We start from the raw sequence: 60948 nt of genomic DNA on the forward strand, positions 1-60948 counted from the left end.
TCAAGTGATCCACTTGCCTCAGCCTCCTGTAGCTGGAGCTACAGGCTACTGCCACAATGCCCAGGTAGTTTTTCTATTTTTATTAGAAACAGGAGTCTCGCTCTTGCTAAGATTGGTCTGAAACTCCTGAGCTCAAGTTATCCATCTGCCTCAGCCTCCCAGAGGGCTAGGATTACAGGAGTGAGCCACTGCACTCAGCCTAATGAACTTTATTTTAGAAAAGAAAAAGAGGTACTACAAAATATTTGTTATGGGCTCAGTGCCTGTGGCTCAGCAGCTAGGGTGCCAGCCACATACACCAGAGCTGGCAGGTTTGAACCCAGCCTGGGCCTACCAAACAACGATGACAACTATAACCAAAAAATAGCCAGGCATTGTGGTGAGCTTCTATAGTCCCAACTACTTGGGAGGCTGAGGCAAGAGAATTGCTTAAGCCCAAGAGTTTGAGGTTGCTGTGAGCTATAATGCCATGGCACTCTATCCAGGGCAACATAGTGAGACTGTTTCAAAAAAAAAAAATTGTTATGAAACAAGGAGATGTTGGGTCTGATGGAACTGGGGAGTGCTCTTCCAGATGAGGCACAGTTCTAATAAGAGATGCATCCGGGGGGGAGAGACTGACCATGGAGTAGAGACAGGAAAGAGAAGCCCTTGAGAAGCCAGAGAAGACAGGAGTCAGAGCACCTCACAGGGGCTGGATTTTCATAGGACAGAAAAATCTGTATTAGAGAAAATCAGAACAAGTAGGATAATTATTTTGAAATATCCTAAAAACTATCCTATGGAAGAGGAATTATACATGTTCAATGTTGCCCCAAATGGTAGAATTTAGAGCAAGGAATGGAAATTAGAAGGTATGATGATACACAAATAGGAAATAAAAGCTTTTACACATTTTTACCATCCCAAGATAAGTGGGTTTACCAAACCCAACTGCGTGACTGCACTGGGTCCACCTTTGAGGTGAGAACACAATGTGACCCCAGTGAATGGCCAGGAAGATTCCCTCCCACCATGGGGATCTCCCACATCAGAAACTGGTCTTGGCTGAGACACTGTTTTGTGACAACACCTGAGCTAGATTGTTTCTTGCATTCTTAAGAAGCTTTTTTGTTGGGAGAAGAGTTTTTTGTGTGTTTGGCTTGTGTCTTGCTTGTGCAGAAGCAGGAGTCAACATCTACCCAAAGTGAGGGGTTCTGCCGGGAAAAGACACTAACACCACCACCACCAGGGACATGGACAAAGTCCAGCGGGCTCAATTTAATGATTCCTTCACTCAAAAACATTTATAGAATGCCTTCCATGGGCCAGCTCTGTGTTAATTATTGAAGACTGGGTAGTGGACTCATTATAATTTTAAGCAAAATTTTCCCATCTTAGTGAAATTATGTTCCTAAGTAGGTCAGGGAGACAGAAAGACCTAGGCAGAACTTCTTAACTACCTCCAAAAATTTCAGACATGTGATAGACTGGCATCTTGATAAAGGTTAATTATTATAAGGAATAAAGTTTAATATTTGACATAGATACAGAAAGGCTGTCTCTGAGCATCCAGTGATGAGGCACAGAGCGGTTGTCCTAGGGCGGGCTGTGTGGAAGCAGCGCCCGACAGGGTATTTGCTTGAGTGATTACTGACAGTCCTCGGGGTGTGCGGGAAGCAGGGGAGGCAGGGGGCACAGCTGAGAGAGAACATGCCTGTCTTCAAGCAGAAATGAGCTTCAGGCTGAACCCAGGCAGGCGCTCATTGCCCCTGAGGCAAGCAGGTGGTGTCCACTCCCCATGTTCTTCAGTCATTGACCATGTTCCCACGTGGATTTAGCTACAAAATATCACTTAGGACCTTACTCAGAGTGGGTTTGTGATGAAGTAGGAAAGTGACCCTGTTGAGTGTGTTTGAGAGAGATTGACAGAGAGAACTTGCAGACCTGGGGGTAGACAGCTCTTCTGAGCAGGGATTCTGCAAGTGGAGCCCAGACGTGGGGCAGCAGGAGGGTGGGTCTGTGTGGTCCAGTAGGCGTTTTCTAACTGGAAACAATTGGACCACACTTCTATGTTAATACAGATAAATTGACAGAACAGACAGCGATGATGCTGAGAGAAAAGAGAAAGAGAAGTAGAAGCCAGAGCAAGGTGGGCAGGGGGCAGGCCTGTCTCAGCAAGGACAAATTAGCTCCTGCAACAGGAGAAGAGATGGAGCCTGAGGGCATCTATGTCCATAAAGGCAGGGGCAGTGTGGGTGAGGGAGCACAGGGAAATCCTCTTCAGATTGCTTTTAGTTTTCCTCTGAAATAGAAACCATGTCCATGACTGGAAAGTCAAGGTGTTAGGACAGGGTTCCTCAAATTATGGCCCGCAGGCCACATGCGGTGGTGTGATTGTATTTGTTCCCATTTTGTTTTATTACTTCAAAATAAGATATGTGCAGGGTGCATAGGAATTTGTTCATATTTTTTTTAAACTATAGTCCAGCCCTCCAACGGTCTGAGGGACAGTGAACTGGCCCCCTGTTTAAAAAGTTTGAGGACCCCTGTGTTATGAGATTGAAAAAGCAAGAAAAGATGTTGGTGGTTTGAGGAGAGAGAAGAAAGTGAGAGAGAAAATAAATGGAATAGCAAACTAGAGGGTTACTAAACAATCTTACTTATTCAAACAGCTTTTTAGTAGTTGATGATTTGAGAGTCCATAAATACACAGTTTGAAAATAATAACATCTTTTATTCTTTCTCTATCACAGGATGCTGTTTACTTCTATTTCATTCTTCACATAGTAGCCAGGACTTCCTAAGTACAAATTTCTGTTGACCTTTGTTTCTTAAATCTCTCTCATTTTATTCACTTCTCTTGGTCTTGGCTACCAACAGTGTAGCATGAGCTAACATTTCTTGCCCGGGCATGACAATAGCTTCTTAATTAGTTCGCTGACATCTTGTTTGCATTCTTTCATCCATTCTCTGACTCAAAGCCCACTTGACTTTTTCAATACCCAAATCTAACTCTGTCACCATCATCCTAACCCTATGCTGGTTTCCCACCGCTTTTTGGCTAAAGGCCCTAAACAATCCGTCTCTGTGTAGGTCACCAGCCTCACCTCACACCGCTCTGAGGCAGCAGCCACACATACCTTATTTCTCATCTTTCCCAGTTACCCACACACTCTTCCCTCTGAAATATCCTTCCACCCTCCCCACTTAGCTTAGTTAATGCCTCTTCACCATTCATTTTGTATAAAATGTCAAAGACAAAGAAAGAAATGGAAGGTACAGTGAGAATATTAATATACGTTTAATTGGTATTTTTTAAGTGACAGGGAGAGAAGAGTGTAGAACAAGAAATACTATTTGAAGAGACACCAAGAATTTCCCACAAAGAACCACTACTTATATATAAGTACTTAATAAATTCCAACCAGGGGAAACTAAATAAATAAATAAATTCCAACCAGGATAAATAAAAAGAAATCTCCCCCTAGACACACCAGGTGAAGCTGAGGAACACCAACGACAGTAAGAAAACAGAATTTAGAAAAAGGAAACAGAAGAAAAAGGCATTATCTTTTTCTTCCAGCTTCACTGAAGTATAAATACAAATTGCATATATTTCAGTGTACATCAGGATGCAGTTTTGACATATGTATACATTGTGAAATGGTCACCACATGAGCTTGTTAATATTTCCATCATCTCACGTAGTTTTACATGAGTTGAGAACATTTAAGATCCACTCTCAGGAAATTTTTAAGGATACAAATAGTATTAACTACAATCATAATACAAATAGTATTTTTTTTTTTTTTTTTTGTAGAGACAGAGTCTCACTTTATGACCCTTGGTAGAGTGCCGTGGCATCACACAGCTTACAGCAACCTCCAACTCCTGGGCTTAAGCGATTCTCCTGCCTCAGCCTCCCGAGTAGCTGGGACTATAGGCGCCCGCCACAACGCCCGGCTATTTTTTGGTTGCAGTTCAGCCAGGGCCGGGTTTGAACCCGCCACCCTCGGTATATGGGGCCGGCGCCCTACTCACTGAGCCACAGGTGCCGCCCCAAATAGTATTAACTATAGTCATCAATCTGTACATTCTCCAGGACTTATGCATCCTGCTCTACTGAAACTTTGTACTCTCTGATCAATATTTCTCTATTTTCCCCATGCCCTAGCCCCAGGTAACCACCATTCCATTCTCTGCTTTTATGAGTTAGAATGTTTTAGACTCCACATATCATGCAGGATTTGTCTGTTTATGCCTGGATTGTGTCACTTAATATGATGTTCTCCAGGTTCATCTATGTTGTCATAAATGACAAGATTTCTTGCTTTTTTAAAGCTGGATAACATTCCATGCAGCACATACTATACTATATATTATACACACCACATTTCCTTTATCTACTTATCTCTCAATGGACACTTCAGGTGATTCTCTACATTGACTATTGACATTAATGCCACAATGAACATGGGAATACAGACACATCTTTGATATACTGATTTCATTTCTTTAGGAAATATACCCAGTAGTGGGATTGCTGAGTCATACAGCAGTTCTATTTTTAGTGCTTTAGAAACCTCCATACTGTTCTCCAGATGACCGCACACTCTTAACTGGTAACAGCTGTGCCAATTTATATTTCTTTATATTTCTACCAACAATGTGCAAGGGTTCCCTTTTCTCCACATCCTCACCAACTTTCATTTTTTGTCTTTTTTAGAATAGCCCTTCGTTATAACAGGTGTGAGGTGATATCTCACTGTGGTTTTGATTTGCATCTCCCTAATAATTGGGGATGTTGAGCATTTTGTTCATACACCTATTAACCATTTGTATGTCTTCTTTTGAGAAGGATCTATTCAGGTCCTTCGCCCTTTTTTAATTGGATTACTTGGTTTTTGCTATTGAATTGTTTGAGTTCCATATATGTTTTGTATATTAACCCCTGATCAGATGCACAGTTTGAAAATCCTCTCTCCCATTCAGTAGGTTGCCTCTTCATTTTGTTAATTGCTTTCTTTGCTGTGCAGAAGCATTTTAAATTGATGAAATCCCATCTATTGTTTCTATTGCGAGTGCTTTTAGGGTCAAATCTAACAGGCATTGCCCAAGTGTCAAAAAGGTCTTTCTGTACATTTTCTTCTAGTTACTTTAGGATCTCAGGTCACGTGTTTAAATTTAAACCTTTAGCCCATTTCGAGTTTATTTTTTATACAATATGAGATAAGGGTCCAGTTTTATTCTTCTGTAGGTGGATTTCCAGTTTTTCAACACCATTGGTTGACAAAACTACCTTTCCTCCATGGTGTTTTCTTAGTGTCCTTTTGAAAATTAATTGAACACAATAGAGTGGATTTATTTCTAAGCACTGTATTCTGTTCTGTTGACTCATGTTTTATACTGATACCATGATGTTTGGATTATTTCAGCTTTGTAGTAGATTTTGGAATCATTTTCTGTGATGCCTCTAGCTTTGTTCTTTTTGCTCAAGATAACTTTGGCTATTTGGGGTCCTTCACGGTCCCATACAAGTTTTAGGATTTTCATTTTCTATTTCTATGAAAAATGTCATTGGAATTTCGATCGGGATTGCATTGAATCTGTAGATAGCTTTGAGTAGCATGGACATTTTAACAATACTAATTCTTCCAGTCCATGAATACAGGAGATTTTTCCATTTACCAGAGCTCTTCTTAAACTTCTTTCACCAAAGTTTATAATTTTTAGTGTACAGTCTTTCACTTTCTTGGTTAAATGTATGCCTAATTTTTTTTTTATAGGTATCGTAAGTGGAACTCTTTTCTTTACTTCTTTTTGGGGTAGGTTATTGTTAGTATATAAAAAGTTTACCGATTTTTGTATGTTGATTTTGTATTCTGCAACTTTATTGAATTCATTTATTAGTTCTAACAGTTTACTGGTGGAGTCTATGTTTTTCCTTTATATAAAGTCATATCATCAAAAAAAGACAGATTAGAGGAGGAAAGATCACTTGAGCTCAGGATTTCAAGACCAGCCTGAGCAAGAACAAGATCTAGTCTTTACTAACAATAGAAAAATTAGTGGGGGTTCTGGCAAGTGCCTGTAGTTCCAGCTACTCGTGAGGCTGAGGCAGAAGGATCACTTGGGCCCAGGAGTTTGAGATTGCTGTGAGGTAGGTTGAGGCCATGGCACTCAAACCTGGGCAACAAAGTGAGACTGTGCCTCAAAATAAATAAATAAATAAATAAATCCCAATCTTTGTATTTTAACTGGAGCATTTACCCCATTTATATATGAGTTGCTGGGACTACACCATACCCAGCTCTGCCCCATTTATATTTATTTGATAAATTAAAACAAGATGTCAAAGGCAAAATTTAGAAACATTAAGAGAAACATGGAAGATGTTTATGACCCTGAGGTAAGGAAGGATTTTCTAAAACAAGACACAAAATATTTCATTTATCATGAAAGACAAGAATGTTAAATTGGATTGTATTAAAATTAAAAACATCTGTTCATTAAAAGATGCCATAAAGAAAGTAAAAATATAAGGCAAATTGGCTGAAGGCATTTACAATAAATGCATATATTAATAATGTCACTAGTACAACAGGATATGAAGAATTTCCATCACTGAAAGAGAAAAGACAAACAACCAAAAAAGATGTAAAGCAGAATTTTTAGAAAGAGGAAGCCCAAATGGTCAATAAACGTATAAAATATATTTAACCTTAATAGCAATATAGAAAATGATAATTAGAACCACAATGAGCTACCATTTCACAGCCAACAGTTGGAAAAATTAAAAGTCTAATGATACTAAGGTTGTCAAGCATGTGGAATAATTGAAATACTCTTACAATGCTTCAGGCAGTATACATTTGTATAATTATTTTAAAGAAAAAATGGGCAACATCTAGTTAGATTGAGAATGTACAATCTTATTACCTGGCAATTTAATTCTTAGAACAACTCTTACACATAAACTATCTAATTTAATAACTGCAGACTGTTACCCAGGAAAGTGTCAAGAGGTCCCTGCACCCACTGTGAGAGAGCATCTTCGGGACCATGTGAGGGAAGCCAGAGGCTAGGCCGGGAAGCTATCAAATGGGCTGAGCCCAAAGGTGGGCTCATAGAGGAGCTGTCTAGAGCTCTGGGAGGTGCACAAAGTACCACAGAGGGTCACAGCAGCCTGGGCCTGAGGAACAGAAACAGAAGGTGGAGAAGTGGAGGCGGAGTTGAGTGAACAAAGAGTAGAGGAAATACTCAGAGGGAGATGGAAACAGGGCTGGAGACCCAAAAGTTTTTCATGTAAGTGGTAGGCTGCCTCTTACCACAAGTGTCAGCTTGAGTTCACAGCACAGGGTCAGGATGAGAGCTCATGCCTATAAAGGCACCATATTACATTCCTGTGACCCTAACCTGGAGGATAGGCTTGGTAAAGACAAACAGTGGCTCACCTAGAATGGAAGGTGGGGGATCGGTTCATACTATGTACAAGGGGAAATGTTTGAGTTGTTTTGTGAATGGTCAGTGAGAATTTATAGCAAAAAATAAAATAAGTCTATAGGATATTGTTCCTGATAAATCAAAAATTTCAGGATTGGGGAAAGAGATCATTTCACTTTTTCCACTTCAAATAAATAAAAACAATTAACATCTGGCAATTTGGAAATCTGGGAGTGGTGGCAGGATTGTGCCTTCCTTGCATGTCTGACCCTTTGCCATCCCTGCTCAGCAATATTGTATTGCTTCTATTAGGCAAGTGTATCTGCTCTAGAAATTGTTGATTTCTGTGGGCATTATTAAGCAGATGTTGTTGTTTTTCCAGGGATCAGTAGAGGGCTCTCAGGGCAGTTATGCTTAACATGGGGTTTAATCGCATATGAATTACTTGTTTCTGTGTGCTTAATTAATAGGTCATGCTTAGCTACTTCCTGGTCACAAAATCGCCCATTTTCTATTTTTGAAATAGAAAATATTAGCTTTTTCATTTTTCATTTATTATTTTTTTTCCTAGAGCAGCCATTTCAAAATATATCAGAGACATGTACCTTGGGGTAAATATTTTTAATTATTTTTTTTCAGTGCCCACTTTGAAATTATAAGATTTTACATATTAAAACTCAAAATGTTATCTCAGGACTAAGAAGCAGAAAGAAAAAACAAATTGGAGCAAATATGACCACTGTATATAATTCTATACCCTTTGGCCGTCTCTTAGTCTTATGAATAGATCAGTTTGGTTTAATAGCTGTGTGTCATTTTATGAGTCGGCAATGCAGATGGCCAGCATTTAATACAGGTGGGCCATAGTTTCTTATTTTAAAACCACAATTTTCTCTAATTTCCCATTTTATTAAAGAAAAATCACAGCAGAATCAATTTACTTGCCAAAACAAACTGCACTCTCAGTATACTGTCTGATTATTTGCATAAGGTGCAGTAAGAATAATTATTAGCTATTTAATAGGCCTTTCTTTTAAAATTGGCTTTGCTGGAATGTTTTAAAAGGAATCTCAGGTTAGACTTAAAACCCTCCTGCAAGCCAAGGTTTCACCTGTGCCATTAGATACCTGTATGTATTGGGTAAATTCTTCTTTTTGTTGAGGTGCAAAGTAACTTGGAGTTCCTGGCTTTTCAGGAACTCTGAATTAGAAAGTGACAAAGTGACATTCTTTACTCACTACAGATCAAGGAATGTTATTGATGAGGTATCTGGCCAGTTTTTCTAACAGGCTTTTTATTGAATTTTATAAAGTCAACCTTAATTCTTTAATGCAGTCTGGACACCTTGGAAAATGTCATTCCAGTCAAAGCCTCGATAAAATAACCAGTGTCTTTTGTTGTGTCTTATAGAAGAAAACAGATTCTTATTGAACTTATGCAAATAACTGTATTGTCAGAAATTAAGGATACTTACAAATAGTTTTCAAATTCTGGAGAAATCAAGGAGAGAGAAAAATAAGTGTTCTAAATTTTTCTTGTATGTATATATGTTGCTGAAAGCTATTAATAGCTCAAAAGACAGACATGTGTTTTGTTGACTTCTAGAAAACAGAACACAGAAGAAATCAGCAATGTTTCAAATAAAAGTCATAAAATCAGCTCAGTCCCATGTAAATTTATTTCTATTCTATTTGAGGTTAGGTTAACAATACTCATGGACATGTTAGCTTTCTAATTAAAGTCCTGGAAGTTTGCTTTCAGTCTGATGGTATGTAATCTTGAAAACTATCAGAAATTTGTATTCAAGAGAACCTGTCAGCCTTTCCATTACTTTCCTTGAAGGACAAACTTTGGACTTAGCCAATTAAAAAAACAACAACAAAAACACTTCTGAGAGGAAGCAACAATTATTACTGATAACATAAATGAAGACATATCAATACTTTATAATATTAGAACATATGTATATATACAAATATAATGCATAGAAAATTAACCATCTCATATTTGACAATATTTCAATATTTCCTATACAGCTTTAACATACCAAATAACTCTAATATGTGTTTCTTAGACTTTTAGTGGTCTTAATATTTCAAAAAGCTTGAATTTAGGGTTTTGATTTTGAAGGTTTGTCAAACATCAAAGGCTTAAGACGATTACTAGTCAAAAGATTATAAAGACAATACAGGAGGTTATATGGGTGCAAACCTCAACCCTTGTAAAGTTCAGTCATTTTAGTTACTTAGCCAAAACCTTAATACAGACAACACAGAGATTGCTGTGTTACTGCCAGTTACTTAAAAGGTATTAAAAATATTTTTTGTAGTTGATAATGTCAAATGGAGGGACCCGCCCAAACAGAACCAACCCACCCAAATACACCCGCCCAGGAATAAATGAATACATAGAATGTCCCACTTAGGAAAGAGGGACTGAGCCAATCCCTACCCTTCTGACCCTTTAAAACCCCACCCACCTTAACCCATGTGTTGACTTCCTTCTTGAACTCAGCCTACCTGTAACCAGGTGCAAACAAAGGCCAATGTTGCCCACACAGAACCTGGACTCCATTTTCTTTCATCCATGTTTCTGAATAATCTTTTTATTTTCAGTCTTTGACCTCTCAGTAGTGTGATTTTTAAATTAGAGAGAAACAGGTAACTAAATTTTATAAATCATAGCCAACTGGATCACATGCAAATTCCTATACAAATTACCTCTTATGAGTTCTATTTAATCTGCACAGACAATCTATAAACATGCTAAACTTTGTTTTGTCTTTCTTTTCACTTTTCTTAAATAACCAGTCATTCTGTTTTAGGACAAAATTTACCACACAAGATCCTTTCTTACACAATGTCATGTTCCTTTCTGTTTAATCTCTCTTACCAAAAAAAAACCCTACTTTTCACAAAACAGATTCACAGTTTACTGTAGTCATTCTCTTAGTCAAACTGATAATTAGAAGATTTTAAACAAAAAATAATCTTATTCTTTGACAGAGAAAAAACTCAGTTTCTCAAACTGTCTAAACAGCTAAAGTATTACATCTTATAAATGACTCAGACATTTTATGAAACCATGACTTTAAGTTTTTAAGTTACTAAAAAGTGTTCTGAAATCAAACATAGACACTATTCCTGATGTCCTTCATGGTCCTATTAAGTCTCACATGGCCATGTGGCATCAAAGATGGCTGCAAAGGATAGGCCCTATCTCTGTCTTTAATTTATTTACCTAGGGAATAAATTAAAGACACAGAGTTCAAGTGCGTGCAGAATTCATGACAGAAAGCAGGAAGACTGGAGGGTTCAGTTTCTCTGAGAATAAATAGCCAGGAGGCAAAAGCGGGAGCAGGGGAGGGCTCTGTAGGCTGGACCCTGCCTTGTAGCTGCTGGCCTATGCCAGGAGAACATGTCCCTAGGCTTCATCACAGCCACCTACCTGATCTCATAATTCAGAAGCTCAAAATTAAAAATATAAGCTCACAGTCAAACCCAGTATAATTTAGAAATATTACAGAGGTGGCAGTTCTATAATCTTTGAACATCTGAACTTTAATAACAGTTTCAAACTAGTTTTATTTATCAAGGAATACGAAAGTCACCTAAAAGGATGTGGGGGGGGATTTGAGTTCTTTTTTTGTTTTCCTGGTAACATATTTTGATTTAAGCACTTAAATTTTTCTTTCTTTTTTTTAAAGTAAATTAATTACAGCTCTTTTGCATTATTTTGATAGTGAAGTATCACAGGTAGATGACACATATATACACAGACACACAAACAGGCAGACATAGACAGAAGCAGAATTTATATTTGTCGGCTTTTAAACATTTATTTTTATTCAGACGATGAACCTTTTAATTATGTAATTTACTTACCTTAGCAGTTAATCTAGGTTTTAGTTGTTTTTCAGGTAACCATTTTTATATCCTTTAAGTTAGACATATAAAAATAGTTTTAATTACTGCTTTTAAACTCATAGATTCTACCAAGAAGAAATAAACCTTAGTATTTTAACCAGACTTGTTATTTTAAACAATGTAACATCATTATAATAATTCAAGGATCCATTCAAAGGCTATTTTTCTCCAGAGTCATGATGATACATCATCCATCCTGTGTTATAGTAAAATTATATTGCCTTTTAGTTACAGATGGGTACCCATACTGAGACCAATTAGATAGAATATACCCTAATGGGCTATTATTTGGGTATGATAGCCCTGAGCTCCAATAATACAGACTACATACGCACTCATTGAGCCCTGAGCTCCAATAATACAGACTACATACAGAAACACCAGATTTCTTGAGAACAAACCCAGAACTGATGAGAACTAAAGTTCTCAGCTTGCAACCATGAGGCCTGAGCTCTAATGACACTGCCTAGATACAGAAATACCAGATATTTTGAGAACAAAATACCAGATATTTTGAGAACAAAACAGAACTGATCAGAACTAAAGTTCTCTGCCTGCAACTAGAATAAAGCAGGTGGATCTCAGTGAATGATGATGGCAGGTGTGTGAGCACCTGAAGACTCCCAGGAGAAATCTCCCAGAAGCACTGTTAGGAGTGCTCAAGCACTGCACCCTGGGTCCCCCCGTCCAGGTGACCACTGGCTTTCCCTCATGCCACACTTACACGGCACTTCCTGGAGCAGTCTAGGAGTCCCTTGATGGTCACCAGAAGTGTTACCTGACAAAGAGGGTCCAGCTGCCTGTCACTGTCATCCAGTATACAGACAGGGATAGGTCCACCAAACTTCATTTATCAGAAGGCCAGGTTTCTGGAGAATAGCAATAGTAGCCTCTCCAAGACTGATCTGTTTTTCCTTTTCCAAGATTATAGTTTTATCCATAAAGGTTCAAAGCAAAGAACACATTAACTCTGATTTTAAATAATAATCAGTACAACTCAGTGAGAATCTATTACAACATTTCCAATTCAGAAGTTAATTTCCTAAACTATTCAAGATGGACAAGTTTAAAGTGGGAGCTAAATTTACAAAACAAGAATGGGAGACAGGGGGTGAAGGTCAGGCAGGACCTAAACCAACCAGAACGGCTGTGTCACGTCTGCCTTAGCCGGACAGACTCCAGCTTATTCTCACTACACGTGCTTTCAATGCTATACCTGTTAGTCTGCTAGGGCTCCCTTAACAAAGCACCAGGGATTGGGAGTATTAAACAGGCATTTATTTTCTCTCAATTCTGGAGACTAGAAGTCCACGTTCAAGGGTGGCTCTCTCCTGAGGCCTCTCTGTGGCTTGCTGGCACCAGCCACTTTCCCCCTGTGTCTTCACATCATCTTTTCCCTCGGTGCTTGTCCGTGTCCCAATCTCCTCTTCTTAGGAGAACACCAACCACATCAGATGCAGCTCACCCGTGTGACCTCACTTGCCCTCTCTTACCTCTTTTTCAGGCCTTATCTCCACATACAGTCACATTCCTAGGAACAGGAAGTTTAGAACTCCAACACATGAATTTTGGAGAGACACAATCCAGCTCATAACATAGGCTATATATTTTTTTAACCGCTCCCCCAAATTGGAATCTACGAATGCCTCTAGAGTGCCAGTTAGATAGTTGGTTGTGTCCACCTTGAAGTTAGAAGGGCAATGAATTTGTTACCAGATAAAGAGGGTCTGGCCACCTGTCACAGTCAGCCAATATGCAGAGACGGGGATAAGTCCACCAAACTTTATCAGAAGAATTCTGGGAACAGTGAGAGTAGCCTCTCTATGACTGTTCTGTTTTTTCATTTCCAAAATTAGTTTTATACATTAAAGTTCAAAGCAAAGACCACACCAAATAATAATCAGCATAACTCAGTGACCTATTACAACATTCCAATTCAAAAGTTAATCTCCCAAATCAATTCAACTAAACTACTCAAGATAGTCATCTTTAGGGTGAGGGCTAAATTTACAAAAGAGTGAAAATGAGAGACAGAGGGTGAAGGTCAGGCAGGATCTAAACCAACTGTGTCCTGTCTGCCCTAGCCTACCCAACTCCATCTTATTCTCACTACATGTGCTTTCAAAATGGTCGAGGTCCTGGCTAGAAATAGATTGCACACACATAATAAAAGGTGATCACATAGAGTCTAGTGAAGAGACCACTCAAAGGTGACATCAGAGTTAAGAGAAAGCGGAGAGAGGCAGCCAAGTAGGGCCAGGTAGGGATGAGCAGAGCTGTGAGGAGCAATGGTGGGAGAGGGCAGCAGGAATCAGTGATGCTGTGTCTATAGGCAAAGTTACAGAGTGGGGGTTGTGGCTGCAATTGAGAAACACAGCTCCCCACCCCCTGCCCCTAGCTGTTCCCTGGGGAAGGAATGTGAGGCAAAACACCTGATCACTGTCCTCCTGCAGGAACCCTGCCCCACCACTGCACCCCTTCGGTGCTTAGAGGATGAAAGAGCCCATACTGTTGCAGGAAAACAAGGCCCAGTGGAGAGAAAGAATACCCAAACACTGTATTTAAGACGAAGGCTTTTATTCAGCTGGGGGAGACAACAGCACAGAAGAATTCAAAATGGCCATGCTCCCCTATTGGCTTGGTCTTTCCCTTTTTATCTCTAGTCAAAAAGTTCCAGCCCATGGGTACCTTTCTTACTGGTCAGTTTGAATTAAGCGGGAGAAGTGGGCTCCAGCTCTTACAGAACCATGGGCTTTTACAGAAGCCAAACCAAGAGTTAGTTTTCAGGTCCCAGGAAGTTAAGTCTACAAGTTCCTAAGAGCTGAGTCACCACAGGGAGGACCTCACAGGGGTATCCTTGTGGTCTCCTTGAGAAGACCTCTGTTCTTTCAGACCTTATTTTCCCAGGTATCCTCCATCAATAGGACACGTCCACACAGTCCACATCCTGCAGGGTGTGTGTCTGGGGGTCAGGAGGGGAGCACTATCCAAGTAGCATACTGGAATGGCATTTGCAAATAAATCTAGGTCGACCCTGCAGGGCTGGGTTCCCCCTGCTCTGTCAGAGCTCAGAGGAACAAACATTTCTACAGGCCAAGCTGGGCTGTGCAGAGAGGAGGCAGCTTGGATGCCCCTCACCCAGCGCCCACGGGAGCTGCAGAAAGGGGTGTCTGGATCTTCATAGACTGCATATGTTGGGTGGGATTTGGAGAGGTCAGTGCTAGAAAAGTGAAATCTGGGTGAAGCAGGGTCGCCCCATTCAGGGCTGGACAGTTACCCCCATTTTCTAGCCCTGGGTGAACTAAGAAATCAGTCTCATCACAGACCCCCATCTCTAGGCACAAACAGGCCCTTTCCAGGCTGCATTCTCTGGAAAGGTCACAAGAAAGCAGTCATATCTGTATCTCATCTTGGCAGTTCATCCTGGAGTAGGGAGAGCTCACCTCAAAGCCTTGCCTGGGGCAAGGACTGCCATGGCCACATCCCTTTACTGATTTTAGGATTATTTTCTGCTTATAGGCCTCTGGCCAACTGTGACAAGTTCTAGACAACATTACCAACTCCATCCCCACCACCCCCACCTCCACCCCACCTGAAGGATAGGAAAAGCAGTATATAAATCTCTAAAGAGAAGACCCACACAGGCTTCCCATTTGGGTCTCCCCCTTGGGCTTGCTAAAATCTCTGACTTTCCCTCCGCTGCTTATCTCTTTATCTTTCAATAAACTATGTCCTTTCACTTACTCCAGTTGTCAGTGGTTTCATTCTTCAAACCCAGAGATCAAAGACCCCACACAGAGAAAGTTCAGTTACATGGGAGCCTGTATGAGCATCCTATGGCTGCTATAACAAATTTCCAGAAATCAGCTAGTTTCAAACAGCAGAAATCTCTTCTTTGATAGCTCTGGAGGCCAGAAGTCTGAAATCAGGTATTAAGGGGTGAAGTGCCTAAAGACATGGGTCCTTGCTTACCTGTTCCAGTTGCCAGGGTCTCCAGGGCATTCCTTGGCTTGTGACTATGTCTCTGTCATCCAACACCCCCCTTCCCTCTGTGTCCTCCTGAGAGAGGATACCTGGAAAAAGTACGATCTAAGGGAACAGAGGTCTTCTCAAGGAGACCCCAAGGATACACCTGTGAGGTCCTCCCCCTGGTGACTCAGCTCTTAGGAATTTATAGACTTAACTTCCTAAGACCTGGAAACTTCCGCTTCTGTAAAAGCCAGAGCCCATTTCTCCAGCTTGATTCAAACTGACCAATGAGAAAAGTACCTGTAGGCTGGACCTTTTTGACTGGGGACAAAAAATGAGAAGTCTGAGTCAGTCCTGGAGTGTAGCCATTTTGAATTCTGTGCTGTTACTCCACTGGCTGAAATAAAGCCCTTCCTCTTTTAAACATAGTGTTTGGGTGTTCTTTCTCTCCATTGGGCCTCATCTTCCTGTAACATTTCTGCCTCTCTTTTAATAGAGTTTGGGGAAATTAATCAAATGAAATTGTTTAATTATATGTGTCATCCTCTGTGTTTATTAGAAGTCCCTATAACAAGTTTTAATCAATTAAAGGCCCTTTAAGGGGCCTTTCAGAGAAAAAGTCTTTCTTTTATCCAACCCCAAGTTTTTCAAAACCAATCCACACAAAAAGACGTACCAGCACATCAACATCCACATTTGCACCCACCCACATGCACTGCAGAGACTGGAGACCAGCCAGGGAGCACTACTTGTAAAGAAAGTAATCCTGGATTTTTGGCCATGGGAGTACACAATATGATATACAGCCTGTTTGGGCAAAATAATAACTTTCACCACTGATATAAATTGTCTCTAAGCATGCATGACTTTGCATTTTAATCCTGTCACTATTGAGCGGAACCAACTTTTTCAAATCAGTGAACTAAAATAAAACCTTAAGGCTCCCCCATAGCAACTGACTGGACCCCTTCTGAGCCAAGAGGATTCCTAACACTGAGTTGCTGGCCTTGAGAAAGGAGGTCAGACAGGACTCATCATACTCCCTTCCCCTACTTAGAGGTGTCTTTGTGACTCCCTAACAGGCTGAAGGCTATGCTAGACCTACCTGCAGGTCCTCAATATACATAACAAACATATCAAACCACTTGTGTGTGTTCAATACTTTGTCTCTAATTAACCCACCCTTTATCGTAATCATTCCTTTTCACTGCCTTTTGGTCTTTTTAGACAGAGCCTAACTCTTTCAGCCAATAGCTAAAGAATCTTTAAACCCACCTTTACCCTGTAATCTCTCACTTCCAGATGTCCTACCTTAAGGGGCCAAAGCAAGGTGTGTTTTCCATGTATTTATTTAGAACTTCATCTGCAATCCCTGTCTCCCTAAAACGTATAAGACCAAACTGAAATGCCACCACTGCAAGTCCACTTGCTCAAGGCTTCTTGGGTGTGGCTCTGGGTCATGGTTCTTAAATTTGACTCAGAATAAACCTCCCTAAATTATTTTACAGAGTATGGCTTCTTTTCTGTTGAGGAAACTTAAGCTAAGGAATAGTCAGATATTTAAAAATGAGCTGGAGTCCCTTCTCAGCTACAGAAGTAAGAAATCACAAACTGAGATGTCTGGATAGTGTCTGCTTTTGCTTCAGGCTTCAGACATCCTGCAGGTGAATCTGTAAAGAGTATTCAATACCCTAGGCCAGGCTTTCAAAAGCTGAGAGAACTGCCGGCTTTCAGAGGCTACTGATGCTGCCTTCACATCCAGACACTTTGTGCCTTTTCCCCTTCCCACCACACACAACCTCTGTTCCAGCTGCAGACCCACATGCTATTCAGCAACACTAGAAAGTCCATAAATGGGGCCATGGCACTGGTTTGGGTGTGCTGCTGATAAGACTGGTGTTGAAGGGGTGTGGCAGAGATAGTCTACAAGAGTCTGGAGTGTGGGTGGGTACCACTTTATTATTTATCTATCTATTTATTTATTTATTTATTTATTTATTTATTTATTTATTTTTGAAAACAGGGAGAACAAGGACTCAGCAATCCTCTTACTCAAGTTAGCCCTAAGATAGAACTCCACAAATAAAAAGGCTTTGGAGGGCAGGGCTCTTGTCTATCACTTGCTTCAGCTATAGAATCTAGCATACTGCAAAGCACATCAATTTTATTGTCTGAAAAATAGTATTATTAAAGGAAAACAGCTCAATAAAAACTTTGCACGAGTCCTCTGGAATGTTATGGAGCATTAAAAAATGAGTTAAACCTGTATATTCTGACAGGCAAATCTCTAAGATGTGTGGTTAAGCCTTTAAAAATTGAACAAAATAATATATTTGGCAAACACAGGGAAACAGTCTAGAGGAATATTCAACAAATGTAATAGATATTATCTTTGTGAAAGAGAACGGGGAAGGGAGACTATTATGGGTATGTTTGAACATTTTCAATAAGAACAAATTCATGTATTACTCAGGGACAAAACAAAGAAGGCAAATGTTTTCAATTTCAAATTGATGATTTTATGTTTTGTACCTTAGCAAATTTGCACACTTTTTTTCTGTTATGATATCTGTTCAGTCTTTATATTTTTTGCCTCTAAGATTTTAAAATTAATTTGTAGGTATTCAAAGTTTTCAAATTGATAACATATTATTTTTTACTTTAACGAGTTGTATGGCTTCTTTTCTGTTGAGGAAACTTAAGCTAAACTTAACTTACAAGTTGTAACTTACCTGGGTTTTTTTAAGTTTTAATGTCTTGTATTCTCATCCAGAGATAATCACTACTAAAAACATTTCATATATTTTTAAGTCATAGAAGCGCATACACAAATATACACACATAACCAGACACACATACTCATTAACAAAAGTTAAACCATACCATTTTGCAACCTAAATATTTTTTATAAAACATTAAATCTTTCCATATAAGCACTATACATCCATACACTGTAGTATTGACAATTACTTAATTCTGTTTCTTGTTATGCATATAATGATATGGCTCCTTTATTTTTGGATAGTTATACTGTGCCCCAATTTTTAGTGTTAAAGTAAAAAAATTTGGATTTGATTAGTTTGCATTTATATAAAGTTTTACTAGTACCAGTAGTACCATCCAGAAATGTCACACTAATTTAAGCTTTTTTTTTTTTTTTCTAAGACAGAGTATCAACCCGTTCCCCTGGGTAGAGTGCCGTGGCATTGTATCACATCAACCTCCAACTCTTGGATTCAAGAGATCCTTTTGCCTCAGTTTTTCTATTTAAGTGGAGTAGAGATGCCTTCAGTTTTTCTACCTTTGCTCAGGCTGGTCTCAAACTGGTGAGTTCAAGCTATCCATCCACCTTGGCCTCCCACAGTGCTAGACTAATTTAAACTTACAATGCATAAGAATTCTTTTCCTCCACCAAGATAAGAATCGACTTTTGCATTTTAAAAATGTATTTATTACATGATAAGAAAAAACTGAACCATATTGTTTTAATGTATTATTTAATTATAAGTTAAATAATGTTAATATTTAACATGTAATACTTCCTTTAATTAATTAATGGAAGTAAAAAATACTTCCATTAATACTTACTTTAATATGTAATACTTCCTTACTGAATTAGTTGTTCATGTCTTTTGCCTGCAGAGATATTCATTTTTCTTCTTAATTTATAAACCTCTTTATTTATTTTTATTTTTTACCTTTCTCTTTTAGAGATGGGGTCTCTCTGTGTTGCCTAGGGGGCTGGAAATCTTGGGCTCAAACAAGCCTCTCACTTCAACCTACCAAGTAGCTGGATTATAGATGTAAGCCACTGAGCCTGGCTTTATAAGTTCTCTTTATATAGTAAAGCCATTAGGTCTATTGAAATCATTTTTTTTTTTTATTTTTTAGAGAGGGGGTCTCCCTCTTCCTCAGGCTGGTCTCAAACTCCTGAGGTCAGGTGATCCACCCCCACCTCAGCCTCCCAAGTGCTAAGATTACAGGCATGAGCCACCACGCCTGGCTTGAAATCTTTGTTAATGACTCAATTAAACACTGTTTTTAAAAATGTTTGTCATAAGCTTTATGTTCTTATTAAAATTTAGTAATATTTTCTCTTACTGGTTTTTCCTCAGGCTCGTATTTAAGTAATCATCTAGTACATATGAAAGGCTAAAATATGAAAACTCTAGTATAGTTTAGTATATTTTACATTTAAATATAAAAATAAATATTTTAAATATGAAAAAACCCAAACCAGGGTAAGCAATACTTAAAAATATAAATTTGAAATTATTTCACCAGGAATTTATGTTATTCATTTATTGATAACACAAGCAAGTAGGAAGTAAAATTTATTTTTCCATAAGTGGTTAGTTAGCTGATTATCTCAACATCAGTTCTAGTCAGGATCATCAAGCTTTGTTTGGGACACATTAAGGTTGAAAGTCTTGCTATCTGTCCACATATCAATATTAAATAAGTGGTTGGATATACTGTTGACCCTTGAATAATATAGGGGTTAGGAGTGTGCCCCTACCTAAAAGTGTGCACAACTTTTGACACCCCAAAACTTAACTGCTAATAAATTACTGTTGACTGGAACTCTACCAATAACATTAACTGTGGATTAACATATGTTGGAATCCTGGTTTCCCAAACCAACTTGACCTAATTTGATTCCAGGCTGAGCTAGAAAGTTGAACGGAGGCTCAGGGTAATTGAAAGCAAAAATGATGGAAACTGGTAATAAAACTGGAGCAGTATAGGCAGCGCAAATAGGACGTAAAGTAACTTGCACAAGTTTCAGGGTAACAAAGGGAGGGAGATTTTATTAAGGAAGAACAAAGAGAATTATGGGACTTCATAAAGCATTCCAACATATGAGTTATAGGTATCCCAGAAGGGGAAGAAGAATGCCCCAGGGGAATGGAAGCCATACTAGACAATATTATAAATGAAAATTTCCCAAATATCACCAAAGATTCTGACACACTCCTTTCAGAGGGATATCAGACCCCAGGTCGCCTCAACTCTAACAGAGCTTCTCCAAGACACATTGTGATGAACCTGTCCAAAGTCAAGACAAAAGAAAAGATTCTTCAAGCTGCCAGGAGTAAGCGCCAGTTGATCTACAGGGGCAAATCCATCAGAGTGACTGCAGACTTTTCTAATGAAACTTTTCAAGCAAGAAGACATTGGTCATCTACCTTTAATCTACTTAAACAGAACAATTTCCAGCCCAGAATTCTATATCCTGCTAAGCTTTAAAAATGACAGAGACATCAAATCGTTTACTGATACACAAACATTGAGGAAATTTGTCAAGGAGGAAATAAAGGGCATCCAAATGGGCGCAGAGGAGGTCAAACTCTCCCTCTTTGCTGACGATACGGTCATATACTTAGAGAACCCCAAAGACTCAAGCACAAGACTCCTAGGAGTCATTAAAAAATACAGTAATGTCTCAGTATATAAAATCAATGCCCACGAGTCAGTAATATTTGTATACAGCAATAACAGTCAAGATGAGAGACTAATTAAGGACACAACTCCCTTCACCATAGCTTCAAAGAAAATGAAATACCTAGGAATATACCTAACGAAAGAGGTGAAGGACCTCTATAAAGAAAATTATGAAATCCTAAAAAAGGAAATAGCAGAGGATATTAACAAATGGAAAAACATACCATGTTCATGTCTGGGAAGAATCAACATTGTTAAAATGTCTATATTTCCCAAAGCAATCTACCAATTCAATGCCATCCCTATTAAAATACCAACATCATACTTTCAAGACTTGGAAAAAATGATTCTGTGTTTTGTATGGAACCAGAAAAAAACCTGCATAGCAAAGGCAGTTCTTAGTAATAAAAACAAAGATGGGGGCATCAGCATACCAGATTTTAGTCTGTACTACAAAGCCATAGTGCTCAAGACAGCATGGTACTGGCACAAAAACAGAGACATAGACACTTGGAATCGAATAGAAAACCAAGAAATGAAACTAACATCTTACAACCACCTAATCTTTGATAAACCAAACAAGAACATACTTTTGGGGAAAGACTCTCTATTCAATAAATGGCGCTGAGGGAACTGGATATCCACATGTAAAAGACTGAAACTGGACCCACACCTTTCTCCACTCACAAAAATTGATTCAAGATAGATAAAGGACTTAAATTTAAGGCATGAAACAATAAAAATCCTCAAAGAAAGCATAGGAAAAACACTGGAAGATATTGGCCTGGGGAAAGACTTCATGAAGAAGACTGCCATGGCAATTGCAACAACAACAAAAATAAACAAATGGGACTTCATTAAACTGAAAAGCTTCTGTACAGCTAAGGAGACAACAACCAAAGCAAACAGACAACCTACCCAATAGGAAAGGATATTTGCATATGTTGAATCAGATAAAAGCTTGATAACTAGGATCCATACAGAATTGAAATTAATCCACATGAAAAAAGCCAACAGTCCCATATATCAATGGGCAAGAGACATGAATAGAACTTTCTCTAAAGATGACAGATGAATGGCTAACAAACATGAAAAAAATGTTCATCGTCCCTATATATTAGAGAAATGCAAATCAAAACAACCCTGAGATATCATCTAACCCCAGTGAGAATGGCCCACATCACAAAATCTCAAAATTGCAGATGCTGGGGTGGATGTGGAGAGAAGGGAACACTTTTACACTGCTGGTGGGACTGCAAACCAATACAACCTTTTTGGAAGGAAGTATGGAGAACCCTTAAAGAACTCAAGCTAGATCTCCCATTTGATCCTGCAATCCCATTACTTGACATCTACCCAGAAGGAAAAAATCCTAATATCATAAGGACACTTGCAGTAGACTGTTTATTGCAGCTCAATTTTCAATCACCAAAATGTGGAAACAGCCTAAATGCCCACCAACCCAGGAATGGATTAACAAGCTGTGGTTACTATGTACACCATGGAATACTATTCAGCCATTTAAAAATGGAGACTTCACAGCCTTTGTTTCAACCTAGAAGAAGTGGAAGACATTATTCTTATTAAAGCACCACAAGAATGGAGAAGCATGAATCTATGTACTCAATTTTGATATGAGGACAATTAATGACAATGACACGGTGAGGGTTGGGGAAGCAGAGAGCAGAGAAAGAAAGGGTGGGGGAAAGGAAGAGCAGAGTGAAGGAAGGAGGGAGGGGGGTGGGGCCTTGGTGTGTGCCACACCTTTTGGGGGCAAGACATGATTGTAAGAGGGACTTTACCTAACAAATGCAACCCGTGTAACCTGGTTTCTTGTACCCTCAATGAATCCCCAACAATTAAAAAAATTAAATAAACTAGATGTTAGTATACGAAAATAGTTCCTCAAAGAATAAATAAATAAATAAGATGAAAAAAAAGAAAGAAAGCAGAATGGGGTGAAGACTCAGGAACAGCGAAAACAGAAATAGGCATTTGGAAAATTGCTTGGAGAATCAGGGAGGGTTTCTATCTGTTGGTTGGTTGATTTTTAATCAGAGCTGATTTAGCATCTTTGCACAGTAGTGAAATAACTTTGCAGAAAGAAAAAATTAGCCATGCAGATCAGTGGGGTTAAAAGTGGGGAGCAATCCAGGGCTTAACTCCCTTCCTGGAAGGACTATTCTTCCTTTTGTATTCCAACCCCTTCTTCTATCTCAAACCATGGTATAAATCTACACCAACCTAACTCTAGAAATCCAGGGAACATTTTGATGTCTGATAAAACAAGAGACAACTTGCTAACATTTTTTAAATTCTTATTTTAACAATTTGTCTCAAATATCTTAGCACTTTTTTTTTCCAGCTGATCATAAGTTTTTAGTACCAAAGCAATTTCATTTAAGTGGCAATACATTTACATAGTTCAAAATACAAAAGTTAAAGTTAGAAGGGGCATATGATAAAAAACTAACAAACAAAATCCATTTTACTAGCATCTCCCAAACACGTTTCCCCCACGTAGAAACCAACAATGATACCATTTCTTGAATATTTTTTCAGCAATATTTTATCCATACATAAATATGGCTATTTACTTCTCTATCTCTTTTGTATACAATTAGTGACACACAGTTGTGTTTGCTGCTTCTTTCACTTAAAATATATCAGAGTTTGTAATATCAGTAACTAAGGAGCATTCTCATTCTTCCGAAAATCTCTCATAAGGAAAAAATTTCTGTGAAGTAACGTCAAATCAGAGAAACACAAGAAATGGTGTCATTGGAATGCAAACTGAAACAAAAATAAAAGGAAAAGTCATACAGAAGTGAAGATAAATTAGAAGATGAACAAGGAATAAGGGAAAATGTTGAGGATATATTAAGAGAAATAGAAGTGGAAATGAGAAAAGCAAACAGTCAAAATGGAAATTAAGAGTTTAAAAGTATTAGAGAACTGAAAAGATATCAAATACTAAAAGGAAACCAATGTACACACAGATCTTCTCACCTATAAAAATGTTATCAATAATAATAATGAAATAGGATGAATTAATAATAAAAAATCTTTCCAGACATAAAAGAAGATGTGATATAAATGGGGGGGGGGAATCACGTGGGATGTCTGAGAAACTAAGTGGAAACTGATTAACACACAGTCATTAATGGAATAAAGTCATGTGACCATAAAGATAAAGACAGAGACTGTTGGGTGGCATGGCAAAGAGATCAGTCTGACTGGGAGCAACAGCCCTCACTGTGTGTATCACACAGCAACAACAAATAAACCCCAACCAAGGTTTTGAATCCCATCAAGCTGTCCTTCAAATACAAAGGTCCCAGAGAGTTTTGAAATGGATGACCTCGGGGACCATGCCTCTTATCACATGTTCCTGAGTAACTCTGGGAGTATGAACTTCAGCCAACTGAAACCATAGCAAAAGAACTGACTCGAATGTGGTGATTGAGGCTAAAGAGCTGTGAATGTCGTATATGCTGATGATGCAGGGATGAGACAACTTACAAACCCTGGAAGGGGAGGGAAATGGGAGAGTCAACCCATCAAGACAAAGAACTGGTCTTTCTGATATAAGACAGCTCCCAGAAATTGACGGCAAAAACAAAAACTTAATAAAAAAGAAGAAAAGAAAAGGGCAAAGTATATAGACTGCTCATTGAAGAAACAATGTGGATAACCCTTCAACACAGGAAAAATGCTCGGTCTCACCCATAGTATGAAAAATAGTCATTAAAACACTGAGATGCACAGTGTCTCACTAATCAGCTTAGCAAAAATCCCCAGGAGAGGCAGCAAGCTCTTATACCTGGTGTTGAGTACAAAACAGTGGTGGAAGAGGCCAACTGCAAATCCCAGTGTTGTCCAGCTTGGCTGTAACGTAGAATCAATCACAGTCTCAGCAGCTCACAAGAACTTCTGTTACAGAAAGAAAACCAGGGAAGGATGCACAGTTGGCATTGTGAGATTTAGCAAATAAAAACACAGGTTGCCCAGTTAAATTTGAATTTTAGGTAAACAAGCATTAAGTATATTCAATGTGGTATTTGCGGCATACTTATTCTTTGCAAAAAAATCGTTGCTTATCTGAAATTCAGATTGACTGGATGTCCCATGTATTACCTGACACCTCTCTCTATATAGTTAAACATCGGAAGAGGTAATAAGTCATCCAGCAAAAGGCATTCTTGATACTGATACTGAAACCTTGATTTAAAAACCCCATCATTTAGCTACTGCATTTATTCTTAGAAAACTTGTCACTGTGCAAAGTGCCTAGAAAGTCAAGGTGCCTGCTCCCTGGAATTTGTTGGAAACAATTCACAAACCAGAGTGTTTTTCTTCCCTGGTCTTTCTTCATGTTAGTAGGTGTTGGGGCCAATGAGATCTTCACTCACAAACTTGGAAAAAATAGCTGCTATGGGGCAGTTGATCATTCTTCTGTGTCAAGACCTACAAATCCTTTTCCCACAGTTACCACAAAACCAGAATGAGCAGTATGGTTTTTATTCTATTTTGTTTTTAAATCCAGTGATACGGAGTCTAATGGATGTTCTAAACAGCCAGTGGTGGCGATCTCCCAAAAGCTCTCTATGGATGCCCATTTTGGGAAGGTGTGAAACAAACTTACCTTTGATTGTCCCCTCTCTGGAGGTGCAAGTGAACAAAAACTATCTTCTCTGTGTCATGTGGTATTAAAAATATGTATATGCACATATTTTTTAAAGAAAAAATTATTCCTTTGGCAAAGTGCGCATAATCTTAGCACTCTGGGAGGCTGAGGCAGGAGGATTGCTTGATGTCAGGAGTTTGAGACCAACCTGAGCAAGAGCAAGACCTGTCTCTACAAAAAAATAGAAAAATTGTCCAGGGTGTGGTGGCTTATGTCTGTAATCCAAGGCAGGTGGATTGATTGGACTCAAGGTCAAGACCAGCCTGAGCAAGAGCAAGACCCTGTCTCTACTAAAAATAGAAAAACTAGCCAAGTATTGTGGCAGGCACCGGTAGTCCCAGCTACTCAGGAAGGCTGAGGCAAGAAGGCTGGAGCCCAGGAGTTTGAGGTTGTTGTGAGCTATGTTGCCATAGCACTCTACCCAGGGTGACTGAGTAAGAGTCTGTCTTCAAAAAAAAAGAATGAAAAGAAAAATTAACCAAGTATGGCAGGCACATATAGTCCCATCTGCTTGGGAAGCTGAGGCAGGAGGATTGCTTGAGCTTAGGAATTTAATTTGAGGTTGCAGTGGGCTATGGTGATGCCATTGCACTATACGTGGGGCAACAGAGTAAGACTCTGTCTCACAAAAAACATATAAATAAATAAATAAATTTTTTCACTTGTTAAATCATGGCAAAGGAAGGAGGACTTTCCTCAGAACCACCAAGCTAGGCAGAGGCAGTGCAGTGCAATGGCATTCATTCCTCAGTAGGAGAGGGGTCAGGCTCAACCTCAAACGGGATAAGGAAAAGTAGAGATTTCAAGCCAAGGGATAGGAAGGTCAGTGGATAGAGAATTAGTAACAGAAACATTAGGGGTGAAGGCAGATTCTGGCTAAACTGACCGAACAGGATTCTTGCTGAAGGCAGGCCAGATGGTCAGACGTGATCTGGGGGTGGTCCAGGGTGAGCGGCCTGATTAGATACGGAGCGTGAACAGATATCAGGAGGAGAGGTTCTGGAGAAACTGACTGAGCAGGATTCTTGCTAAAATGGGGCAAGGGGGCAAGGCTAAAATAAAAATAAAAGGCCAAAAGTCAGGACCGCATTGAGAAGAGAGTTCCGGGAAGCATAACTAGTTTTAGTCAAGGAGAGAGTCTTTGTCAGCATACACACACACACACACACACACACACACCCTTATAAAAGCTGGCTCTTTCTGTTCCCTGTACCAAATGACTTCATTTCTATCAGCGCTCTCACTTTTCAAGGGAGCAGCCCCCTACCTCTTACTTTCCCTGACTCCTTTGCTACTCATCAGGTGCACCCCACTGCTACTCATGCTCCTAACATCCTCCTTACTTTCCTGATGAAGGTGGACTTTCTTGCAATCCTTGATGCCAGCCGGGGCAGAGGAGGTGGTGAGGTGAGGACCAGCAGCTCAGCAGTCAGGGGGCTGAGCATGCCAGCTCAGGTCTCTCTTTCTCTACTTACAAAGCCATCAGCCCCACGCCCATGATGACCCATCACACCATTAACTTATAAATGGATCAATTCACTTGTGAGGCCCCAACCTTTCAATACTGCCATATTGGAGATTAAATTTCAACATGAGTTTGGGAGGGGACAAATATTCAATATTTGTGGAGATTTTGAGCCAAGGGACAGGAATGTCAGTGGAATATTCATGTCTGAATATCTGGACCCAGTGGCAAAGTGCTCTCAAACTACATGCCATGGGATCTTGTGTACATGTGCAGCAAAATAAAGCCCCACACTGCAAACTGTCTGCGAGTAGTCTGGTAGAGGAGCAGAGCAGGGAGGACCCAGGAGAAGGCAGATGATGGTAAATTATCAATCCACTCCCACTGTGGGCATTGGCACCCTGACACCGGGGAAATGGGGAGGGACACAGAAGCCACCTGGTAAGTGTCCCCACGAGGAGTCAGGGCAGGGGCAAGGGGGCAAGGTACGTGAGAACCCATGCTGGGCATACTTGCAGACCAGACCATCCACAGGGTCAAGGCGCCTGTGGGGCCATCTAAAGAGCACTGGGGAGTCATCTCGGACAGGGTGGGTGGGTCTGGACAGGTACTGAGACCACGGGAAGCCAGGTTGAGAAGTTCAGATGGATTAGGGGCCATTGATGGTTTCAGAGACTGGGAATGGAGCCGTGGACTTGGATGGAGACTAAGAACAGGGAGGAAAAGAAGAAAAACATTCCGAAGAACAAGTGACCAGGACCAGGGCCAGATTCAGAGCAGGTCACCTGGCAGGCACCCCTGTGCTCACAAAGGCCGGTGCCTGGCTTCATGCTTCAGTGCTTCCTTCTTGGAATTCTTAATCTTATCTTTGAGTATGTTTTGTAGGTGACATCTGATGAGAAATGGAACATGCCATGAGATGGGGGACTTGGAGCCTCAGCTCAGGTGCAGCCACGTCACCATCCCCCTGCCTCCAGCTAGCAGCATCAGGGCTAAGGCTGGTGACACAGGGAGCCCTACCCAGTGGCTGGCTTGTCCCAGCATGCAGGTCACATGTCACTTGAGGCCCGAGCAGAGGGGCCCTGGATGCGTTTGAGAGTTTGTATTTGCCCACTAGCCTGCTCCTGCAAAAGGAAGCCAGACTTTAAATTGAAAAAAATAAACAAATTACCATTGCAGTTTGAGAAAGAAATCACTGAAGAAATAAGAAAACTTCATATTTTAATGTCTTATAACACATATTTTCCTGTTTTTTGAAGAAAAAGCCCTACGGTTTTATTCTGTATTGGGTTCTGGAGGGGACTGGCCACCTGTAGGGGTGGGAGAGTGATCAGTGAGGTTGTGCTAAGGTTTCAATGGCAGGTGACAGAGGGGAGATCTGACAAAACCCAACATGCTTTTGGAGTGTAGACAGGTGTGGGCTCAGTCTCATGGCCTGGGTTCAAATACAGGGATAGGTTAGTAGCTGCCTGCAGCTTCCTAGACAAACAGCTTAAGCCCCACCAGCCTCATTTCTTCTTCTGTCAGCTGGAGGCAAACTAATATGTAGTAAGTTCCTGATCTCCCATGTGTGGTGGGGACCCATGGAAAAGGCCAAGCTTCGTATCTGCCACACGGCAAATGTGTGTTGGCACCGGCCACCCGAGAAGTGCCATTTCAACTGGTGAGAGAAGCCTCTGCAATCTGAGACATTCATGGGTCACAATGTGTCTGATTGAAGTTTTCTGGCAATATCTTTCTCACGGGACTTCACTTTGACCAGCCCAGACACTCCACTCCCTCCACCTCCAGACAGCTTTTGTGTTGATAGCCACACTAGCTTGGCTTCTAGTGCTTGAGAGCCTTCACTGTTCCGCTGTTCTAAAGGGGGCGGGCCTGGGCAGATTCCTCAAAAGATGTCTTAAAGGAATAGCAAAGCCAGCATTTTTGTGAGTATGGAGAGCAAATGAGGCAAAGAAATGGCGCCCAGCACTTGGCGACAAGTGGAACTTCCATCCCTCACTAATAACAGGAAGACCTGCAATAGAAGCATGGAGGCTGGATGCAGCTCTAGGTGATACAATAGCATCCTCTAGGATAAATGTTGGTGGTAAAGTTCAGTCTTGAACCTCTAATGATTTGATTGGTATAATAATAGGAAGAAACCAAATCAGAGTTTTGCAAGGGATCTAGGGAGTCCACTCAGAGCAGTTGAGGAAAGTGAGGGCTAGATAGATGCAACATCTCACTCAACGGAGTGAGTTTCTAGGACTTAGAAACTCCTAAGTATCTTCTATCTAGAAATCAGGGCCTGGGCGGCGCCTGTGGCTCAGCGGGTAGGGCGCCGGCCCCACATGCCGAGGGTGGTGGGTTCAAACCCGGCCCCGGCCAAACTGCAACAAAAAAATAGCCGGGCGTTGTGGCGGGCGCCTGTAGTCCCAGCTGCTCGGGAGGCTGAGGCAAGAGAATCGCCTAAGCCTAGGAGTTGGAGGTTGCTGTGAGCTGTGTGACGCCACGGCACTCTACCAAGGGTGATAAAGTGAGACTCTGTCTCTACAAAAAAAAAAAAAAGAAATCAGGGCCATTGCCATTATGCCTTGAGGGTACTGTGATGACTTTTAAACATACTTGCATATTATCTGAATTCCTCTCATCAGGAGACAGAGTTTAGGTCTCTTCCTCTAAAAACTAGGCCCACCGTAGCAACTTCACTGGTAACCAATAGAATAGAGCACAGCTTTTGAAGCTACATGAGAAAAAGGCTGTATAGTTTCTCCCTCAATCTCTTGGGTCACAGCATTTAGATCAGTGAGCTGCCACAGGCCGCCAGGTAAGGGGGAAGGAAGCCTGACTGACAGCCTCAGCCAAGGTTCCGATTATCAACTGCCATACATGTAAGTGAAGGCAACTCCAGAAAATTCCAGCCACTGACCCTTGAGTCATGCTCCCCCTTCTGACATCAAGTCTTCTCAGCTGAACCCCCAGATGTTGCGAAGCAGAGACAAGTCATTCCTATAGTGACCTGTCTGAATCTAAATTCCTGACTCACAGAATATTGGAGCAAAATAAAAAGGTGGTTTTATGCCTCTAAGTTTCAGAGTGATTTGTTATGTAGCATCAGGCACAGGACTAGTATTTTCCTACTTTTACCACAGACCTTTGGATGGGGGGTGAAGAAGAAGAAGAACTCATTCCTAGTTCTTCTCTTGAGGCCAACAAAAGCCAAAATACTGTATTTGATTCGAAAAGAGAAATGAAATGAAACCTGGTTCTGAATTTTAATCTTCTGCAGTACAGATTCTTTGAGCAACAAATATAAGGCGAGCCTAAGAGGTTTTTCTTTTTTAAATGTCATGAGATTTTCAGAAGATGAAAAACATTTGCTTGGCGGTACCATTCCCAAGCAAATATCAGCAATTAACCACACATATATAGCATTTTTTCTGTGGAGAAAATTTGTTATGAAAAAATTCCAAATACTTTACATACTTGAAAAAGCAAATCCTTTAAGAAGAACTTAAAAAATATAACTAAACAAGAAGCTTCTCTGCTGTCTGGTACAACATAGCAGTTTACTTTCATGATGACGCCATCTTTGTTTTTTTTCTAATGCTCAAAAGTCAAGTCAACAGCAAGGTGGACTGAGGGTTTGTGGGTCAGCGGAGTTCCCGGCAGCCACTGAATTTGCCTGATATACCCCAGACAGATACATTCAGAAACACAGAAAACCAGGGCATTGTAGTATTTCTTTCAGTTTCTGAGGGGGGAATATCACACATCACCTCACACTTAGAGGCTGTGGCAGCTAGAAATCCTACGTCAAGGTGTCAGCAGCTTGTAGGGAAGGGCTCTTCCTTGCAGCTTCCAGCTCTGGCGGTTGAAGACCATCCTTGCCATTGCTGTATCTGCACCGTCCCAATCTCTGCCTCGGTTTCTCCATGGCATCCTCCTCTGTGTCTGTCTGTGTCTCTTTTTCTCATAAGCATGCCCATCATGTTAGATGAAGAGCCCCATCCTCAGACATGACCTCATTTTAACTTGATAGGATCTGAAAAGACCCCATTTTTATATGAGGTCATATTCACAGATACCAAGAGTTCAGAGTTCAGCATATCTTTTTGGGAGACACAGGTCAACCCAGGGTAGGGTGGTTTCCTTTCCGCTATTACAAGTGAAGTCTGGGAGCTGGGATGTGAATTCTGACTGGCTGTGGAGCTGTGCTCTTAGAGTACCTGTTGGTAAGTGGATTGACTGAGGCGGGTGGCCCTGGTCAAGCCATGGGAGCAATGAGGAAACACAGGCCCACCCCAGGCCATCTGAGCCAGAATTTGCATTTTACGGGTCTCTAGATGACACAGTGCATGTTAAAGTCTAAGGAACACTTGGTCCTGTTCTTGGGGCACACTAATGCTCATAAAATGCTAATCTCCCAATCCCCTCTGTTCATAAACGCCACAAAACTCTTAAATGAACAGCTGAGTTTACGTTTTATTTAATAACTCTGAAAGTGAGAAGGGAGGAGAGTACACCACTTTTTAAGTGAACTTCCTATTCTGAAGAGAAATCAGATAATAAGCAACAGGCTGGTAGTGAGATACTAACTTCTGAATATCTCTACTTTCTTTTTTATTTAAGGAAAGAGTGCTCTAATCAAACAGGGAAAGGAAATCTACAGAAAGGAGGCAGCTCAGATATATATTTTTTTAATTATGTTATCTGAAAAAGAACAGATAAGTTTAGAGATTATTAGTGTGTAATTCTTGTAAGAATTAAAAATACAGATGATTAAATGTAAAAACAGAAAACAAACCAAAAGTTTAGATGTTATCTCTCCACTTCTCAGTCAACAAAAGCAACTTGAAAATCAGGGACTTTTCTTAGATCCATCACAGAATTGAGGTCACAAGATAAACCACTGTCCCAAACACTGAAGAGACAGATGGATTTGGGCAATACAGACTAGCTTACCTGAGGCAGAAGCCGCTGGATCCAGAAAAAGGTCAGAACACAGGAACGACACCTTTGACAAATGGCTGGAGGCTGAGAATGTGCTAACTTGGGAATTAAAACTCCTGGGACCCAGTCTGAGGGTGGGGGCTGAGTGTTCATGGGTTTTATCACCAGGAACCCCAGAAGGTTCTCGAGGAGATAAGAGAGAATCCCCTCACTTTTGGCCAGAGGGAGAAGAATAACCATTTTGATCTGTGCCCAGAACATTCTCCACAGCAAACGCAATAAGGGAAGAGATTATCAGAAAAGAAATGACCCAACTCCAGTCCACTCCGGCCTTCCTGCCTCACCTGAGAGGAAGGAAAAGCCCTCCCAAGCTCAGTGGCACAGTCCCACTAAAATACTGAGGCCAAATTATAGGCTTACAGAATGGTACCCCATTCCACACCTGACGACCAAGTTCACAGATCCCCATCCCCCGCCTGACCACCAAGTCCACAGATCCCCATCCCCCGCCTGACCACCAAGTCCACAGATCCCCATCTCACACCTGACCACTAAGTCCACAGATCCTCATCTCACACCTGACCACCAAGTCCACAGATCCCCATCTCACACCTGACCACTAAGTCCACAGATCCCCATCTCACGCCTGACCACGAGTCCACAGATCCCCTTCCCACGCCTGACCACAAAATCCACAGATCCCCATCCCATGCCTGACCACCAAGTCCACAGGGTCCTGGATGATGACAGCCAGCACCAGACTCTTTCCTGGGAAATCCACAGGAGCCCCCTCGTTTACTTAAGACAGGCCAGACATAGGCCTTCCAAATTCCTATTCTTTGCTTCATAAATTAGCTGAGTTATTTTGTCCCCATTGATTAATGGAAACAAAATTTGTATTTATCAACTTTTGGTTAAGTTTCTCTCCCTGTCTGAGGTACTGGAATTTCGACCTACCTCCAGCCCGAGCCAATATTCCCCTCCTCCAGAGAACAGGTTGGCCTCATAGGAGACCATCCTCCTATCTACTCTCTCATCACGCCACTCCCCTTCCTTCCTTTCCCTCACACCCAGTTCTTTCTAGACTTGATTATTCCCCTCTTTAGAAAGGAAAACCCAACTTCGGTCTAACTTTGGAGATGCTTGCATTCCTGTGGTCAGAGCATTCTCCTCTCCAGCACTCCACCCACAGCCAACCCCTTACAATAATCCTTTCAGAAAGTCTCTCCTTAAACTGAGTCCCACTTTGCTTATTTGACACCGTAAATTTGGCCTCCTGCTTTGGCCTGGCTCTGTCAGAGCCTGGCAAGCTCACACTCCCTCTCTCCAGGATCAGCTGTTGTCACTGTCCAGTCTGAGCAAGTCATTGGCCTTCTGTGCTCAGCAGCCCTGAGAGCTGCTGCTTGGACAGAAGCAGCGTAGACCTCTGCATCTGCTGCTGCGAGGACTAGCTGTACGGTTTTTCCTCATGAGAAGACTATTTTTTGCTGCCTCCTGAGACAAGGATTCCCTTTTCATTTCTTAGACAAGCAGTGAGTTTTGTTTGTTTTTCCAGGGATGCACACTTTCAATGAAACTTGCATAGCAAAGGGCCTCCTGACTAGTTTTAGATGGAGAATTGATGAGCATCTTTTTTTTTTTTTTTTTGTAGAGACAGTCTCACTTTATGACCCTCTGTAGAGTGTTATGACATCACAGCTCACAGCAACCTCCAACTCCTGGACTTAGGCGATTCTCTTGCCTCAGCCTCCCGAGTAGCTGGGACTACAGGCGCCCACCACAACGCCCAGCTATTTTTTTGTTGCAGTTCGCCGGGGCCAGGTTTGAACCTTTCACCCTTGGTATATGGGGCCAGCGCCAGCGCCCTATTCACTAAGCCACAGGCACCGCCCGATGAGCATCTTTCTTAGGGAAAAAAGGCTGCATGGTCTGTACAGAACTGAACATTTTGAATTAAATTCATAAGATGTTTTTTTAGAAATTGGAGTTCTCCAGATTTTATTGCCAGAGTGGTGAGGAAAGTAGTCTTATGTTCAAATTATGTAATATTTTGTAATTCTGAATTCTGCCTAAAGCTGTTTTTAGAGAACCCATGTTTTAAGGCTGCTCAGGGAAGCCAGAAAACACATTCCATATTTATTTACTCATTCGGGATGTTGGGTTGAACGCTTTCTATGAGGCAGGCACTGGGCCTGGACAGGGATTATGACAGTGACGAATCAGGTATGGTCCCTCCCACAAGGAGCTCACTTTTTAGGAGAGAAAGAGATATTAAGTGATTAGTTAACATTTTTAAAAAATTACAAATATGAAAAGTGCTACTGAGTAGATGACCTGTCAAGAGGGTAGGAGTCACGTCGGGGAGGGAGAAATGGGTGTAAATAGAGTTTCAAACAGCTCATGAAAAAGGAAGATAAAATTATTTTTTTTTCTTTTAATAATTTTTATGTTAAGGGGTGAAAGTGTTCTTATTACATGGATGAACTGCATGGTGCTGGTGAGGGCTTTTAGTGTGCCTGTCACCAGACTAGGGTACATTATACCCAATAGGTAACTTTTTACCCCTCATCCCCCTGGGAGATGAACTTCTAAGAAACAACAATAAAGAAGAGTGAGGGGTTGGTGAGTGAGCTACTGAGAGATCAGCCATGGTGGCCCAGGACTTCACCTACCCTTTACGTGCAGATAAAACTGTATGCACAGTATACATACAGAGCCATAAACTTCGTGCTCGGTATTTATGACCTGAAGAAATGATTCATTGACACGTTACAAAATATATCTCAAATTTTGAAAAGGTAGCAAAATGATTGAGGGTCAGTAATTTAAGAATTAGGAGGAACAGTACATTCAGGCATCTTGTTGGTCTTTTTTACATTTAGATTATTCTTTAGAATGACCTGTTTTTGAATGATGTGATTATTTGTTGGTATACCTCTCAAAAACTAATATGCCAAATAATTAGAAATAACTATCTTTAACATTAGATAGACTTCATTCCAGATATACATAAACACATACATAAATAACATTCCAGATGTATTTATACAGGGTGGCCATGAGGTTTGTGTGCAACTTTAAATTGCACACAAACTTTTTGGACATCCAATATATCATGTATGGATATAGAAAATGCATTACATCACATATAAATCATTCTAGATGGGTATAGATATATGCAGACAGGTGATGGACAGAAATATTTCCATTGCAATGAGTGTAATAGGCCTGGCCCAGTGGCTGAGGCCAAGGCAGGTAGATTGCTTGAGCTCAGGAGTTCCAGATCAGCCTGAGCAAGAACGATACCCCATCATTATTAAAAATAGAAAAATTAGCCAGGCATTGTGGTGGGTGCCTGTAGTCCCAGCTACTCAGGAAGGCTGAGGCAAGAGAATCGCTGGAGCCCAAGTCTGAGGTTGCTGTGAGCTATGACACCACAGCACTCTATCCAGCGCAACAAAGTGAGACAAAAAAAAAAAAAAAATATATATATATATACACACACACACACAAATATATATATTTACATATATATACAGACACACATATAAGTGGGTGTAATTTCATACACTCTACATTAAAATGTATTTTATTTTAATGTATCTGAAGAAAAAGACTAAGTATTTCCTTCTAGTCTACTATTTCCTTACTTCTGTATGAGTATCTTTTTTCTTTTTTTTTTGAGACAGAGTCTCCCTTTGTCACCCTCAGTAGAGTGCCATAGCGTCAAAGCTCACAGCAAACTACTGGGCTTAAGTGATTCTTTTGCCTCAGCCTCCAGAGTAGCTGGGACTGCAGGTGCCCACCACAACCCCTAGCTATTTTTAGAGACAGGGTCTCACTGTTCCTCAGGCTGGTCTCCAACTCCCGAGCTCAGGCAATGTATTGGTATCTTACTGTTTGCTTTAATTTACTTATAGGGCAAACTCTTACTACTTGCTATTGTCAACATTCAGAGGATGAAAGCTGATCATCAATGTCATGACATTAGGAGGTGGGGCTGCTAGGAGGGGATTAGTTCATGGTGGAAGAGTGGTCATGAACATGATTAGTACCTGTCTTAAGTCTGTTCACCTGTCCAGGCTACTATAACAAAATACCTTCAACTAGATAATTGATAAACAGAAGTCTACTGTTGATAGTACTAGACATTGGGAGGCCCAAGATCAAGGCGCCAGCAGATCCAGAGTCTAGGGAGGGCTCATTTTCTGCTTCAACATAGCTTTCTTGCTATTTGTCACATGGCAGAAGGGATAAGTAAACTTCCTTTTATAAGTGCCCTGCTATGGTTTAAATGTATGTGTCCCTTCAAAATTCCTATGTTAGAATTTAATACCCAATGTGACTGAATTCAGAGATGAAGGCTTTTGGGAAGTGATTAGGTCATGAACAGTCTGCCTTCATGAATGGATTCACTGGTCTTATAAAAGAGGTTGGGAGCGGCACCTGTGGCTCAAGGAGCAGGGCGCCGGTCCCATATGCCGGAGGTGGCGGGTTCAAACCTGGCCCCGGCAAAAAACCACAAAAAAAAAAAAAAAAAAAAAAAGAGGTTGGAGGGAGTGATTTTTTTTCTCCCCTTTTTGGCTTCTGTCCCTTCCACCATGTGAGGATACACCCTGTATTTCTTTGTGAGGATACAGCAACAAGGCACCATCTTGTAAGGTGGGAGCAAGTCTTTACTAGACACTGCATCTGTCGGTGCCTTGATCCTGGACTTCTGAGCCCCCCAAACTGTGAGAAATAAACCTTTATTATTTATAAATTACCCAGTCTATTTTGTTATAATAGCTGGATGAAGACAGGCACTAATCCCAATTATGAGGGTGGAGCTATCATAACTAAGCACATCCCAAAGGACCATTCAGATGGTTTAAACACATGAATTTGGGGGTGTGGGGGGGGGCAGTCATAGCACTGCCCGTAAAAGAGAACTCAAAGAACTAGCTCATGGTTCTACCATGTGAGGACACTTTGGGAAGGTGTCATCTGAGAATCAGAAAGGAGTCCCTCATCAAAGATGGAATCTGCTGGCACCTTGAACTCCCAACCTCCAGAACTATGGGGAATAAATTTCTGTTCATAAGCCACCCAGCTTTATGGTATTTTGTTACCACAGCCCACAAAGACTAAGACACAACTCTTCCTGTTCAATGTTTTCTTGATACTTCACAACTAGGTGATCTTCCATATGAAACACAAAATCATTTAATTAGTACTAATAATACCGGAGTTTCAGGTTCTTGGTCTCAGCTATTCGAAGAATGAATCGCCAGACCACAGGATCAGTGGTAAGTCAGGATTTATTCACAGGAACAAAAATTACAACAACTACAAAAAAACCAAACCTCCTGGCTGAGAGAGAACCCAGGAGGGGAACAAGCTCTCCTGTTCCCTCTTTCAGGTCTGTCCTCCGAATCTCTGCTCAGGGGGTTATATAGTGGCAGGGGGGTTGTTTTGCCCAACTCAATGTTTACTTTTGGGGCATGGGTCTTCCTCAGTTACAGCCAGCTGTCCAATGAATTTTCAGGCCTCAGAAACTTACATGAAATCCACCAGTCAGAAGTATACCTGGAGGAGACAGGGAGCCTCCAGGGTCTCCCCAACAGGTGTCGGCCCTTCCAGCAAGCAGGTTCCTCCATCCACAGCAGCATCAACACCTCCAGGGCTAAGCTGGCAGGTCATCACTAATACAATCATCCCAGAGAATTTGGGTATTTCATGGGAATCAAACTAGTTCTGTAATTTGACTTGAGAACACTGGCATATTTTTCATACTGACTACTCATCCAAAAAACAATGTGTCTTTCATTTACTTGGGCCTTATTGCCGCCTTTCAGCAAAAGTTTATCATAAAAACTTTATCATAAAAACTTTCAAAAAAAGTTTATCATAAAAACTCCAAAAAATTATTTGGAGTCTCAAATAATTTCTAAATATTTTAGACGTTTTGTTGCCATTGTGGAGACAATCCTACTTTATTTTCAGTATATTGCTTACAAGAACATTTCTAATTTTTCCACCGACTTACCTGCCAAGAGTTAAGCCTCTTACTGGATTCAATTTCAAAATTGAGACACTTTTTTTTTTTTTGTACTACGATTTTATTTATCTAAAAATAAGGATGCAAAGTATATGTACATTTTCTAAATCCAACAACCTAAAATATGAATATATGGAGAAAGACAAAGTAATTATGTGGTAAATTTAGTTTAGATGGCGGGATTGTGGAGAGCTGTTTACCTTTTTCCTATTTTTCAGGATATTTTAAGTGTCAAGTTTATCTATAAAGAAAAATAAAATTTCTCCCAATTTTGAGCCAGAATTTTAAATGTTATTCCACATAACTTCCTTACCTATACAACCATGGAAACTTGAGGACTTCATACATGTGCCAACCTGACCCGGCCACTGAGCCTCCCCATGGAGGCAGCCACCTTTCCTGGGCTCTTGCTGCTCTGCCTCTGACATAATATCTCTTATGTTTGGGAGGTTAGCTCTGGGAAAATCCCTGCACTATGTAACTTTTAACTGCACTGAACATATCCCAAACTCACTAAGCATTGAGACACCTAGATTTTCAAGGTTTCCCTTAATCCGGAAATAATAATGTTACCTCTTCTGTTAGGGGCTTGTCACTGATACAGTCAGCTTATTACCATATAGGAAGAAAGTTTTTCTTGGCTAGAGTTTCGAGGGGGTTGCTGATTATGTGCAAGGGGCTTTGGTCAAAATGACCTACCTACATAGTCCTGCTCTGTCATATACTAGTTGTGAGATCCTGGGAAACTTATCTGACCTCAATGGATCTCAGGGTCCCCATCTCTAAAATGGGGATAACAGTAGTACTTAGAATTGTTAAGAATTAAGCACTAGTTAATACATTGAATCATTTAGAATGGACATTAAGCCCTATATTACGCATTAGTTTGCATTTGTCAAAACCTGCTGCAAACTTTATCCCCTGTAAACCTCAAAACCACTCTAGAAATTGCGGCCACCTCCATTCTACAAACGAGGATACCAAGCTCTAAGAAGCAAGTACTCTGCCCGGGGTCAGTCAGATACAATTTAGGGCTGCCTGACAAAACTAACTCTCAGAAAATAGTGCGATCAATCAAATTCTTCCAACGCGTGATTTAAATCGCACTAAAATGGGATTAATTCATTCTACACGCTGCGGGTATTTTACCAGAAAATGACGCGACAGCACGAGTCGCCCATCCACCGCGTCTTAGGCTTCCGCCCGGGCTGCCGAAAAGAACCGAGCACGCTCGAAAGGGCCCGTCTACCTTCGGCAACAATCGCCAGGGGGCGGGGCCTGTGCTTCGGCACGTTCCGCGCAGGGCACTGTGGGAAGGGCGGCCGGTGCAGCCGCAGCTGCCATCTTAGAGACTCCTTTCCTTGCGGCCTGCTAGTAGCAGGCGGCCTTCACGGCGGCTGTAGACCTCGGGAACAGGCTCAAAGTCAGCTGGCCGACAGCTTACCTTCCTCCAGCGTCGACAGGACCGCCAGCCCGCGTCTGAAGGCGGAGGCGAGGGGAGCCGGGCGCGTGAGGGGGCTGAAGCCAGCGGTTAGTCAGAGCGTCTCCCGGAAGGATGGGCCGGTCCCGGAGCCGGAGCTCGTCCCGCTCCAAGCACACCAAGAGCAGCAAGCACAACAAGAAGCGCAGCCGGTCGCGGTCGCGGTCCCGAGACAAGGAGCGCGTGCGGAAGCGTTCCAAATCCCGGGAAAGTAAACGGAACCGGCGGCGGGAGTCGCGGTCCCGCTCGCGCTCCACCAACACGGCCGTGTCCCGGCGCGAGCGGGACCGGGAGCGCGCCTCGTCCCCGCCCGACCGCATCGACATTTTCGGGCGCACGGTGAGCAAGCGCAGCAGCCTGGACGAGAAGCAGAAGCGGGAGGAGGAGGAGAAGAAAGCGGAGTTCGAGCGGCAGCGAAAAATGTGAGTGTCCGTGGGGGGAGGGGCCGGGCGCGGGGAGAGCGCGGGGCGCGCGGCCGGCCCGGGCTGGAGCAGAAGAGGCTTGGGGCGAGAGCGGTTTTGGCGCGAGAGGCGGAGAATCCCGGAAGTCGGGCGGAGTTGAGCGCGGGGTCGCGGCGGCGGCCGGCGGGCGTCTGCGGGTCCGCCCGCCCAGGGCAGAGAAAGGCGTGAGCCGGGGGGCGCAAATCGCGGCTGCCTGCAAGCAGCCTTCTCAGGGAGCTTAAATATTCGATAGGGCATGAATACTCTCGGGAATAAGAGAGAGTATTCTTTAGATGCCTATCGGAAAAAATTGCATTTTCACTTTAGTGGTTTTTTTTTTTTTTTTTTTACTTGTTAGAGGTGTTGCGATTACTTTACTTTCCTTGAGCCTACACACATTTCCTCTTTTGTGCATTAAAAAACACTGCACAAACCTGAAGTGTACAGTGAGTTGTGACCCTCGAAATCACCTGTGAAACCATCATCCCAAGCCTACCTGTTCTTAAAGTTTTTGCTTTATAACTCTGCTAGCAAACGTGCAGTTTTATTTATTTTTCTACTAGTTATTTAGAAGATTCTTGAGTACTTGCTCACATGCAGAATTTTTATTTGGAGAAACTCAGTTACATTAAGGTTCGTTTCTTTAAATACTGCTCAGTGTGTTTCCCAAAAAGTCACCTCTCAAGTATCCCTGGATATAAAAGCAGATGTGGATAATCCCAAACCAAATGAACTTTTTGGTTTTAAAATGTAGAATTTTCGTGTGAGTTTTTTTTCTACTTTAAGATCATGGTACCCTAATGCTCTGGGTATTCCCAAAGCTGAATTGAAAAGGACGGTGAACAGGTGCACCAAGTCCTTGTTTAACCAGCCATCCTTAAGTTCTCTGAATGTCCAGAAAGTGCTTATGGGGCAAGAATGTTCCTACATTTATTACTTTCCTGAAATGAAATTATGTGTGCTGAACTGACTGGGGGTTTTATATTTTTCTGTAATTGTATTGTGTAGATTTTCCAGCATGACTTGTTTTTAAAACCAAAGTTACTTAGAGGTACTAAATTACATAGGAAGCAGTTACCTGGGGTTGTTTTGCTACCGACATTTCCTTTAAAACATATGCAACTCTCATTTTTCCTGTACTTAAAACAATCTGTAATATATTTGAAATCAAAGTTCAAGTAACTGTTTTACATTGAACCTTAATTATGTAGAATCTTGCTTTTTGATCTAGATTCGAGAATAATGAACATATCAGAAGTTACCTAAGACATCCTGAGATAATTTTTCCATATGGAAAGAAAGGAGCTATCCAAAGAATAGTTATTTGACTTGCAGTAGAAAACAAAGACTTTTAGGAAAAATGTAAGGAGACTTGGTATTAAGAGGATGCTTAGAAGCATTTATTTAGCAAGTATGTGTATGGGTAGCAGAGAAGAAATCTAGGGATGAGATGATTGGGAATAAAGTAGGTATGTGGTTCTAGGTTGAGAGAAGAAAACTGCTCTAATTGTTTCGGAGGAGCAAGGGGGCAGAACTAAACTATTGTGTGCCATGCAGTAGGCAGTGCTTCAAAATAACTCAGAGGAAACAGAAAGACATGGGTGTTGGAGCCTTGGGAATAGAGCAGCGGTTCTCAACCTGTGGGTCCTGACCCCTTTGGGGTCGATCAACCCTTTCACCGGTGTTGCCTAAGACCATCCTTTATATCAGATACTTGCATTAGGACTCATAACAGTAGCAAAATTACAGCTGAAGTAGCAGTGAAAATTTTATGGTTGGGGTCACCACAACATGAGGAACTATATTAAAGGGTCGTGGCATTAGAAAGATTGAGAACCACTGGAATAGAGGAAAGTCTCTAAGTGCCAGGCACTGTGGTAGGTGCTGTCAAGATAAAGATGACTGGTCCCTTCCAGCATCTTGACCTAGCTTGAAGACAGATAATTTGATAGGTATTAAGAGTAGTAAACTGAGTGATAGTAATATAAATGTGTAAAGGAAGTATCCTGGGTGGATGAATACTTCAGTTGTGATGAATGGATGAAATAAGAATATGAGATGGTCAGGCTAGGCATAGGATACATGTGGACCGAAGGAGAGAACCTTCTCCCATCACTCCTGCTAGCATAAAGAGAATAGGGAAAAATGGTCTTAAATGGAAAAATCAGGTGGCTTAGAATATGAATCTATAAATTTTGCAGTTGTGGAGTGACTCTCGATAAATAGAGGCTGAGAATGATGGCCAGGTTCGTGTTTGTCATGTTAAGGAACTAGGATTTCATCCTAGAAACAGGAAGTGTTTCAGGCAGGTAAATGACATGTGCTGGTTTGTTTTTAACAAATCATACAACATTATAGGGTAGAAACTAGTTAAGAGGTGGGTGCAGAAATCCATGCAAGAGTAGTGAGGGAAGTTGTTTGGATGGAAAAGAGGGACATATTAAGAAATATTTGAGGTGTTTAAAATTGTATATGGGACATAAGGGAAAGGAAGCATTTATGTTGGTTGTCTTATAATGTGACTATTGCAACTCATTTGTCAAATATTTAAGTAACTCCTATGTCAGAAAATTGGTGAATGGTGGATAAAGGAGAGGGAAAGGAGATAAGGGAGTTTGTATTTGAAGCTTCCACTGTGAGCACTAGTTTTTGATATACTGTACTGAGTTTATCCAAGGTTGATAATGAAGACTGAAGCCTAAGGAAGAGGGGCTTCATTTATGTCAGTGTATGGACCAGGGAGAGAGTGGAGAGAGAAGAGCAACTGTCAGAGGACTTACCCTTGGGGAATGTCTGTATTCACATTGCACGGGAGGGAGTGAATGGTGAAGCAGAAAAGAGATCTTTAAGAATGCATGATGTCAAAGGTACTTTCAAGAACTACTGGGTTTAAGTGGAGAGAGTGAAATAGGAATGGTCTGTTGGGTTTAACCAGTTAGTAACTTTAAGATTGGAAACCAGATTGCTTTTGTCACTTAAAATTCTGAGGCCTGTATCTGAACTTGTTTTATCTGTGAAATAGAAATAGATAATTGTGTTATAAGGTAGTATCTCCGTGGCATTTGGCACATAGTAGTCTTAATAAATAATGTTATTTAAGAGAGCTTGCATACATGCAGCCAGACTGAGCCTGGTGAACTTAATAAGTTATCTACCAGTTAAAATTTTAATGCTTAAGTAAGTCTTCACATTTCCCCCCCTCACTTTTCAATAGTGAAATCACATGGTTCAAAACCAGTTCAAAAAATCTGTTCGTGTTTATCCCCATGTTTCAGCCATTCAGTATAGTTCCTTCTTACTCCGCTGCTACACCAATATTACTATTTATTTATTCTTTTAAGATGCTGTAGGCATGTTAAGTGTTAACTGTTGAAAAAGTAGACAGCAGAAAATGACTTGCAGCAAATCAGGAAATTGTTAATGGTATAGTAACTTTTGCCTGTGATATTTAGGTTTGGGTTATCTTTTTTTTTCTTTTTTTTTGAGACAGATTCTCACTTTGTCACCCCCGGTAGAGTGCCGTGACATCACAGATCACAGCAACCTCCAGCTCTTGGGCTTCGGTGATTCTCTTGCCTCAGCCTTGCGAGTAGCTGGGACTACAGGCGCCCAGCACAAATGCCCTGGTATTTTTTGTTGCAGTTTGGCCAGGGCTGAGTTTGAACCCGCCACCGTCCGTACATGGGGCCAGCGCCTAACTCAGCCACAGGCGGCACCCTTGGGTATCTTTTAGTGTTCAACTGCATAGCAGATTAAGAGCCTTCAAATTACAATACCTAAACTGAACTGGGATCAGTATTCTATATGAGTGATTTGTAGAGGAATACTTGAACAGCTCATTGTGAGAACAAAGATGAGCTTTTGTGAGCAGATTAAGTATATCAATTACATATTTTTAGAGATTAGGGCTCTGAGAATGAATTCTAGGGCATAGGACTTAACTGATGTTGACAAGAACTTTATTAATTTTCTAATGATTATTTTGTTACATTTTTGTGCCTGTCTTTGCCTCTCATATGTATCCTAGAGAAACACTATAGGGTAGCATAGTGCTTAAGACATTAGCTTTGGAGTCTTCCTAGTTTTAGAGTAATAAGTAGCTCCAGAACATCCAGTGAAGTTTAGTCCAGAAACTTTAACTCCTTAGCCTTAGGTTTCCTCACTAAAAATGAGAGTATTAATATCCACCTCAAAGGAACAGATGTAAGATTTAAATGATGACATGGTGTAAGTTCTTGGCACAGTATTTGGTACCTATTAAACACTAAATAAATGCTGTTTGCTAATAATTGAATTCCAGAGGTAAACCCCCTAGGACTGAGTCCCCACATTTTAAAGATGTTTTAAGAGAATAGTGTCAGTTGCCCTGTATGGAGTAATACTCTTTTTGTTGTTTTAGTAGTTACCGCTTCTAAAGTTGATTATGACTAGTGTCTTTAAAACACCTAAGAACATAAAGAAATTAGGGACATGGTATTATACTATTTCTATTGGAAAACTTGAAGATTTTGATTTAACCTAACTTTCATCAGCCCAGATTCTTGACAAAAAGGAATGGGTTCATCAGAAGAACACGAGGGAGAGATTAAAGAAAAGAACATCATGAGGGTGACAACTCCTAGGGCAAAAAGTTTTTATTGTTCAATCTCTGGTGGCTGAACACCACTTGGGGGTAAAAGTTTTAAGGAGTGGATAGGCTGTTAGATGTTTTAGATCCATCTTTTGCAAGACACTATTGACCAAAGGTATTCGGGTCCTCCCCCAACAGAGCTGTAGTGTGTCTTACAAGCATTAGCCTAATAGTGACTTTATCATTGATTATGATGATAAATTTGTCATCAATACAGATGTGGACTTAGGCTTAATTCGGTTGTATATGTCCCATTCATATGTGTGTATTGGGAGGAGATAAAGTGATAACTGAACTTCTGTAGCACTGATTCTAAAAATTGATTTAAATTTTTATTTCTGATTACTGAAAATAGGTAATCACCTTTTGTGATGCTTTGTTTTAATCATGAAGTAGCATTTTAAATTTTACCAACAAAAACAACAAAAATGACGTTCTTGCTAGTACTTATAGGGAAGCAGTTTTCCTGCGGTGACCTGACCTTGCCTGTCTTCACTAGAACCAGTCAGCAAAGCTTAATTGCAGTCATAGTGGGATGCCTTGCAGTTCCTGCAGGAACAAAGGAGAAAGATAAGCAGCCTTGTGAGAAACTCAACTAGGTCCGTTCTCATTCTCCACAGTTTCAGTTGAGCATGGGACTTTCCACTTGCCCTGCCCTTTCTGCTATAAAATTGCTGAGTTGTAGTTAGTTAGAATTGACAGACTCCTTAGCAGCAGAGTGACCTACTGCCTGTAAGGCCTATCATCTGGCCCCTTTGGTTTGTTGTGATACAGAAACCAGGACCTGACACCATGCTGATTTGGCTTTTGCTGTAAGTAAATTTGTTTGGCTTATTTTCTCCTTACTGACAAATCTATGGAAATGTTGCCCTGTTAGCCATTGTGCCTTTGCTTAAGGATGGCTCGACTGCCTGACAAAAACCTTGAATTTATTTTCCCTTTACCAAATTCTGAAGTGAAGTTGGCACCTTTTCTGCTGCTAAGCTAAACTGATCTAGGGCTTTATCCTAGTCTTTTTCTACCTTTCCACTTTGTATGGAAAGTTAATTTGAACTGTTTTATATTATTATTTTTTGAATAGTCAGGTTAACATTGCTAATTAAGAGTTACATTTTATTGTTTATGAAATTATTTAGAAGATTAAGTTTTTAGGCTTCTCTATCTTTTCTAATTTGAAAAGAACCCACTAGCAAAAGTATGTGGGGGGTGTGTATACTTTTAAGATCATTATGAAAACTTTACACATACAAAGATAGAATACCGTTAGGTAAGGCTGTATAGGCCCTTCATCTGACTCAGCAGTTACCAGCTTTTCTTATTTCATCTATTCCCCCCACCCCCTTGGATGAAGTAGAGAAACAACATATTGTATTGAAATGTGGTTTAATTTCCATAAAAATCACTGTGATTTTCTGTAGATAGCTCTTGGTGATTTTAGTACAGGAGCTTGTATCTGCTCTTACTGAGCAGCTATCCATAAAGGCTATTGAAACTGCCACAATATTTGATTGAAAAGGGAAAGGATCATAGTAAATCTTAGGCTTTCGTGTCCTTTTTTAAAATTTTAGTTTGGGGAGGGAGATATTTAAGAGACAAACAACAGTCTTCAGAATGGTATTGGAAATATCTAGGACCTAAGGGAAAACAAGCTCTCTTTACTAACTGTTGTCTCCTTGACAGAGAATGTAGAGGGTAAATGTAGAAACTGAAATGAATGAGAATGATAAAGACATCTGGCTAGTATGGTGTCACTTGTGGATAAGTAACAGTTGAAAATGAAAATTCTTGGGTGGGAATTGAGTCGTTTGAGTTGAAGTGGATTAGGAACTATACGGTCTTTGCTAAACATAATTTGAGTGACTATTCTGTATGTATGTCATATGACTCAACAAAAGATGTGAGTTGCAGGTTTTACTTAATTTTTGTAGGTTGTGAGAATGTTGAAGCATTGATAAATTAACCTTAGGATTTAGACACACCGCAGGAGCCTTTGATTTTATTCATTTAGCACAAATTATTGTCTCACAGTGCTATTCAGTAGCAATGTGAACAATAACATATGCAGTTTAAAATTCTTATACCAATCTTTAGTTCAGCCTAGATGCATGTGGCTAATGGCTATAGCTGGATATCACTGTTATAAAATGTACGAGGTTTCCACCGTGGTACCTTGATAAATGTAAATGTTTTCAGCACAATATTTTATTTTATTTTATTTTATTTTAGAGACAGAGTCTTACTTTGTTGCCCTCATTAGAGTACTGTGGCGTCACAGCTCACAGCAGCCTCCAGCTCTTGGGCTTAGGCAATTCTCTTGCCTCAATCTCCCGAGTAGCTGAGTAGCTGGGACTACAGGTGCCCACCACAATGCCTGGCTATTTTTTATTGCAGTTTGGCCAGGGCCCTACTCACTGAGCCACAGGCTCCACCCCACAAAATTTCATTTTGATGAAATAAGTTGGTTTATGATATCAGAGTATGATTAAAATAATTAAACCATGCTTCATCTAATTAAAAATAAAAATGTATTTTTACATTTCTACTTCCTCTGTCCAGAGGAGCTTTTAATTGAAAATCAATTAATAAAAGGAACAAAAGGCACAGTAAAGGATTAATATTTAGAACCTGTTGGTCATATTTTCAGTAAAAGCTATATGCTGCTATTATTTTAGCAGTCTGAATCTCTTCAAGTCTGTATTTATTGTCTCTTAGTGGGAAGGGGGAAATGAATTCAGCCAGTCTCAATTGCCTGTTATATCATAATTTTTCCTGAATTCTCTGTAACTCAACCCTTAGACTGAGTGATGCAAATAAGCAAATTTATGTATTTTAATAGTTTGTCCTCTCATTATAAAGTTAAGGGAAGTAGACTTTCTGTTTCAAATTTCTGTAGTTCTTAAATTAAATCTAATGAATTAGGTTGTTTGACTTTACCAGTCCTTTTTGTGCTCACAACGTGATAGAGAAGAAAACTAGTTTTATATTTATTTGAATTTCTGTATCAGTTGACATCTTGTGGTCATTTCCTTAAGTGTGACGTGAGTAATGAATTAACAAAATCATTGAGCTATTTAAAAATGTATGTACTCCCTTAATATTTTGAAATAAAATTAAAAAAATAAATTCTTAGTTTTCTTGTATTATCTAAGATATGTTTTTACACTGTTCCCTAGTCGGCAGCAAGAAATAGAAGAAAAACTCATTGAGGAAGAAACTGCACGAAGAGTGGAAGAATTGGTGGCAAAAAGGGTAGAGGAAGAATTGGAGAAAAGGAAGGATGAGATTGAGCGAGAAGTTCTCCGGAGGGTGGAGGAAGCCAAGCGCATCATGGAAAAGCAGTTGCTCGAAGAACTCGAGCGACAGAGACAAGCTGAGCTTGCAGCACAAAAAGCTAGAGAGGTAACGCTCGGTCGTTTGGAAAGTAGAGACAGTCCATGGCAAAACTTTCAGTGTTGGGTTGTGCCTCCTGCTCAGTTCAGAAAGAGATGGAATACAGACTATCTCATTCCTTTCTCATCTAAACTTACATTGCTGCGAAAGTTAATTTTTTAGCCTATTCAGAAGTGCTGACTGATACTTAAAAGTTACTTTCATAAAACATATTCAAGGGTACTTTTGATTAATGGAACTGGCTTACATATTTGAGAAGTGTTTGAAACTTTTGCCATGGCTGCAGGACTTACATTCTTTTTTTGGGAGGGTGGGGGGAGACAGAGAGCTGTAAAGGGGAAAGGTTGAAAATCCACCTGTGGTTGTATGTTCCTCTATTCTGTTTATCACTCTTATTACCTAGACTGTGAGAGGCTTTTTGCCTTCAGTCAGATAAAAAAGAGCAGGGCCTAACATTGAGTGACAGTACCTGCTTTTGATAAATAGGTTTTCTCACTCTTCTTTTTTCCCTTCTTTTATTCCTCATCCCCTTCCCCAAATCCTGCTTCAACACAATGGACTAATTCTGGCATTCTGATCATAAGGCCCTCCATTTTCCTAATGCATTTCAAGGAATCTTTTTAGGAAAAATGTCCAGATTATTCATCCACTTTTTTAGTATCTACTAACAACTCCTTTTTTTCTCTAGAGAGTTATGAAGGAACAGGTTGTCCTTGTCTGGAGTCACGCTAAACACATGATTTGTTTTATCAGCAGCTGGAGCAGAAGTTGAAAATGTCTTTCTGTGATACAGTAATTTGCTACTGAAGCTTTATAGCTTATTTGCACTGATTACTCCAGGATCCTAAAGCTTGGTGAAAGTTACTAAGACACTGAAGGCAAATTACTTCACAGCCCCGAGTGTCCATCAATATAGAGTGCATGATAAATACAAATTGGTGTGTGACATAGGAAACATAGGAAAATGTATTTTCTTGAACTGAAATATTTGACTGAAAAATATATGACTCATTGTCATTTTTCATCTTGGCATTATTGTGCACAAGTTGACAATATATTAAATTTCTTTGCTTTCCAGTAAACTTGGTTTTAAAGTGCATTTTCCCTTGTCCTGTCTTTAATTAGATAAATATGCTTTTATTTATAGTGGATTTTACAGACTATAAAATTGAATGTATGAAATTTTATTTATATCAGTACTTTTAATGAAGACAATTTTTGGAGTAATGGTGCTGTCTTGTAGCGAGTTATTAATCATAGTAAGATTTTTTTCTCTTCATTTGCTTTTTGTTTTCATATTAACAGTTTTTTTTTGTTGTTGTTTTTTTTTTACACGGACACAACCCTCTTGACAGTCTGGTCCAAATATTAAAATCATTTGAATTTGTATGCTGTGATCTGAACACTGCCCAAACCATCAAGCAATCTTCATATAGTTTGCATTATAAAATCTCATTAAATTCTCCAAGAAAAAATAAGTTACAGAATTTTATTTCCTGCATTCCCTGGATTCCTGAATTTCAGTTCAGATTGTAGATGACAATATAAGCTGCCTTTAGAAATTGTCAACATCTGAATGTTAAGTCCATTTTCCCCATGGAAGAAGCCCTTAGTTCCATGAAGTATGGATTACCATTTGTATTTTTCACTAACAGTAAATGTATTTTTCTTATTAATTGTTTGCCTTAGGAATGATGAATTACATTTTTTGTTCCTTCTTACCATAAACATCTGCATTCCTCAGCTCAGCCTTCCTTGTATGTTGTTTCTTTATAAATGGTTGAGCTGCTGATGCAGGTATTGCCAAGCTAACAGTACAAATCATTTTAAAGAGGAAGCTGGCGCGTATGGCAGCCGAGGAGCACACTCTGCAGGACACTGGACAAGACAGTAAATATTCAACTTTTAATGCTGATTAAAGGAGTATAGGTAAAGAATACGTAGGTATACATAATTGGTGAGACAAATATTCACTTTATTTATATTTTATATATTATTTTTTTAATTTGGTAAATACTATCCAGTTTTGTAGTTGTCCTTGTTGATTTGTGTGATATTAAAGTATTAGTTATAATTGCCAGGAAACTATCATTAGGGAGGGTTTAGTTGGTTGCTGTTTGGACTGGGAGGGATGATTTAAATTTAGTGCTAGAAACCAATGTTAGTGGCTGCACAGTTTTATCATTTATCAGACAGAAGGTAGCTATAAAGCTGCCCTGTAAGTCAGATCAAAAAAGTTCAGAGGAAGATTAGTAAGTATTTACCAATAAAAATAAACATTTTGTTTTTCTAACATCTGAACATGTCCTCCCCTTTAGGAGGAAGAACGTGCAAAACGTGAGGAGCTAGAACGAATACTAGAAGAGAATAACCGAAAAATTGCAGAAGCACAAGCCAAGCTGGTGAGTATAAAGCACATGTGAAGAGTATTTTTGCATTTTGCTTTATTTTATTATTTTCTTTCTTTTTTTTTTTTTCCAGATTTTGTGCTCTGTGACTTATATTTTCAGGGTTCTCTGGGCCTTTGAGGCAAGAGTAGGAATTGTTGACTAGATTTTTATCTCTAATTTGGAGAGAATTCACAGTGGTTTAAAACATGGGGAAATTGTAGTATTTGCTGTCTCACAGTTTTTACTGTTATAACCTCCTTTACATTTATCCTATGACTAAAAACTCTAACAATAGCAACAAAAGTTTGGAGACATTTATGATAAGTAATAACACAGCTTTTCACTTTGTGTTAGTTGCCTTGTTACCAATGACTAAGTGGAATAAGTACATAGTATATGTTTGATAGTAAGTGTATCAATTTTATTTCCTATTACCTTCTAGGAAGTAGGAGATTAGTTTATAATATAACAAGAAATACAGGGTAGTGCCTGTGGTTCAGAGGAGTAGGGCGCTGGCCCCATATGCCGGAGGTGGTGGGTTCAAACCCAGCCCCGGCCAAAAACTGCAAAAAAAAAACGAGAAATACAGAGAGTTAGGTAATTGTATGATAAAGGTGTAAATGAAGGTGATGTAGAGCAATTTTGAAATTGTAATAAAGAAGCCATTATAAGAGCATTGAGGCAATTGAAAAGAAAAAATTATCATGTCTGGATTTTCTTCCAATTTTCTTTTTTAGTATTTTTCTGTATTTCTTGTTTTTTTTTTTTTTTAAGCACATGCTAGTATTTTTAAAATAGAATAAAGCTTTTGGTGTCTTGAGGGTCTTTTAAGTGTGTGAATATTTTTTGAAGTCTCATGTAAAAGAAGAAAGCCTAGATTAAAGGACTGTGGATACAAAACAACATCCTAAAACACAAACGAGGATAAGTCAAGTATCATAAGGAAAAACTTTCCCCCCCCATGAAGGTGGTATATAAGAGGACAGCCTGAAAGTAAGAACAGAAATTAGGTGGAAGGAAAATTTACTTGGCGATGGGGACTATTAGTGGTATTTAGTACTCAGGTAGGAAGACATGACCCAGGAAGGAAGGTCTTTTGTTGGCTGGGGTGGGGGGTGGGGGTGCAAGTTACAAGCTCCACTTAAATGTGATTAAAAAAAATATAATCCTGTGGCTATTAAAAGATCTGAGAGGGTCTAATTAACACTGACCCGCTTACTGACCCACCCCTTTTTGAGAGTAGGGGTGAAGGTAGACATGGGTAATGTGTCCTGTCATTGCTAAGAATGCAAAAAGTTAACATGGAGCAGTTGGTTCTAGAGCATGATCTGAAAAGATAGCATACCCCAGGTAGGAGACAATACTGGAAATAACCTAGTTGAGTGGATTCTTAGTACATAACATTGTCCTAGTTATCATGAAGGCAAGAATGTTCCCTTCATTGGAAGTTAATAAATCTGCTTTCTCAAAGTTAGACTTTAAAATTTGGTTAGGTAGGAAAAGCAGTATAAATGTGAAGTGGATGAGTTATTGCTTGTGAATGAGATACAGTAATACTTTTTTTGTCATTCTATGTAAGAAGAGAATCTTAGTGCAGGTAGGAAGAAGAAGAGGGAAAGTCTCGATCTTAATTTGAGTTTTAATGTTTTAGCTTCGAGAGGGGTAAATACAGTCTGGTTTGTGAGGCCTGGAGATTCTAGAAGAGAAGGGAAATATGATTGATAGTTTTACGGGCGGTGCCTGTGGCTCAAGGAGTAGGGCACCAGCCCCATATGCCGAGGGTGGTGGGTTCAAACCCAGCCCCAGCCAAAAAAAAGATAGTTTTAAAATATTGAAGCAAAATTACCAAACAGGTAGAACTAAAATTTTCTCATCGGACATGGTGAAGAGATGGTGTATCTGTGGTGGGTTCAGTTTGTGGTTGATCTAGAAGCTCCTCAGCTTAATGTGCCCCACCCAGGTGTTGATCCCTCTGACCTGGGGTGGCAAGGAACATCTTGGCTTCCTTATATCTAGCACCCTTCTTTGTTTTACTCACAGGAATCATGAAAATAAAACTTTTTGTTACTGGGCATATGGTGAGCATAATGTGGAGCAGTATTTCTCCAATGGTAATTAATGGGCAGTTTTTAATTTTTAATCCCAGTTTATCAGATCTTAGAGCTACTTTTGCCAAATACAGTTGACATGAATTGCTAGAAAAATGAAGTCAAATTGCTATAAAAGCTTCTAAACACTCATTCTCTGTTTGTACTTTGGATTGAGGTCTTTAAACTCACACTTGCCTTTAGACCACTTGTAAACACTGTCACTGTTAGGGCACGCAGAGTTAGGTTTGATCTGATAGACCGTATATTGTGATAGCATATTGATAAACTTCAATGAAGACATGTCATAGAGAAAAAGAGGCTTGAATTTGAGAAAGTTTGGTAAGAATTTGAACATTAAAGCATTTGTTTACTGTGTTCAATAAAGTTGGAAGCATAGGTAATGATCGATACTAGAGAAAAGGTTTATTTGGTTTTATGGCTACTCACAGTCTGGTAGGTAAAGTATTCTTTGTGTAGGGTGAGACCAAAAAAATGTTGCTATATAGGATGGCAAGGCACAAAATGATATTCCTTTCATTTTTCTTGATTTTTCCTTACTCTTCACCTCAATTTTGAGCACTGTTCTTTAATCTTCACACATGTTTATAGGGAAATACAGTAGTTGACCACTTCCCTACATTACTACCTCCTTCAGTTGACTTAATTTTCATAGATAGGACACGCACCACATACACCACATATACTCAATGGAAGACTGACCTCTATGTACTTATATTAACCATCTCTGTAAGTTTTATCTGTGGCCACTTGGAGTGTGACACACAATATTAATTTGCACTTTAGATCTTGACCAGTTAAGTCCACTCTATATCCAGTGGTAGGTATGGTCTTCATCTCTTAGTTGTATTACTTTTTCTTTAGTAAAAGTTATTTTTTCATGTTTTAGTATTGCAACATGCTGGATTAGGCCTAACATCCTGTTATTTCACGTGTTGTGGAAGATTTTGTGCAATGTGAAGGACTGGTCTGAATTGTAGGTACATCCTACAATTACTGAAAATTTTAACAGTTAACTGAGACATCATGACACAAAGGAAAGAACTCAAAGAGCTGACATTAAAGAGAAAGACTAATACGTTTTCAGGAAAGCAGCAGCCGAAGAAAGATGGCAGAGCATTTTGGTGTTGCCAAGACCACAGTAAACATCCAAAAACATAAACATATGGGTATTTGGAGAGATACGGCAAAGAAAGTGGAGACCTACAGGAGACATTCAGTACACAAGGAGGAAAATTTCCCTTGATGACGTCAGGGAAGCCACATTAAGCTGGGTTAGACAAATGAGGGCAGTTGATGCCTAAATCTCTGGGCCAGTTATCTAAGAAGTTGCTCAAAAGTTCACATAGGAATTTGAGGTGGCAGATTTACAAGCATCAAGTGGTTGGCCTGAGAAATATAAACACCACAACACAGATCTCCCAGAAAGTCTTGTGTGGTGAATCCATTGACGATCCAGTAGAAATTGTGAAAGTTCATCAAAAAGTTTCCAGATTCTTCAGAGACTTGAAAGATGACAACATCTTCAACCAAGTGCAGACTCCTTTTCAAGGTGATGCCTGACAGGAGCCTTATTGTGAGGGGTGACAAATCTAAGAGCAGGAAACTTTCTAAAGAATGATTCATAGTTTTTCTTTGTGCTAGCTCAACAGGAGAGAGAATAAAGGCCTTGCTTACTGAGTGGTAAATTAGCAAATCCATGTGCATTCAAGAACCTGAAGCCCGTGGATGACTATTGCTGTATTTGAAAAGTGTGTTGGGTTGTTGAACGAGAAATGAAGAAGAAATGGTCTATTCTACAGATAGTAGACAACTCTTCTGGCCAATACATCATCAAGTGAATCATCTCTCAAACGTGACACTGAAATTTCTGCCTCCAAACATTACCTCCGAAATCCAGCCTCTTGAGTAAGGCCATTATCATAGCATTTAAAATATACTACCTAGGCCAACTCCTGCAATGGGTCGTTAACTAAAACACAATCTCTCTAGAAGCAACTTTGCGTTACATCACTTAATACTCTAGATGCCATTCTCTACATCAGTTCTGCTTGGAATAAAGTTCAGCCAGAAACGATACAGAAGTGTTGCAAGAAAGTTGGATTTGTCACAACCCAAGAATGTGATGTTTGGGCCCCATCAGACAGTACATCTCCCATAGCAGACTTTAAAGGTGTAGATTTTGTTACAATAGATGATGAGGCAACCTGACCCAGGAGTTTTCCAAGCTATATGACTGAAATACAGATCAGCATGAAAGTATATGAAATACTGATGAAAGTGGAAGAAGCAAGTGAGGATGACACAGAAATGGCAGAAATTCCAAAGAAAGAGGTTGTTAGACATCTGATAATGCACCTGAAGTCATTTGCTATAGAAAAATGCCCAGGTATGCTGAGTAGTGTAGCCAACATTTAGAGTGCTTTCTCCACTTAAATGTTTGTAGTAAGAATAAGAAACAGACCAAGATGGTCTCTTTTTTCAGAAAGAAAGATTAAACCATGAGAAAATAGTAAATATTGATTTGAATAATTATGATTTTATTATGCTTTGATTATGTATAATTTTGTATGACATTAATAAAAGCTGTATAAAACGTACATGCATATTTTAGTACAGTAGGCCAAGTTCCTTATGTTGACTACCTCTGTATGTTGACCAGTTTGTTACAGATCCTTGGGAGATCATCTGTACAAAATGAGAACAAAACAGGGGTTCTACTGTATTGAAAGTCCTGTTAAAATATTAGTTATTTGAGAAAGGAAGGGGATTGTAATAGAATATTGTAGACAGCATGGGGCTTTACGGATATATGTATGTCAGTCATGGTGATTTGTCTTGTTGAATTAATTCTGTTTGCTTCTTGATATAATATAGAGATGTGGACAGTTCATTGTTAATTGTGCCATAGAAAGCAAGAATAATGGGAAGCATTCTAGCCTTTAGTAAGTGAGGGAACAGGAAGGGATGCCAAACATTACCATTCACCAAAATCTACCTTGAGAAAAGCAATTTGGTGAAGAAGTAGAGAAGGCATTAAGTGCTCTTGATGTGTTGATTGTGGAAACAAGGACATCTCCATACTATGAAAATACTTGGTCGGTGGTAGTGGGTGCATGAGATAATTGACATAATTACATGGGCAGGGGGCACATTTCTTTGCTTCTCTATAGAGGCTGGGATATATTTTGAGGAATTTATTAAAACTATATTTCATTCGGGCGGCACCTGTGGCTCAGTGAGTAGGGCGCCGGCCCCATATGCCGAGGGTGGCGGGTTCAAACCCGGCCCTGGCTGAACTGCAACCAAAAAATAGCCGGGCGTTGTGGCGGGCGCCTGTAGTCCCAGCTACTCGGGAGGCTGAGGCAGGAGAATCGCCTATGCCCAGGAGTTGGAGGTTGCTGTGAGCTGTGTGAGGCCACAGCACTCTACCGAGGGCCATAAAGTGAGATTCTGTCTCCACAAAAAAAAAAAAAAAAAAAAACTACATTCTACTTGTGTAAATAATCTTTTACGTCATTTTTTTAAAGTAGGGAGTTGGTTTGTAAGAGATCATTATAATTTTTTTATGGTTATAATGTTTAAGAAATCTTCATTCCTTCCCCATTCTGGGGTACTTTGTTTACCAGCCTGTCTTTTCTATATTCTGCTTTCTACACAAACTTCTTACCCACTTCTGTCACTATTTACTAAAACAGGTACTTACACATGCTTGCTGTTGTTCTAGTCTGCTTCCTAAAAGACTTTTTCCTGGTTTCATTTCCTCTCTGTTCATCCACCTCCTAATTCACTTCCACATTGTGTATCAAGATACTTGCTGTGTCTAGTAAGGAGATGAAAAGGAATTAACCAATACACATAGTTGATTTGTAAAGCCAAATAAGAATTAATCCAGATGTAACTAGACTTGAGTTAGCTTTTTGGCAGATTTGTTTAATATTTGAATTAGCGTCAGTAACACACAACTATCTTCAAACATAGGCAGTTCCCAGGTTATAAGTAAGATAGGTTCTGTAGGTTTGTTCGTAAATCGAATTTATATGTATGTTGGAACGGGTACGTTTACCTATTACTTGTAATGCCTCCGTTCATAAGTGTGAGTTTGTATAATACACATATTTGTAACTTGGGGACTCCCTTTAGCTTGCTGTTTATTGCTTTGCTTTTTTTACTTAAAAGTGTAACTTGGAGATTTTTCCATTTAGAACATGGCGTAGGACTCCTTATTTTCTCCCTTTTTTTGTTTTATTTTTAACATCTATGTAAAATTTAGATCTTTCATGATTTTGTATCAGTCCATATTGGTGGATATTTGGGTTTTTTCGTGTTGTCTTTTTATAAACTTTTTTAGTGTTGTCTTATTAGTTTTGCATGTGCAGAAGATAAATTCCAGGAAATGTTGGATTAAAGTATTATAAAGATACAATTTTGATAATGTCAAAATGCTCTTTATAAGATAGCATGTGTGTTTTTCTGCTATAGCAGAATACCAGAGACTAAGTAATTTATAAAAACAGAAGTCAGTTTGGCTTAGGGTTCTGGAGTCTGAGCAAAGTCTAAGGGGCATGGTGCTGCCATCTGGTGAGGGTCTTCCCATGGTGGAAGGCATGACATGGTGAGTGAGCTTGAGAGAGGACAGGAAAAAGAAGAAATGGTGGCTGATCTAATCTTTTTTGTCAAGAACCTACTCCCACAATAACTAACCCATTCTCTACTGGTAACAGCATTAATCCATTCATGAGTATGAACCCCTGGTGGCCTGATCACCTCTTAATACTGTTAGGGTGGCATTTAAGTTTCCAGTGCCCAAACTTTGGGGGACATATTTAAACCATACCAAACTACCACACTTTTGAATTTCTGTCAGTCCGAAAGGGTAAAAAATGGCCTGTCTGTAATTAGATTTCTTTGGGGGGTTGAGGTTGTGATGTACTACTTTACGTCCTGTCACTCTTACTCCCTAAGGTTCTACTATGCTTTCTTTCTAAGGATCTGGTTAGAATCTTGGGGGTTTATATTGATCAAGAGTTTACCAAGCACGTCCACACACACAAATTTTACTGTGCCTTGATTGAGTTGGGTACACTGAGGTCTTACCCCAAATGTGTGATGATTTGTTAAATTTGGATAAAGTAATTGACACACGAATTCACTGGAGATGATCAGAAGCAGATTAATTCTGTTACATTATTAGTAAAAGTTGAAGGAAAAGAGTGATAGGTTCTAGTAATGTTTCAATGTGAGGAAAAATTGGTGTGCGCAAAGGAAGGGGTATCATGATAGGTAGGATATTTTAAAAGGATGGTAGGAACAGAATTGGACCTAGATAATAGGAAGTCTTAAGTTTCTTTTTTTTTTTTTTTTTTTTTTAAGAGAGAGAGTCTCATTATGTCTTCCCTCAGTAGAGTGTTGTGGCGTCACAGCTCAAAGCAACCTCAAACTCTTAGGCTTAAGTGATTCTCTTGCCTCAGCCTCCCAAGTAGCTGGGACTACAGATGCCCACCACAATGCCCGGCTATTTTTTTGTTGCAGTTGTCGTTTAGCTGGCCCAGCTGGGTTTGAACCCGTTAGCCTTGGTGTATGTGGTCAGCACCATAACCCCTGTGCTACGGGTGCCAAGCCAGGAAATCTTAAGTTTTAAATAGCATGCCAGTTTAGGAACTTTAAACTGTATTTTGTGGATAGTGAAAGTCATTGGAAATTTAAGGGCAAGAGAGAATGATGGTGAAGAAAGGTGAGTCTAACAATATGTATAGAGTATGTGTAGCACAGATCGAAGGATGCACTGAAAACAGACACCATTTTAGGTATGCAAGGAATGTGCAGCCCTGAACTGACTGGTATGGTTCCAATAGATAGGAAAAATTAATTCTAGACAGAGGATATAAAAGAAGAGTTAATAATCTTGATGGCTGTTTTGTTGTTTCACAGGAAGAAAGCAAACAATTTGGGTGCCAGGGTTGAGAAAACCTACCTATTTTAATCTCAGTTACCATGAGTTCTTTTTTCCCCCTGTCTGACATTGATCTTAAAAAATACGCTACATCCTTTGAGCTGCCTATCTCATCCTATTCAAAGTCAGATTTTAAGTCTGCCTACATAGAAAGAGTGGATTTATTTTAAGGATAGGGTGGAATAATTTAAATCTTGGAACATGTTGAATTTTGAGGAGACCCTAGATCTCCCAAGTAGCAGGTATGTCCAGTGGTCAGCTATAAATATAATGAAGGAAAAGGGGGTAGACCTACCTAGCAGTCTACCCCATATTGCTTTCTTAAACCTCTTTATATTCTTCCCTACTTAAATAAAAAACATGTTGTGTTGCATACCATAATCCGTTACCTTTCCTGTGTGTTCTTGTGTTTTAAAGCCTAGAATCCAGTCATATTGCATTTTACTAAAAAAAATTTACCAGTAGAGACAAAAGAAGTAATCAGGTGGAGAACCTTAGTGTTTGTATTAGAGCATACGTGGGAGGAAAAAAAATTTAAGATATGTAAGTGAACAGGAATTTGTTCAAATGAGAAAGGTCACTGAATTTATTCCTAGTTTTTGACCATCTAGAACATAATTTCAGCAGAATAAAAGAGATGGAAGCAGTGACCTAAAATTTGACTTTGAATAGAAATTTGAGGTAAGCAGCTCTCAAAGGATATAGTGAATTTTTTAACATCAAGGTCAGAGGGATAAAAGAACAACTCCTCATAACAGATTAAAAATTTCACGGGTTAGAGAACAGGGTTTCTCTACCTCAGCATTGGTTATGCTTGGGGCTGGCTTGTTCCCTGTTGTGGGGCTGGCTTGAGGATTGTAGGATGTACACTACTGCCCCCATTCTCTATCTTGTGCCCATGAGATGTCTGGAGCCATCCCTATTTGTGACAACCAGAATCATTTCCACACATTGCCTAATGTCTCTGGGAGAGATGGGTAAAATTGTTCCTGGTTGATAATTGAGAATGGTGGGTATCATGTCTCCAGGAGGCAGGAAGGAGAGACTTCCTTAGGAGATTGGCCTCAGTTTTCTTGGTGAAGAAGGAAGGTTTTCTCTAGGAGAATGCAGGAGCTGTTTGCTTGAGACTAAAGATATTAATTATACCACTGTCCATTTGAGATTAGATAGTTTTGTAGTTACCCAGATCAGAATGTTCTATATTGTATGTTCACATTAATTATATTCTCACCTGATACTCAAAATATTACAATAGGATCCAGAATTCGTAGAAAGTCCTAATTTTTATCCATTTTTACATTTGCACTTTTGAAATTTTATTTTATTGGTACATGATTTTCATATTTTCAGGGTACATGTTATGCTTTAGTACATTCATTTATTCAATTTTACTTAAATTTTCAGGCTGAAGAACAGTTGAGAATTGTTGAAGAACAAAGAAAGATTCATGAGGAAAGGATGAAACTAGAGCAAGAGCGACAGCGTCAACAAAAAGAAGAACAAAAAATTATCTTGGGCAAGGGAAAGTCCAGGCCTAAACTGTCCTTCTCATTAAAAACCCAGGATTAAATCAAACTCTGAACTTTTTACCGAGAAAAATGGAAAAACTTTGTATGGTAGCTTCATGTTGAAGTGGTTTTTTTGTTTTGTTTCTTTTTTTTTTTTTTTTTTTTCATTTGTAAAATCTGGAAAGTTAGCTTGTTCTAATAGGGGCTATGCTCTGCAATTCCTTCCCCCCCCCCCTTCCATTAAGTCAAATCCTTATCAGATCATTGTTGTCTTCTAAAAAGTGATATATTTTTCACCTGTTTGGATTCTGTATTTGTGGTCTGAAAAAGAGCAGATCACTTAGTAAACTATGGATGGTCTGATAAGGTTTTTACTGACCCATTGACTTCAGAGTTATACTCTGTTTATTACATCATAATGCTGGTTTTGGTTTTTGTTTTTTTTTATATATTTATAAAAAAAGGAAAAGTTGGTGATTGCATTGGAAAATTCCCAGGGTATTACTGGACCTATGTGGTATATTGTTAAACCAGTGTCCTTGTGATACTGTTGCTCTTGATGTTCCTGATACAGGTAAGGAAACCGTTGGTCAACTCTGATACAAAATATATATATACAGTTCAGTATTGTCTCTGTTCAATTTGTTTTTATTTCATTGACAAAATCAAGCCAGCATTCCCCATTGTGTAAATAAATGATTTTGCTGAATAAAGTCAAGTCTTAAATTCATATGTTTAAGCAATTTTTTTTAAAGTTATGTTAAGTCTTAGAGGGTGGTTTACTTTTTGATGGTCAACAATTTTAGAAGTCTTGAAACTATACTGTATTTCCTCTCATTTATACTTTTAACGTAGGGTTTATATGTACATTAAATATACTTGTGAATTAGTAACTAATGGCTATTTTTACAAATATCAACTAAGCTGATAGAGCAATTATGACATCACTATTTTAAGAAAGACTAACAACACTCAAGAGTTAAGTACTCAAACCTGTGCCTCTGTTTTAGGATATAAGTATTATCACCACAAATTTTACTTAATAAAGACTAGAAAATACTTTTAAAAAATTTATGGAATTTTAGATCATTTTCAGAGTGGGCCATCAGAAAGAACTTAGCTTTTGTGCTTTATAAAAAGGTGAAGGTGGTCAGATC

The 60948-nt window shown here is 39.8% G+C and overlaps 1 protein-coding gene across 1 annotated transcript; it reads left to right on the forward strand.

Moving 5' to 3' along the window:
• The first annotated feature begins 39200 nt into the window (after positions 1 to 39200).
• ARGLU1 (arginine and glutamate rich 1) lies at positions 39201 to 60521 on the forward strand. Its single transcript, XM_053563436.1, has 4 exons — positions 39201 to 39794; positions 47616 to 47841; positions 50151 to 50234; positions 59688 to 60521. The coding sequence occupies exons 1-4, from the start codon at positions 39448 to 39450 to the stop codon at positions 59850 to 59852; spliced, it is 822 nt and encodes a 273-aa protein (XP_053419411.1). The 5' UTR covers positions 39201 to 39447; the 3' UTR covers positions 59853 to 60521.
• The last annotated feature ends 427 nt before the right edge of the window (positions 60522 to 60948 follow it).

This window comes from Nycticebus coucang, chromosome 15 (assembly GCF_027406575.1).
Source record: "Nycticebus coucang isolate mNycCou1 chromosome 15, mNycCou1.pri, whole genome shotgun sequence".
NCBI lineage: Eukaryota > Metazoa > Chordata > Mammalia > Primates > Lorisidae > Nycticebus > Nycticebus coucang.

What these genes read in the sequence shown, in the direction of transcription:
- ARGLU1 (XM_053563436.1), top strand. Translation starts at nt 39,448, where the DNA reads ATGGGCCGGTCCCGGAGCCGGAGCTCGTCCCGCTCCAAGCACACCAAG. An exon ending in TTCGAGCGGCAGCGAAAAAT is followed by an intron (nt 39,795 to 47,615) that starts GTGAGTGTCCGT and finishes ACTGTTCCCTAG; the next exon opens with TCGGCAGCAAGAAATAGAAG. An exon ending in CAGCACAAAAAGCTAGAGAG is followed by an intron (nt 47,842 to 50,150) that starts GTAACGCTCGGT and finishes CCTCCCCTTTAG; the next exon opens with GAGGAAGAACGTGCAAAACG.